The sequence below is a fragment of the Chenopodium quinoa genome, unplaced genomic scaffold (genome assembly GCF_001683475.1).
Source record: "Chenopodium quinoa cultivar QQ74 unplaced genomic scaffold, ASM168347v1, whole genome shotgun sequence".
Taxonomy (NCBI): Eukaryota; Viridiplantae; Streptophyta; class Magnoliopsida; order Caryophyllales; family Amaranthaceae; genus Chenopodium; species Chenopodium quinoa.
The window spans coordinates 1,716,617-1,788,705 of NW_018744593.1; the positions used below are offsets into that span (position 1 = coordinate 1,716,617).

General features: G+C 38.2%; 3 protein-coding genes, 1 non-coding gene and 2 pseudogenes across 6 annotated transcripts; 4 read left to right on the forward strand and 2 right to left on the reverse strand.

Moving 5' to 3' along the window:
- The first annotated feature begins 20,476 nt into the window (after window positions 1-20,476).
- On the forward strand, window positions 20,477-23,432 carry LOC110699615 (histone deacetylase HDT1-like). The gene is made up of 9 exons (XM_021877120.1): window positions 20,477-20,624; window positions 21,514-21,584; window positions 21,670-21,875; window positions 22,169-22,239; window positions 22,315-22,430; window positions 22,543-22,659; window positions 22,737-22,821; window positions 22,925-23,045; window positions 23,134-23,432. Exons 1-9 carry the CDS (start codon window positions 20,606-20,608, stop codon window positions 23,192-23,194), a joined length of 867 nt encoding a protein of 288 aa, XP_021732812.1. The 5' UTR covers window positions 20,477-20,605; the 3' UTR covers window positions 23,195-23,432.
- A 1,679-nt stretch (window positions 23,433-25,111) lies between these two features.
- On the reverse strand, window positions 25,112-29,477 carry LOC110699616 (splicing factor U2af small subunit B-like). Of its 3 annotated transcripts, none has more exons than XM_021877123.1 (6): window positions 29,120-29,477; window positions 27,416-27,502; window positions 27,238-27,319; window positions 26,990-27,116; window positions 26,450-26,905; window positions 25,112-25,494 (listed from the first exon to the last, which is right to left on the reverse strand). In XM_021877123.1, exons 1-5 carry the CDS (start codon window positions 29,354-29,356, stop codon window positions 26,464-26,466), a joined length of 975 nt encoding a protein of 324 aa, XP_021732815.1. In that variant the 5' UTR covers window positions 29,357-29,477; the 3' UTR covers window positions 25,112-25,494; window positions 26,450-26,463. The 3 variants fall into 3 exon arrangements, with proteins under 3 accessions (XP_021732815.1, XP_021732814.1, XP_021732813.1); XM_021877122.1 differs by having other exon boundaries at window positions 25,112-26,337; XM_021877121.1 differs by having other exon boundaries at window positions 25,112-26,905.
- A 93-nt stretch (window positions 29,478-29,570) lies between these two features.
- On the forward strand, window positions 29,571-29,653 carry TRNAL-UAA. The gene has a single exon. It is a non-coding gene; the product is annotated as a tRNA-Leu (tRNA).
- An 8,445-nt stretch (window positions 29,654-38,098) lies between these two features.
- On the forward strand, window positions 38,099-41,648 carry LOC110699618 (V-type proton ATPase subunit e2-like). The gene is made up of 3 exons (XM_021877124.1): window positions 38,099-38,443; window positions 40,018-40,065; window positions 41,324-41,648. Exons 1-3 carry the CDS (start codon window positions 38,346-38,348, stop codon window positions 41,388-41,390), a joined length of 213 nt encoding a protein of 70 aa, XP_021732816.1. The 5' UTR covers window positions 38,099-38,345; the 3' UTR covers window positions 41,391-41,648.
- A 4,814-nt stretch (window positions 41,649-46,462) lies between these two features.
- On the forward strand, window positions 46,463-47,331 carry LOC110699617 (annotated as a pseudogene).
- Window positions 47,332-47,890: 559 nt separating this feature from the next.
- On the reverse strand, window positions 47,891-60,286 carry LOC110699792 (annotated as a pseudogene).
- Window positions 60,287-72,089: the final 11,803 nt, after the last annotated feature.

Genomic DNA, 72,089 nt, shown 5'->3' on the forward strand with positions numbered 1-72,089 from the left:
CCACCCCGTGCAGTTCGCACCCGGCCACATAGCCGAGTACGTTGACCCAGGAGTTTGGGGCTAACTGCCATAACCCCAACTCATACCCATCCAAGATCCGCTGAACAGCCGGATGTAGTGGGAAGCGCAGCCCAGCCCTGATGGCCGCCTCGTAGCAGCCAAAGCAGGCGCTATCATAACTAGTACCAGCCGGCCAGACGACTGTGTCTTTTGGATCCGGGACGAAAACTAAAAAGTCGGGGCCCATTGTGTGGTTCGCAATAAAGCTCCCCACTCTCTCTTGCATGGCCGTGATCCGGCCCCGTGGGACAGTGCAGTAGTAAGGGGTATTTTGCTCTCGGTAAGAGGCGGATGGCTCCGCCCAATTGTCCCCCTTCTCAACTACGTGAGAAAGCCTCGCCTCTTGTAGGCGGTTGTTTTTCTCTTCCGTGTCCAGAGAAGCATGACCAGAAGAAATAGACTCGGATTTGTCCTCTGACGAGTCCGAAGAGGACGACTCCTCCCCTCTCCCAGAGGGGCCCGCCTTCTCTCCTTCAAAAGGAGTAGGAGAGAATGTAGACATGTCAACTGTAAAATGGGAAGGGGTCACCTTGACCCCTCCCTCAGAACTGTCGGCTGTCAAGCCGCCTTGGTTCACTTCCACATCTGGCGCCTGGTCAGATGTTTCACTAATCGGCACCCTGTGGGAGGAGCCGTCTGAGTTCGAGATCCTACCAGTTCTTTTTGTTCTGGCCATCATGTTCTGCATAGACACAGAGACAGTCGGACTTTGTATAAAGGGAAAAGATAGGTCCGGAAAAGGGCAGGCGGCACTCCTAGTCCTAGATTCAGCCGTCCCCGGTGACCGGCTGATCACTAACCTAGGTCGTGTCGTGTGCTTCCGTGGTGCCATTTCAAAAAAGAATAAAATAAAGGGAAAATTAAGAGTAAGAGAATCGACGGTTACCTGAACGAGTGAAGTTGACGGCGTTCTGAAAATCCTGAGTAGCCGGCTTGTCAGAGCAGGCGGTAGGCAGAAAGAGTCCGGAATGTCAGAGCAAGTTCAGGGGTCTGAATGTTCTCTCTAAAAAGTTCTCAAGTGTGAAAATGACTGAAGTCAACACACCCTTATACAGGCAAAGGGAGAAGGCGAAGGGTCACTTCCAAAATTCAAAATTTGGGCGGGAGAATCTCTCGGCCTTTCACCGAGTGACACCTGTAGCAGGTCGTCGCCTGTCACGGTGCGACATCTGTCACAGGTAACACGTGACCAGTCACGTGCCACCTGTGAGGGGCAAATGGTTAGGGGATTTTTATCCACCAATCAGCATCCGACACGTGGGCCAGCCAGGTTTCGCCACGTGTCCTTCATGTAGGCCAATAGGAGCCTGCCACGTGTCATCAAGAGATTCGTCCTCCTTGGACCAATTGCAATGTGACACGTGTCCACCCATGCCAAATGGGAAAACCGGCCAACAAGGCCCAATCATTGTGGGAGGCCCAGTCAGCCTTAGGTTTAACCTAAACCTAGTACTGGCACGCATCCCAAGGCATATAAATATGTCCATTAATCCTCATTAAGGGGGATTACGCACATTTAACACTCTCACCTAGAGAGACCCAATTACTTTTATTTCCGCATTAATTACTCCTTAATCAAGTACTAACTTGACCGTCGGAGGCAGATCTCCAATCGTCCGGAGCATCCGTTTGTTTTGCAGGTACAGGCGTCCGGTTCCAGTCTCAGAATTGTAACTCTCCCGCAGGACATCAGAAAACCCCGAAACACATGTCTAAAGCGAGATGAATTATATTTGATGATTGAGTCAAATTTAATCGAATTATGTTCTTGATTTAGGGTTTTGGGATATTTGATTAATTTGTTCATTTTCTCAATTCTATTTATTTGTTCATGTAAATTGTGTATCTTTTTACAGAAATTGTTGGTTATAATGTAAAGTTTGTTAAATGTACTTATATATATTGTTTTGTGATTTGAATTGAAAGGTATCTCTTTGTCTGTTGAAGATTGAATCGTCGAATTCAAATGAAAAGAAACAAGTACAAGATCGACTGGGTTTGATTGATATTTTGGGGTTAAGGTATCATATCGGGGAGATTCCAAATGATGATAAATTACGCAGAAGATTTGCAAAAGGTGTTCGTGAGCATATTAGAAAAAGAACCATTAGTAATATGGATCAAGCTCCTAAACAGGAGTGATTGTAACTTCCTAGTCTTTGAATAATTTAGTTTTTAGTATTTTTTTTAGTACTTTATTGCACATAATATTTGCATTTTGTTCTTTTGTATTTTGTTCATCATCCGGATTTAATCTCTGTTCTATGCTTATAAATTCATGGGAATAATACGACCTTTGGGCCATTCTTTTTTAATAATCCCACTTTTCGATTATTATTTAATAATCCGATCTTTGCGTACCTATAATTTTTATTAGTCCCATTTGTAAATTTTTTTTTTTGGTTTAAAATACACGTGTCATTACATAATTGGTAAAAAAAAAACAAAAAAAAAATTTAAAAACCCAAACCCAATTTAGCCACCAGCCCACCACCATCCCCACCACCACCCAAACCCAAACCCTAGAACCACCATCCCCACCAGACCCGAACCCCAAAACCACCCCACCAGCCTCCCCTCCTTCCCCCGCCCCGATTCTGACCACCCAACGCCGGCGCCATCCCAGACCCCAGACCCTCCCCCGAAAACCTCACCATAACTACCACCACACCAACCACCTGAGCACCACCCCTAATTCACATCCCAAAACTCCAACATCACCTAAACTCACACCTAACCCCAACTAACTCCAGGGGTTTCGGTTGGGTTTTGACAGGGTCTCGACGGGGAAGGTGGGGTTTTGATGGGTTGGCTGGGGTGTCGACGGGGTGGGTTTTCCGGATTTGGTTGTTGCCGGAATTTATGGTGGAGAAAGGAAGGAGGAAAGAGATTAAAGGAAGGAGGAAAGAGAAGGAGAGGGGTGGTCGGAGGAGGTTGGGCTGCCAGAAGTTTGGGTGGTGGTTATGGAGGTGTGGTGGTTTTCGGGGTGCAACAAAGGGGTTTCCAGGGTGGCTGAGTGGGGAATTCGGGGTTGCTGTCTTGCTGGTGTGGTCAAGGTGGTTGGGTGGGGTTTTCGTTGTGGGTGGGGTTTTCGAGTTGGTTAGGTGGGGACTGGAATTACGGTGGGGCTGGTTGGGGTTCGAACGGTCAGCTAGGGAGGGGGGGTTGCAGGTAGTTTTGGGGAAAAGGTTGTGGTTTTCAGTGGGCTAGGGAGGGAGTGGAGAGGGGCTGTGGTGGTGGGTGGGTTTATTTATTTTCGTTTTTTTGTTAAAATTTTTTGTTGTTTATTTTTTTTATTTATTTTTTTGACCAATTAGCATTCAACATGTGGCAATTTTTTTATTTTTTTATTTTTATTTTTGTTTCTTTTTTTTTGTTTTTGTTTTTTGTTTTTTTGATTTTTTTTTTAATTTTTTTTACCAATCACAGGCCGTCACGTGTCATGTAACATGTTATAACAGGTTTCATGACCGGTTGGGACCAATAAAAATTAAAGGCACCCAAAGGTCGGATTATTAAATAATAATCGAAAGGTGGGATTATTAAAAAAGAATGGCCCAAAGGGTCGGATTATTCCCATGAATTTTTCCTTTTATTTATTATTTTCATAAGATTATTGCATTTTTGGTTCTTTTCTCTCTGAATCTATATGCTTCAAAATTTAGGCAATTTGATCTAAATAAATCGTAGTCCCTCTTTTATTGAATTTTAATTTGTCAATTGATGAGATTGGTATAATGAGAATAAGTAGGAGATTTGAAATATAAACAATAGTAATCTGATGTTGGAAGAGTAGGAGAGTTAAAATATAAACAAGGAAGTTTTGCTTAAACCACCTTTTATAACATTTTTTTTGCAAGAAATCACCGTACAAAAAATTTTGTGCAATGCCACACCTTAATCAAATTTTTTTTTGCAAGGCCACATCTTTGGCCGGAAAAGAGGGTTTGACCCTGTATTCAGGTGTTGACCCGACCACGTGTCTCGCACGTGACGTCTTAAAACCACTCACCCTCTCTTTCTCTCTCTCTCCTCTAATTTTACCCAAATTTTCCCTCCACTAACTCTCTCTCTCTCCTTTGTCAATAGTTGTTTCCCCCCTCCCATTAAACACACATTCATCATTTCCTCATTAACTCCTTCTCTGCTACTCTGCCATGGCAGGAACGAATTGAATGCTTCAATTCGTGGTTAATTGCTGGCCAAAGGTGAAAGTAAGTTCTGAATTTCTCTCTCCTTTCATTTGTTATTGCATTCATACTTTTTTGCTAATTGAAGCGGTCCTTGTGTTTCTGCCATGGGTAAAAAAAAGGAAAGCTGCTGCATCAAGAAAGCGTGGTGGGGGACCAATTTCATAATCATTCAAAAACCTAGGTACAATTGTCGATTTTATAATGCTAGGGTTGGTTTAAAATAGTTTATTTTGAAATTGATTACAATAAAGTGGGATTGAATGTTGGGAATTGGCATGACATGCATGTAATTGAAAAATTGCAGTACATTTGATTAGTGTGGGGTGTAGGTTGGATAATTATTTATGTGAATTAGTGATTTTTATGTGTTCTATGTAAGCTGTGGAAAAGTTGGTTTTTTTATTTGCATGGGACATTGAAATTGGTATTTGTGTGTATTGTGTCAGGTTTAATGGTAGGATTGTAGACACCTACTTTTGGCCTCCTGTCTCGACGGGAAGTGTGATGATGTTACAAAAACTCATTCTTCATGCTAGATCAAAGTTGAAGTGTTTATGGACTTTGAAATGCATTATGAAGTAAGTTAGAACCTATATTTGAGACCAAATTATCTTAGAGTCTAGGTCTATTACTAATTAAGACTAAAATATGCTCATACATGTTTAATCTTGATTATTAACGGACTTAAATGCGTCATATGCAATGATTAGATCAAATGTATCTTACATTGTTAAAAATCGAGCCAAATAGATAAACCAACTATCCAATTTCCGTGCAAGTCCTATACAAATGGATAGCCCTTTCAAAGATCTTTCTAACGGTATATTATAAGCTCAATTCCGAGTTAAAACAAAGAAATTGTCATCAAAATACTAAATCGGACCCTAAAACCAACACTATTGCACTCAAACGGTCATATCTTTTGATCTATAACAGATTTTAACCTAATTATAACGGCATTGGAAAGTAGACATTAACATCTTTCCAATGATATATTATTTGCCTTAATCCGACTTTGTAATCAAAAGTTATGAAAGTTTTAAAAATGCGTTTTCATATAAGGCAAACCGCACCGCGCGCAAGTCTTAGAGTTGCGCGTGGCATTCCTGCGCAACTCTGAGAGTTGCGCGTGCCATCTGACACTGCGGCTCTAAAACCCTAAACCTAGATTCCTACGCCTATAAATAGGGGTCTTCGTTAGCCCTAATCATAACAGAAAAATCAGAAATTAAAACCCTAAATTTTGAAATCCTTAATCTCTCAAACCCTCTTACTATCATACTACTTTTTCCCTCTCTTCCCATATAATCTTCAACTCTAATCCATTCCATTGAATTCCTTGGAGGTACGAAGGAGGAATATCCATAAACGCATAAAACAGAGATTTAGCATATAAAGAAGAGCTGTTAATTTCTTGAGCACTTAAATAAATCACTTTTCTTTTATTATTTAAATAACTTTAATTGATTAATTGGTGTTGTTTGATCACTTTAAAAAAAACTTTTAATTAATTAATTTTTAAAATTTAAAATTAAAATCAGATTTTATTTTGAAAGATAATATCAAATTTAAAAGTTGTTATTTTTTTATAAGTTTTCAAAATTAAAGTTGTTAATTTTGATAAGTTTGTTAGAATATTTTGAGCAAAAGATTCCACATATATCTTGCGTTAATTAAAGACTAGAATTGGAATAATTAATTGTTGTTTTATCACTTAAGTCAAGGCGAATATGGTTTTGTTTACACTCATGGCATTATCGCCTCAAGTGAGCATTTTTGGGACACCTACAAGACTCTCGTAGACCGTCTGATACGGTCAACAAGGTTCTTTTGTGGCAACACCCTTAAGAAGCTCGGCATAAAAAATGAGTCCCTCTGGCTCGCCCAAAACTTCGGTTGGGAAGAGTTCATCACTCTCAATGCTCACACCAATGAGTGCATCACCTTGGAGTTCCTTGCTTCATTCAACAAGGAGGTCATTGAGGAAGACGAGGATGGGAATGATAGACAAGTTTTTCTCCACTTCCACTTATTTAATGAGGATCATTCCCTCATCGAGAGCGAGCTTAATGACATCTTTCATTGGAAAGCGACATGACCGCAATGTGCTGAATTCCTTACAATGAGCAAGAGTGGTGGCGAAGCATCTCCACCAAGTCCTCCTTCCGAACAAACACTGCCAAGGTCAACAACATAATTCACATAGCCATGAGGTACTTCGCCCGGCTTCTTCAATATGCCATGTTTTTCAAAGCCAACCTTGGTCTATGGTGAAGGATGAGGTGGCTTGCCTCTGTTTGGCCGACAACTTTCAACGTTTGAGTTCAATTGCTCTACTACTTTTATCTCAAGGTTGTTGGATACTCGGGATGGGCGTCTTGGTGGTGAGATCCACATGGGAGGCATGATCACTCTCATTGCCCTCAAATTGAAAGATGGCTCCTATAAGGATGAAATAACCATGCTTCCCTATGTGCTCCAAAACAAAGAGGACACATCCTCCGGTTATCCTCCCTATGCTCTTTCCATCGCCGCGCTCTGTAATCAACGATTCATCAACTACACCACCCAAGAGCGAAAATTCATCCTTTTGGTCGACAATGCAGAAGAATGGTGTGTCCTTTCGGATTCGCCCCACACATCGGTTGATCCTTCCAACCCATTGCGGTGGAAGATTCCGTGGAAGTTCATCCCTGATGGCTTGCGGAAGGGTCAAGGTCGTGGCTCCGTTCTACAACCCCAACCGATTTACCACATGGAGCAACCCGTTCCCCCCTCCCCTAGTGGGGAAGGTGAGGCATCCTCTTCTTCTTCTTCTCCTTTTTACATGAGTTCTCTCCGTAGTACTCTCGATGACATTCGTCATGATAACCAATCTTCCATTGAATAATGGGGATACTATGAAAGGATGAATTATGATTCACTTGTGCAAGCGGGCGTTCAAACGCCCTATGTTAACTATCCTTACCACCCACATCAAGAGGTTCAAGTCCCCCATCGGACCTTCTATGACCCTAACAACCCCACCCCGAACACTTATCCATATTGAACCTTCCCAACGTGTTGGTACCTCACCATATGACCCATACTGCCCGTGTGGTTGTGATTACCACTATGACCTGGCGTGCCCATCATACCTTACCCCTAGCCCTTTTGATGGTGATTGGGGTACCCAAGGGTGGCCCTATGAACACTTCAACCAACCCTTTCATCCATTCATGGATCGGCCCAGGTTTGACTTCAATAACCCGCCTAAGGAAAGGGAGGATAGAAACCCGCAATGAGGTTTCTCTCCCTCCCTCCTCCCCAAGGTCTTTTTGGGTTGAAGTGTACATGAGGAGGATTGTGTGGTAGGATAGTAGCTTGTGCATAAGGAGATCCATTGAGAATGATGATTTTGTTATAGTTGATGATTGTTGTTGGTTGGTTTTAGTTGGTGATGGTATTGATGATGATAATGATGATGATGATGATGATGATGATGATGATGATGATGTTATGATTTTGAATGATTTCGAATGATATGTTGTCCCCCTCTTCTCTCTTGACTCCAAAAAAAAATTCACTCCCCATAATCCAATTCCTATAATCCAAACTCCCTTAATCCAATTTTGTAGATAGCTTTTTGTTAGTTCTTTTCCTTTTGTTTATAACTCTAGTCTTTATTTTATTTTTTGTTTACTAACTTTTCTTTATATAGTTGTAGTGTTCTTTCTTCTTGGCTCACTTTCCCTTGTAGCTTGAAGACCAAAAACACAAAGAGATGGGCTAAGGAGCGATTCAAGCTCCGAAAACCTTGGTGTGACCACATAATTTACTTTGTGTTCCAATTCAAGAGACATTTGGTGAGACCTTTCCCTTCTTTTCTTTTATTTTCCCTTGTGTGCATAGTTTAGATTAGACTAGGATGGAGTTGATTGTTCGAGGTTGTATGCATTTGATTCCACATACTCTGGTGATCGTTGGTGCTGATGCAGAACGATTTTTGTTTGTCGATTGGGAATTATATGTTTACTTGCCTCTTTACTTTCTTTTACTCCTTCCTTTGAAAAAAAAAATCGAAAAATTAAAAAATGAAAAAGAGATTTTCCCTTTTTGTTCAAGACAAATCATGAAAACCTTAGTTGTTTCATTTTCATTTTGAGTTAAATAAAAGTTAACTTGTGTGTTTGAATGCCTTTCTTCTTGAGTATTATAAGTTTGCATACTTTGGAATTGCCATTGGTTGACTCTAGGATATGTTCATGCTAAGGTAGTTGTTCTAGAACTCGTAAGGCCCATCGAACCCAAATTCACTTGTTTGTGGTAAGAAGGTGTTGCTCTCATCAGGGGATTTGAAGCCCTATAGGTAGTTTTTATAACCCAATGTGAGCTTTATTGTTCAAGCCTCCAACATTACTTATATGAGCGGCATAGGATCCTTACTAAGGCATGCTTAGATTGAGAACTTGACTTCTAGCTATCCGAGATCGCGACCGAACTAAATCTAGGGATGACAAAGGCATCCTTCATTCGATGACTATTTTTTTCTAGGACTAGCTTTTATTTTTATTGTATTTTGTATTTTTATTTGCATTTGCATTTGCCCCTTTTTCTAACCATGTTGAGCCTATTCCTCCTTATTTATAGCACATCATAAGCTCATGGCCTTTTGTTTCATTTTTCACCCATAGGATTGTGAAGTTTGAGCCATGAAAGTTTATTGTAGTTTTGATTTGAAAAAAAAAAAGGTTATGGTTTAAGATGAAAAGTGAAGTTGTGATTTGTGAATGTTTGTTCAATAAAAGCAAGTGCAAATTCAAGAAAGAGTCGTCCATAGTTACTAAAGGCAAGGATAATGGAATAAAAGTTGAAAAAAAAATTCCAAAAGCTCAAAAAAAAAATAAATTAAATGATGAATGAAGATGAAAGAGGAAAATTAAAGCTCAAAGTGTTTTGCAATTTGGTTTAAACTTGTGGAAATCTTGTTTGAGTATTGGGAAATGCTTGATTTTGGAATAGAGGCTTGATCACCCTTTGTTTCACAATGAGGTTTAGCGTCAATTTTCAAATTTTTCCACACCTTTTCCCCCAACCAACGTTACAACCCTCTTTATGCTCTTTCGACCTAGGTTAGTTGAATCACTAATCGGTGGAGGGAGATAGATTTCAAACATATGGAGAGAGCATAACTTGGTAAGATGTCGGGTTCCCCTTGTTTTATAGTGTTTTATCTTTGTTCAAGCTCCTTCGAGGAGTCATGAGATGCTACCTCCAAGGGTGGATTTGAATCTTGATGAGGGAACACGGTAAGATTGTATGGAATGCGGGAGGAGTGGTGCATTTTAGAGTTCTCTACGCTTAGCATGATTTATCCTTCAAATTAACCTTTGGCATCCCCTTGCGTGCTCACTTCTACTACTTAGAAAGTTTAGCATTTATTCATGTTTGTTATCTTTAAAAGCTTGATTTAACTATGATTTGTGTTGAGTTTGTTGCTTCTCTTTCCTTTATTTCCCTTGTCTTTGATTTGTCTTGAACACAATTTTGTAAAAGTTGTGAGGTAAGCTCTTGGGAAACCCTCACGAGATCACAACTCGTCCTATTAGCGACCTTGAGGTTTAAATGGCTTGTTGCTTGCGCTAAAAGCAACTTTGGCTTTTCTTTTCTTTGCTTGTTTGAATAACTTGGTCATTCTCCCTTGTTTTCTTCTTTTGCTTTGCTCGAGGACGAGCAAAGGCCTAGTGTGGGGGAGTTTGATGAGTGACATTGTCACTCTTAGGGGTAGCATTTAGGCCTTTTTCCTCTTATTTTCTTAAGTTTTTCTATCTCATTTCTCCTCCTGTAGCTTTCTTATGCTCTTGATGAAAAGTGTACTTATTTGCGCTTGTTTTAATGATATTTATATATACTTTTGTCATCCCCTTGCTCTCGTGATCTTTGTTGTCTTTTTGTAGGTTCCATGGCGATCCCGAGCACAGTGGGAGGCCCCTTGGCCAAGCTTGGAAGTATGGATGAAGGCAAGAGAAGCAAAGGGTAGGAGAGAAAGCTAGAATAAAAGTTTCACGAGGAGGTTTGATTAAACTTTTCAAAAGTTTGCTAGAACTAAGAAGGTTTAATCAAACTTTTCAAAAGTTTGGTCAAACTACCAAATGAGGCAGATTTAAAGAAGATTTTCTCATTTGTAGGAGGGAACGAACTTCTATGAGTTCGACCAAACCAGGAACAGGGGAGTTCGGTCGAACCTACCCAGAGTCGACCGAACCTACCCAGGGTTAGGGCAAACCTTTTCCTGATCAGCTGCTCTTGTACGGACTATTTAAGCCTCTTTTTAGGACGTTTTTTCATTATCTCGTATTAGCTTAGTATAATCTAGTTTTTTCTTAGCTTAATCTAGAGAGAGAAACACTCTTAGCTTAGTTTTGAGAGAAAGAAAGTGAGGTTTTCACCATTGTTGATGCTTGGATCTTGAAGAGGAAGATCATCTTGCTTGTAGACATTCATCTTCAATTAATGAGCATTCTCTTACTCTTTTCTCTTTACTTTTGTTAATTGATTTTGTTTTTGATTTGTTAATTACTTGATAATCATGCTTTTGCTTGTTGATGTGATGATTAACTTGTTGATTGCAATAATTAGTGAGTAGTTTTCTTTGCTAATGGTGTGGAGATGATGTAGTTGAAGCTTGATCATGTTTTAGATCTTGAATTTGATTTAACTGTGATTAAAGTCTTTGTATGCTTGATGTTCTTCAATTTGCTTGCAAAGTGCTCGTTGTTTGTGAATTGAGGGTGGATTAATGCTTGATGATGCAATAACACACCTTGCTAGATTCATTGTTATCGATTTATGCTTGATTGTACCTTCTAATATATGGTTCTAATAAGATGTTATAGAGGCTATGTTAGGAGAAACCTCGGGTGGTTAGATTGGACCTTATTTCGATATTCAAGCATTCTTAGTTTGCTATTAATTCAATTCTATGTCTATGTTTGTTCAAGTGGATCCTACATCTACCCATTCCCCTTAGTGCTTGTCATATAGATTTTTCCTCGTACTTTTGTTGCTTTTAGTGTATGGTTAATCAATTCTCATCTCTTCGAACTAGCTTAAATTGTGATAGTAATTGCAGTGTTTGACCATTCCCTGCGGATCGACCCTTTGCTTGCCATATACTTGTGTTTGGTTAACCTAGGTTTATGAATGTCAACAGTGGCGGAGCCAGAATTTTCAATCGAGGGGAACGGACTATGGAGGACAAACGTCCCCCAGTTTGAGAAATTAAATACTTGAACACATAAAATGTTTATTGCTTAAAATTTAACAGCCTAAAAATCCAAAATGCTTAGTCATACGATCAAAGAAAGATGAAAAATAACTACATAATTTTTACGGTTTCATTTTTTTAAACATGAATTGTTAGAGATCGGTCAATTTCCCATTGCTTAGACCTGTTCGAATTAGATGAACTATTTTACATTTCATAATTAAATTGTATTGAAAAATATGAATTAATTACCAAATTCTTTTTTTTAAACTACGGAGTTTGGAATAATGTGTAAATATGGATTTCAATTATAATAACTTAACAAAACATTAAAAATTATTAACAACCATAACAAAATAACAATTTTTAATTCAATATTTCAACAAAATAACTCTATTGATCCGGTGATGAGAAACTTGTTATTGAGTTACAAAATTGATATATTACAAAGTATAATCTCATTTAATTATCATTAAGCAAACAAATTAAAAGTGAAATTACCATGGCTATCCTCATATTGTGAGGAATTAGTCCATACATGACATTGTAGAACCAAATACATACACATTAGACATTAGTTAGTAATCACTTATTTACTCACATTACACATAATACCAAATTACCAAGTAATAATCTAATAGATTTTAATCCAATAAAAATAAAACAAATAAAACTAAAATCTAAAAGATTAAGGTGAAATACAACAATACACTTTCTATTTTATTTTCTTTCCTCTTTCTCTCTCTAAAGAATTTCACTGTTTGCGGTTCCATTTTCTCGGTGGCCTCCATAACTCCTCTTCTCCCTCCATTATCCACCAACTCTCATGTTATTTTCATTAATTTTCACATCCATAAGTCCTCCTCCTCCTCCCTTATTTTTTTTATTTTTTACAATTGTTTTACAAAAAAAAAAAAAAAAAAAAAAAAAAAAAAAAAAAAAAACCCTGAATTTTTTTAAAAAGAGATGCGGGGCTGTCCCCCTCCCTCTGCCCTGAGTGTCAATGGTTGATTGAAATATTTTAAGCTATATCCTAATGTAATCTGGAGTGATTATCATGGCAAGAGAATACACCATAATGGTGTATAGTGGTAGTAATAATTATCTGTTATGTTACCGTACATTAGAACCACAATTTGCAAACGGCAAAATTATAAATAAAGCGGAGTTGTGCGAAAAAGATAGACGAACATAGTTAATCAAAAAGATTAACTGGGCACTGCTCATAATAACGCAAGCTACCGATTACTTTTCACATGCCAAGAAGCTTGGAGAGGGAGGCTTTGGATGTGTCTATAAGGTAGTAGTTTTAAATTTTTAATAACTTGCTAACATAACTTATTGTTGAATAAGTTATCAATTGTCAGAAATATTGGCACTGCACAAGTTGTGCCAATTGTTAGAAACATTAGCATTGCACAATTTATCATTCTGAAGCATATCATACCCATTCATGTCAACACTCCTCTCTCTCCCTTCAAGTAGAGATTATGAGGGGGTCAGGGTGGGAGGTAAAATAAAATTGTACGTTATTTGGCTCTTTGAGTATATTTCACAGGGATTGACTTTGATATTTGATCTTCAATGTAGAAGTTATATACTCCCTCCGTCCCATAATACTTAAAATAGTTCTTATTTTTTTCCGTCCCACAATACTTGACACGTTAACAAAAATGGAATGAGAGTTCTTAACAATTTGTCTCATTGTTTGCTTAACCTCCAGAGGAAGTGGGGGTTCATTCATTAGGCCAATTAGTTTAACAAAAACCCCTTCCAGGCTCCAGCTCCCATTAACATTGGACTCATAGCCAGTGTCCTAAAGTATATTTGTCCCATCATTATTATAGCAAATACTTAACACATAGGAAGTAAAGTAAATATATACAAAGAAAAATGACCAGAGCCTTTGATTTTCATTGTACAAAAAATGATCCAAAATCCACCTACTTTTATTTCTTCATTGAGTTATGGTCAATAACTACACTGATTAATATTGAATACACAATTTTTATAACAAAAAAAATTATTTTCAAACTCGCCATTTGAAGATAAATCTGCTGCATCTTGGTCTGTGCAAAAACTTTATGAAATTCTTCATCGATTATCAAAATACGCATAGATTAGGGAATATGGGTTGTTAAATTTTAAGATGAATACCTTGATTCAAGCCGAATAAGATAGAACCCAAAAAAAAAAAGTAAAATAAATAACTAGGAAATGGTTTCCTAAAAAAAAAAAATAGAAAACACTTAAATACACATTCTTTTTTAATAATCCGACCTTTCGATTATTATTTAATTATCCGACCTTTCGATTATTATTTAATAATCCGATCTTTAAGGGTCTTTAATTTTATAGGTCCCATTTGACCAGAAACCGGTTGAAGAGGTAATTTTTTTTTTTTGGTTTAAAATACACGTGTCATTACATAATTGGTCAAAAAAAAAATTATAAAACCCAAATAATTCAGCCACAAGTCCACCACCATCCCCACCACCACCCAACATAAATTTTTTTTTGATTTTTTATTTTATCTCTCTTTACCCCAAATCCCACCACTGCTCCACCCATCCCCACCACCGCTGCACTACTCCGGTCCCCATCCCCACCACCAAAACCTTCCCTTCCCCTTCCCGACCACCACACCCTCCCTTCCCTCAACCCCTCCCCCCCCCAAATTGACAAATCGATCTCCCCTCCTATCGGGATTTTGATGCAGTGTGTGGAAGGGAAGGGGGGTGCGAATTTGGGGTTTCTGATTGAGAAAGCTAGCCGGAAAAGGTACAAGGGGGTGATTTTGCGACCGAGCAAGCAGGTGGGAGGGTGGTGGTTTCGCGGATGGCAAACGGGTCGGATCTTTCTTGCTTGATTAACCCAGATCCATTAATGCTACACTTGGATTTTCCTTTAAATATTTTATTTTGGTGGTCTGAACAAGGTTGCACTTTGACCCACACTACCAAACCTTCGAAATCCATTTCCTTAATCCCAGTAAAAAGCTTTTGTTCATGAGAAATTAAAATGAAAAAAAAAATGGATCTTTGTAAATGGGTTGGTTTGGAGGGAAGGGGAGGGGAGGGGCAGTTTCGGAGGTGGGGCTGGAAAAGGTGGTTGTTTTCGGTGGATTGGAAGGGGAAAGGGGAGGTTTCCGGCGAGGTTGCGGCAGATTCCAACTGGACTAGGGGGAGGGGGGTGACTGGTAGGGAGGAGAAGTTTTTTTTTTTCAATTTTTAAAGTTTTTTTTAATTTTTTTTAATCAATCACAGGCCTCCACGTGTCATGTAACCTGTTATAACAGGTTACATGACCGGTTGGGACCAATAAAAATTAAAGACCCCCAAAGGTCGGATTATTAAATAATAATCGAAAGGTCGGATTATTAAAAAAGAATGGGCTAAAGGTCGGATTATTGCCATAAATTTTTCCTAAATACAATTGATTGTAGAAGAACAGACCTGATTTGGACTTGTTATCTTAAGGGTAACACCAAATTGTACTCAATCAAGTTTATATAACTTACTCAACAAAAGTTATGTAATTTCAAAAAAAAAAAAATGATCCTGAAAATAGATTAATAATTGGGCCAAGGCATTCCAGTTACATAGTTCCATCATACAACCAGTGGCGAATCCAATATTTCCGATCAAGAGTAGCGCAGTAGCGCATAGTTGTCTAAAAACATTTTGAACAAAAATAAAAACCGAAATTTATTTAGGATTCAATTCATATATTATAAAATTCCTCCAAAAACGATTAGCAAAATAACAAACCAGTGATTTTTTTTTTTAAGCACTCACATTGTTGTGCTCCTTATTAATTGACAATTTGGTTTTGGACATCTACATTTGTTAGAGAACTTATTCAAAAAAACAATAATATTAACCCATAAGATATATTATACATATTAAAAATAATTACAAAAAAAAAAAAAAAATAATAGTATGAAGTATCAAATTATTTTATTTTATTTAATTATGAGTATGGTTAATAAATAATCCATATTCCGTAAATAAGTTGTAAATTGCTTTCAAAAAAAAAAAAAGTTGTAAATTCGAAAAAAAATAAATTATTATTAAGAGTAGGTACATACTTAAAAGAAAAAGTCAAAAAACTCAATGAAAAAGAGATTCAAACCCCGGATGCTTGCCGCACAACCCAAATTTTAACATGTTCTCCTTTTACCACTGCAGACATTTTGTAAAAATATGCAATTATAAAATTTTTATACCATATTTCTGGGGTAATGCTACCCCTTGTTACTATATAGATCCGCCACTGCTTACAACATATTAGTAACCATATGCCCCCGAGTTTTCATTTTTTGAGGGTAGGAGAAGGAATCTAGGGTGGTTTCAGAAGAGGTCTAACATTAAAGGGTTGTGCATACATTAGCAACCAAATTTGATTCAATTATCAAACAAGGCCCAAAAATTTACATAAATATAGGGATATGTAATTCAATTATCAAATTAGGCTCATAATTTTCTTTTCTAGCACCATAATTGCTGGTTATGATCTTTACCAATAGTTGAGAGTTTCGAACCCTATACTAACAATTAAAATAAATTAGATCAAAGATGAACCATAGATTATGAAATTGATATGATGATTATTAAGGGAAACAACAACTTACCTAATGGAGAACGTGAAGTGAGATGTTGAGTGCGCTTCAATGGAGAACTCAGAGAGAGGGGGGGGGGGGCGAGAGGAGGCAGGCAGGCAGGGCTATCCGGCTATGTTCATCTGGTTTTTTTATTTTTTTTATTCTTTATTGATGAGCAATTCATAAGGTGATAAGGGTCATTTATAAGCGGGTCAGATCCGTCCAATAGATAATGCGTTGAGTCTGATACGCACAAATTTTAAGGTGCATTATGGAGTACCTAGAATATACTTAAATATTTAGTAAAAAAATCTCAACATTACAAATTTTGAAAATTTAGTTAAAAAAAATATAAAAATCTCAAAATTTTGAACATTTAGTAAAAATTCCTAAACAATCGCAATTGCATGTTTATATTCAGTTTTTGTGACGTGTTCATAGTTTTTACTAAATGTTCATTTTTTATAAAGTGTTCAATTTTTTTTTACTAAATATTCAAAACTATAGATGTGGTGCACCTATTTCTAGGTGCACCATAGTGCACATAATAACTATTGTGTTATACAATCAGCTAATCGCCCAATTATAACTTTATGAATCCTTAATGGGATATGCCAGCTTTTATAATGATTTAAAAATAAAAATAAACCTCTTTATATATAGTGCTTTTCCTTTTACCTTTCTGTATTTTAAGTATCATTTCTACGGCTCCAGCTTCCGTCTTCTTGCCATTTATTTTTGCTAATAATCTTGAGCACACCCCCATTTATCTCACATATTAACATAACTTGTAAATCCCATGGCATATTTGTAAAAAACTACACAATGAAAAGAGAAAGATCTATTTGTAGATAATATGCACATGCAAAAAATAAAGGAATCTGTCAGAACTCTTAGAGCATCATGTATAACCAGGGTCGGCCATTGGACTATGCAAACAGCCCAACAACACAGGGTCTCATACTACTTGGGGCTCCAAAATCTGAAACGACAGTTAAGTATAAAAACAATATACAACAAATAATTGTAGCATATAACAAAGTGGCTGAGTTGGTTTTTAGCACAATTCATTGAAGCAAAGCCTTTGATTGGTGGTGCTGCTATCAACTCTCCACACACACCCTTAACTATGTCTTTAAAAAGTTCAAGACGGCCCTGTGTATAACGTTCGTTATACATTAGTTACCCGAACTTTTTAACCCCGGGTTGGACTTTTATTATTTTTTTTTTTATTGGTTTTAGACTTTTAGTTCACAATTTTTATTTACGAAGTATTTTTTACCACATCATCAGCCCCGTTTTAATTAACATTGAGTTAATTTGAAGATATTAATTTTGGTTTACTAATAAATAAATGATGATTTGGTTGAATTAACATTCAATTATTTTGAAGACATTGATTTATTTCCCCATATTTTCTCTCTCCTCACTTACCCCACTTCCACCCCACTTTGTTGTTTTTTTACAATATAAAAATACAAAACAGAATCTTTTATACAATAAACAAATATATTAAATAGTTCCACTTATAGTTTTCTTAAACTACGTGTCCACCCCAACATCCCAATTATTATGGGACGGAGGGAGTAAGTACCAATTATTACTGTAATTTCCGAGAATCAAGGTTGACCTAGTGGTTTGAGGCCCTCCTTCCCCCTGTGAGGGAGGTTTGACTCTCACCCCAAGCAAGTGGGATCCCTAATTTCCCCCTACTTGCAAGGGAGTTCTCCTTACCTTAAAAAAAGAAAAAAAAAATTTGATTACTATAACTTCTAGTTTCTCAGGAAAGATTTCTGCTGAAACTTAAGAGGTTTACCTATAAATATAAATTACAGAAAACAAGATTAACATTCTTTAAGCTCTATTCTTGTTTGTGTTGGAAATTATCATATGATATTATGTCATTAGGTATAATATTAGATCATATGAGAGACTTCTACTACTCTCAACAACTTGTAAAGGATCTGATGTATGTAAGCCAATGAAGCTCTGGTGAGTCACTTATTCAAGGTTGTTATATCATCCAAGCTCTAAAGTACATTTGTTATTTTGTCACATGGATAAAACTTTCTCCTTGTATTCTTATCTATATTTTCTTTTAGAAGATGGTTTGGATTGAATTGGATAGGAAATAAATTTTACTTTGTGTATATTTGACAAATATTTTTCGATTTTCTGTTGTTATAATTCCCAGGGAGTGCTGAATGACGGGCAAGAGATAGCTGTGAAAAGACTTTCGAAGGATTCAAACCAAGGACTGGAAGAATGAGGCTCTATTTATTGCAAAGCTTCAGCATCGCAACCTTGTGAGACTTTTAGGATGTTGTGTTAAAGCAGAAGAACATATATTGATTTATGAATGCATGGCCAATAATAGCTTGGACCGGTTCTTATTTGGTAAACCTCTTCTTAGCCTTGACCTCTATGATCCTTTTAATTCAATTTTGTTATGATTGGAAACCTATTATCCGTAAGCGGGGCGGCCATAATCATCAAATAAGTACTGCCTTTTCCCTATGCAACGAAATAGAAATTAAAAAATCTTTGGTAGGAGATATGCTTCATTGAATTTCACTTGATTGTCTAATTCAATGAATTAGATAATAGAATACAAAATATTTCCATAAATGTGGCAACTATTTATATCACCAGATGAAACAAGCAGTGGCTTATTGGAGTGGCCAAAGCGTTTTGAAATAGTCAAGGGGATTGCTCATGGCCTACTATATCTTCATCAAGATTCAAGATTAAGAATAGTTCACAGAGATCTTAAGGCAAGCAATGTCTTACTTGATAATGAGATGAACCCCAAAATTTCTGACTTTCACATGGCAAGAAGTTTCATTGGAAACGAAGATGAGGCACGAACATAGTAATATCCTCTCCTCATTTTGTACTTACCCTCTCATTCCAGGTCCATATGCTAACGTTTATTGTTTTGTTGCAGCGGCTACATGCCTCCTGAATATGCTATTGATGGCCTATTTTCAGTAAAATCTGATGTCTTCAGCTTTGGATTAATAGTACTTGAGATGGTATGTGGCAAGAAGAACAGAGGATTCAACCATTCAGATCACCATCACAGCTTGCTTGGACATGTAAGATTAATCTTCCTGTCTTAAAATTGCCGACCAAGGTCATTCTGAAAAGCATAATGTTCTTGCTCGGATGATTGGCTGGGGATATTGTTAGTCTTGATGGAAAAGTCAGACATGAAGGAAGTCAGATTTGAGCTACTCTTCTCTTGAATCTACCTGTAATACTCAAAAGTTTTGAGTTACAGTCATCCAAAGATTTTGGGTTTTGCATGCCCAAAATCGAACCCACAACACTACAACAAGCTTAACTATACTGACAATCAAAAAAACAAATGATCAATAGAACATAACGGGCAACCCATCTATGAGATAATACCAAACTGAGCAAATTTAGAACTTACTCTTATTCTTCTCCACATAATCATCCACCCAACAAAACAATACTTGGGAAAGTTAAACCTGTTCCAAATCCATTCACACATCAGGCAAGTCAGCTTTTAGCCATCTATAACCACTATCAACAGTATACCCTTTCCCACTTTAAACCTTTCCTTTAGCCGCCAAATTTGCTTCCAGTTCCAACTTGCAGTTTTAGCACAAGGAACTCTTTTCCAGTTTCTATTTTTCATATGTAAGTGATCAATCCATCTAAGCCACAAACCTATCTTGCTTAGTTGCAATATTCCAAATCTGCTTTTCCAGAGCTGATGACAGTCATGAACCCCTAACCCACCTTACCTCTTGCTTCTACAGACAATGTCCCAAGCAATAGGAAGGGTCCTATTAGAAACATGCTTCCCATCCAAAAGAAAGTTTATAATACCAGCCAGGACACTCTTAGGTAAAATAAAGATGCTAGCCCAGTAGAAATACAAAGTCAACGGGACATAATTCACCAATTGAGCTCTTCCTGCATAAGATAAGGTTCTTGAACCCCAGACCCTAATTGATTAAATCTGAATGTGTACAGAACTGTATATTAATTGCCTTTACTAGATTCCATAAGGCTTAATATCTGAGAGGTTTTCTTTTTAATTGAATTGTGATCCTCATAAAATGTACTGGCTGTGAAATGGTTCAGATTAGGGGCACATAAGAAGTTGTTTACTACCAAACTAACATAAAGGTTTGTTTTTTGACAAACCAAAAATGGTTAATGGCCACCAAATAGCCTCATTCCTCTAGTTAGCCCACCAAATTTTGCCCAGGCCCCAATTTTAAAACTAATACAGCCCAATTCCAAAACTATAAAAAAATTTCAAAAAAAAAAAAAATTTTAAAAAGAAAACCCTAGTGAGGGTAAAATGGGAAACAAAAATAAATAAACAAGAAGCAGAAAAGCTGGACTACAACTCACCTATATATTCCCTTAAACCCTTCCGCCTCTTTCAAATTCCTCCCAAACGCTCCTTTCTCTCTCCTCCTTAAACCCTAAACCCTTATTTTTCATCTTCGATCTTCCGCCATGTCTATGCAATTTTGGGGTATGTTTAATCAAACTCTTTATTTTTTTCTTTGATTTCTTAAATTTCTAGATTTTTGTTGTTTTCGTGTCAGTTTTATTTTTGATATTGTGTTCGATTTTTTTTTTCCCCGGAGTTTTCATTTTGATTTTTATTTGTTATTGCTGGAGTTTTATCTGATTATATGATGATAGCTGTTCGATTGATGAACTTTTGTTGTTTGTGATTATTTGTGTGTTAATTTAGGTTTTGGTGTTTTTGTATCAGTTTTCTGTAGTTTTGAAATTCATGAATATATTCGCTGTTTGTTTGATGATGACATATGAATTTTCATTTGATTTTATGTTGGTGTTGACATAACATGTGAAATTTCATGATAATTAGTAATGAAATGTAGCGTAAACTATGAAATTTTTTTTTTTGCAGAAGTTGTAAAAATTTGAAATGAACCCTAACAACTGTATAGTCTAAGTTATATCTTTCGCAAGCGTGTTTGGAATCGAACATAACTTAATAAATAATGTAAGATTATCATACTTAAAAATAATCTAGTCAGAAAAAATTTGAATGTTGGAATGTTGTTTTCGTCATCATCCATTTCCTTTGCACTGTTCATGCATAATTGTTTTAGGTTCATACTTGAATAGCTCTGACTGTCGAACATGGTTGTAATTAGGTCTGTTTTACGCCATTACTGCTACCACAAGGGTATGTGGAACTTCAGTTTTCACTTGTTCTGTCATTTGTTTGTTTTGGAGTGCTCTTATTGTGAAAATGAGAATGTATGCGATTTTATGCTCAGTGTTATGATGAATGTGTATGTGGCATTTCCTTGGCATGTGCGCCAGTCTAGAGCGGCGACTGTAGCTCTTTAAGTTCTAAGTCATTTTGTGCATTTGTTGTTGTATAGGTGTTGAGGTTAAGTCCAAGGTGCCTAGCAAGGTGGAACTCGAATTTGGCAATGTCATCCATCTATCTCAGGTACTTGAATTGGTACTTTGAATTCTTGACTTGATTAAATGCTGGAGTTTATAGTAGGCTTACTTTGGTTTTTCTGTTTTGTCAGGCTACACTAAGTGACGTGAAGAAGGATAACGAGCCTGTAGTACTTCGTGTCAAGGTAGATGGAAAGGATCATGTTCTTGGAATTCTAAGCCAGTCCACACCTCAATTGTGCTTCGACTTGGTGTTTGACTCTGAGTTTGAGATCTCGCACAACTTCAAGAATGGAAGCGTTCACTTTTTGGGATACCAGACCGAGATGCCAATGAGATATCCTTGTTCTTTGTTTTGTTATATAACTTATTTTTAGCTTTAATTTGTTTTAATGGTCTTAAATTAATCATTGCAATTGAAAGTGATTGATGCTCTAAATTTTTTAATTATGATTAGATGTACAGAAATAGTTTCTTTGGGTTGTGCGAATAATGTTAGTAGCTCATATCTGACCTGTTGAATGTGTAGTTCAGGTTTGTTTGTTTATGTTATTAAATTGTTTTTAAGAATTTATTTATATTTTGACTTGTATTACCTGGCTTCCTTGACTTTGTTTCTGTGTGTGCCACTGATGATGAAATGATGTCTGATGACGATGATGAATCAGATGAAGAGGTTCCAATTTTGCAGCAAGAAAATGGTAGATATTTTTTAGAACAAAGTATTCGAGTTTTTTGTTCATTTTGATGCATGGCCTGATGTTTGACTTTCTCAGGAGTAGCCGCTGCTGCAGCTCCTAAGCCAAAGGCTGCTGCAAAGCCTGTCAAAAACGCTCCTGTTGAAGAAGACAGCGATGAAGATGATAGTGATGATGATGACTCTAGTGATGAGGTACCAACTCTTACAGTCATACATAGTATCAAGACGTGCTAACTGTTGCACACAAGTTAGTGTTTTTGTTATGATTGTGGTTATATATTGACCTGGAGTATTGCTATTGCAGGACATGCCAACACCTTTCAGTAGTGAATTTGGTAGTGACAGCGACGATGATGAAGAGGATGATGACGAAGATGATGAGTCAGATGAGGATGACACACCAGCAAAGGCACCTGCAAAAGTGGGCATTTGTTTTAATACCTATATGATATAGTTCTATCTAGTTAGCATTGCTGATCTTATGTATTTGTGTTTTAGGCTGCATCTGGCAAGAAAAGGCCCAACGCTGATGCTAAGACACCCGAGTCTAAGAAGGCTAAGCTAGTCACTCCCCAGAAAACAGGTTGGCTTTCAATGTCCAGTTTGCAGCATATCTTCCTCTTTTATATAGTTGTGCATGTTGGATCTTGTTTGACTGACAATTCCTATGTGATCGTGTGTGCCAGATGGAAAGAAGGGTGCTGCTCACACAGCAACCCCCCACCCGTCGAAGAAAGGTGGCAAGACTCCAGGTGACAAGTCAGCTTCCAAGTCTGCTGGTTCAGCATCTTGTGATTCTTGCAAGAAGTAAGTCTATTCTTAGGTTTGTATACATCTAATTTGTAAACTTGAAGTGTCTGGTTTGAAGCTAACATGTTGTATCAATGTTTTGCAGGACCTTTAACTCAGACGTCGCTCTGCAATCTCACAACAAGGCCAAGCATTCTGCCAAGTAGAGTGTTGAAATTCATCATTTAAATGGGTTTTTTTATATGAATGATTAGTGAAAAGAAGGGCAAGGAGCTTAGTCTCAAATTTTGGTGTCTTTTTTTTTGTTTTTTTGGTCTTCAAATTGTTTGTGGGAGGGATGTGACTATCGTCGGAGGATGTTATCTAGATCAGAGTAGAAGTTTCAATATTATGTTAATCCTGCAAAATATTTGCTATATCAATGATTAAGTCGAGATTTTATAAGCACTTGTGTTTGCTATATCAATGTTTGTTACCACCGTATTATGCCTGTCTGCTTATGGTGTTGCTCATTACCTCCCCCCTCTGAATTGGGAGGTTTTGTTCTCGTCTCTAGAAATATGGGAGAGATGCACCGGAATCACTATAAATCATACGGAGTAATTACTTAGGGGTACAATTACCTTGAACGCTGTTTACCTGGCTAACTTCCACAAGTAAACTTGGTATCCCCTACAAGGCTACAAGTAACATATACTGCCTATGTTCATTGTTTTTAACCTGCATAAAGAATTGCCTTCATAAAACATGTATATGTTAATATTTTAAAATTCGACTGTTCAGTATTGCAATCTTGGCTTAACTGTATAATTGAAATATTGCTTAGATATATGGCATGATTTCATTTTAAATTTTTTTAAAAAAAAAAAAAATTGTTTAGCATATTAAACTTGTCTCCATAATATAAAGTCAGACAAATATTTTTTTTTAACGCAAAAGACAGACAAATTAGAAACCAGAAAATATTACTTGTATAAATTATGACTTATTTTGGGAATCCTGGTAACCCCATATAGAACAATCACTAAGCCAAAGAAAGGAATGATGTCAGTTTCGGCAAACAAAAACCACTTTCAGACATTATGCAAACACCAAAATTTAAAACAATAGTACTCTGTAATAAACTTCCAGGTAAACAGTTGAAAAAAAAAAGAAAAGGTTCATTAATTCCTTTTGAAGGCTTTAAACTAGCGATGGAAACTCCTCCTTCGAAGTTTAACATACAATTCGCAAACGCAATCCTCCAACATTGCCAAAAAAATGTTAACCCGTACACATGAGTTGTGGTTGAAACAAAAATCAAAAAAAATTTCTTGTTCCTGAGGAGGGGTAGCTGCATCAGCAAAACTCAAGAGAATGTAAGATCTTGACAGGAAATTTAATCGAAAAAATGCACAAAGACGATATTTCTAATCTAATAAAAAAAAGTAAGAAAACAATGTGAGAATTTGCTGACAGTACTCTAGAAGTGCTGTGGCATAAGCCTGATTGTATAACCTCAAACAAGAAATTTGGTTTTTGAATCCAGACCAAATAGATCATTAAGAAGTGTCCATAAGACCACTTATGTAAGATCATTAAATTATGCAAGAAAAGAACATTTTCCCGATATAGATAGTATTCCTAACATTTCTAACATCCGCGCAGCGGGCTCTTGTCTATTGGCAACAAGGACTCTAGCAGGGTGCTGAAGGAGTTCATAAGCACATACCAGGACAAGTGAGATACAGGCTTGTTAGAAACTATTGCCCATTGGGCAGAGTCGAGAATCGATCAGGACTCAAGACAGCCGCGCAAATCAAGGCTGGTACAAGTCCAACAACCAGAATTATCTATTTCAATGTAATTGTTAAACTATCTGTTTTGGGGCGTATTTAACAATTGTTGATATATATATCTACAAGGGCCTAACTTGGAATTCGTCAATCACTCGCTCCCTAAAAGATACTTCGTAAAATTAGCTTATCCCCTGTTGAACATTGATTTTAGTAACATAATACATTGAATCTAAAGTCTAGAAAACTTAAAAAGTCCTAGATTTAATTTCCATGAATATCGCAATCACTACTATTACTAACCAAACAAACTTGAATGGCATTGCAAAAGTTCAACAACAATAACAATTCCAGTAAGAAGGCATTCCCATTGGCAAGAAGCAATAAGAAAATTGTTCACTAAATAACATGATTGGCTCAATTGACATTATGTCCAGTACAAGCAAGCATCCCAATACTAGTATCCTACAGAATTAATTAGCAAGATTGACACTCCTAAACTTCCTGCTAAACCATTGGTCTCGAATACAAAACGCTACAAAGCTTTATATCCAACTAGAGCTTAAGATCAAATGGAAAAAAAAAAAAAAAAAAAAAAAAAAACAGAATTACATAATTCTTTCAGAGACCTTTAAACCCGAAACACCTCTTTCCAAGAACCTGCAATAACCTGCAACCTACAACCTGCAACCTGCAAACGCAACCCTCCAATATTTCCAAAAATAGATCACCTGTACACAAAATTCCACCATAAGCTATGGTTAAAAAGATGCTTGTTCCTGAAGCAGGAAAAACTGCACCTGCAAAATTCATTTAAACGTAAGATCTTGACCGAGGATATATTATCGAGGAGGATAAAACCTAATAAACAACCATGTGAGACTTTGCTGTCACTACTCTGGAAGTGCTGTGGCTTATTCCTGACTGTATACACTCAAGTAAGGGATTTTCTTTTTAAAAGCCAGACTAAAAGGCATGATAGAACAACAAGAAACAATGACAAGAGTTTTTCCATCTACAATATTTTGTAACTGAATGACACAGCAGGATGATAAAATGTCAAACAAAGACTTGACTAATGTATGAGTCACAGGAAAGATGACAATTAGGAGATATAGGACAGCAAGGTTAAGCCTGCACTTTCTACCACAGAAAGTCAGAAAGAACATGCACAATGAAAGATGCAAATATAAAATCTCAAGATAAGTTTGATTACAGGGCAAGATAAAAAGTTTAAAATGGACACCATGAAATTTTTACAAAATATCTTTGATAAAGAAGAGAAGTTTTTTTGTTTTTCTTTTTTTTTTTAGAGACTAATACTAACAATGAAATTAGGAAGATGAATAATTTTGCCTTTAAAAGAAGTTACAGAACAAACAATTGATATGCATGCAACACTAGACATAATTAACAGCTCTGTCGGAAAATGGTGATTTACAAATTCAAAAAAGGAAAATTAGAGAAGAAAACATTTTGAACACAACATGCATCATGCAATATGGAAGAAGTTTGTTAATAAAAAGGAGAAACACATCACATTCCATATGTGACATAAGTGTGAACCTGCACACCTGCACATTGGAAAATGGGCTGTAAGAAAAATTTAATTAACTTTTGAACAAAGCCATTGTGAGTAATCTTTAACAAGCCACACCACGAATAAATAAATAGTAAGAAACGAACCATGTCCAAGTTAATCAATATCCCTCCTGATGAGTTTGTTGTACTGGCTGCTGGAACCCATAATTTTCTTCACCATTGCATGCACCTTCATTGTAATAGACATCATTATTGTTGCCAGCGTCAGTCTGCATCTTAGCAGCCTCTTCTTTTTCCCTATTCCATTGCTCAATTTTTGCACGCCTCTCTTCACTACCTTCCCTGCTAGGGCTTCTTCTGTCCCTCCTACTAGCAGGACTTCTGCTTCTTCCCCGCCTGTGATCAGGGCTAGTGCTTCTATGCCTCCTGCTTCTACTTTCATAATAGCTATCCCTATCATCATGTCTTTTGCTGCTATGACTACGCCCATGGTGTCGGTCATCATAGTCATAGCTTCTACGTCTGTATGGACTTCTACTACGGCTTCTGCTTCTGCTATGTCTTCTTCTATACCTCCCAAACAATTGACGCCTCAACTCCCTGACCGTACAAATTCAAAAGTTAACACAGGCTCCAGCAATACATATAGCTGAAAGAATATGAACAAGACTCCATTGAATTTACCTGCTGATCCTCTTCAGATGCATAAAGTTACAATATCCACCTCGATTGCAATTATTCTCTTCATATTGCCTGCAAGTTGCTTCGCGAAAATCTGTGACTGGAGAGAAGTCTACGATAATAGGACGACCTACAAAGCACATTGCAGATCAATTGCATTAATATCATATGATTCATTATCTATATAAAACCCAGAAAAGGCTTCCAAAGCAAGATTCTAACAAGGCTTAAAAATAATAATAGTATATTACCAGCATAGAATCTCCCAGTTAAATTACGGTGTGCATTAGCAGCTTCTTCTTCTTCCCTGTACTGAACATAAACATTGCCTACCTAAAAAGGTTGGATGAAACACCACAACTTAGTTTTATGGCTGCACATTTCAAAATTACGACTAGATGAAATGTAAATGTGGTAAGACATACTTACCATGTGGTCAGCCAGATTGTCACAGATATTCAGAGACTCAATTTCTCCATATTTGTTTAATTCCTCAAATAGATCTTCATAAAAATCCTAAGAGTTCATACCAAAATAAAAATAATCAGGGCCAAGTGACGAAATGCGATCCAACTTAATTATTTGCTTGTAGAAGAATTATAAGTCCTAAATTCCAGTGCAAGGTATTTATCACATGAAATGTAAACACTAAAAACAATATGATTCTTGAATAATTCAATTTACAATACCCAAAAAAATAGTACTTTAAAACACATATTGGATAAGCATTCTTGAAAAAATCTGGAACATATTGGCAATAATGATAACATATCAAATCATGTATACATGCATACATATACATTAATGGTTCTATACTATCAAGATAGCGAGTTATTGATTCCTAAACATAGTTGCAAGTAAACAATAAGGTCCATAACACACAAGCATTCAACCAACATTCTGTCCTCAAATCAATCAATCAATCAAAGCCTTAATCCCATAAGTGGGGTCGGCTACATGAACCAAATTTGATTATTCCATGTAGTCATCGACAAAAATCTTCCTCTTCCATTCCTTACGATCCAATGCCTCATCCTCATTCAAATCTATATACTTCATATCCTTCCTAACTCCTTCTAACTAAGTCATTTTCGGTCTCCCTCTCCCTCATTTAACCCCTCCATGGTCCCACTCTTCTACTCTTCGTACCGGTGCACCCCAGGTCTTCGTTTTACATGACCAAACCAACGCAGACGATTTTCCCTTAGCTTGTCCGCAATGCTTGCCACACCTAAATTTCCTCAAATATATGTTAAATTTCCTTTAACCCTTTAGTCATCCCCTAAGTACAAAATTCCAGTAGTCTTAGCTGTAACTACATCAACTGAACAAGCAACGAATCACAATTTCCCTCAATCCTCGAGAAACAACGATCTTGCTCGTTACCAAGGTCAAGTAAGTTTCTTTAATTACAATATTAAAACCTCCAAAATCCTCTTATACAAGCAATCAAGCAGAACAGAACAGGTTATTGCAAAGAAAAATGCTCACCATAACTCCAATTTATCATAATTTCCCAAAAGAAAACCCAACATTACAAATTAATACAATCAATTAACTAATCCGCAAGTGAAATAAGACTGCTCAAGCCAAAGCTTTCACGAGGTTATTAATTTTCTAACACGAAACAGAAACGCACACTACAACCAGAAACAAACAATCAAACAACCGCAAAAATTTGAGGAGATTTTATAACTTAAGATTAAAACAAACAACAAACAATCAATTAATCGACTGTTAAAATTAAGGAAACTTATAATTTTCAATAAACAGAGCCGAAACAATCAAATAATCAACTGCAAAACTTTAATGGACGTATGATTTTAGATTAACACGAAAGGAAATAGCAAAATCAATCAATAGATCAAATGCAAAACTTCCACAATTCATAAATTTAGATTGATACGAACTGAAAACAATCAAATAATCAACTGCGAAAATTTTGAAATCATTCTGAAGCAGAATCAATTAATCAGCTGCAAAACTTTGATCCAAAATTAACACGAAGCACAACCATCAATTAATCAACAGAAAAAAAAAAAAAAAAAAAAAAAAAAAAAAAAAAAAACAACCCAAAATACAATCAATCAAACAAAAATATTAAAATCAAACTAAAAAATTAGTAAAAATTACCTCAAAATGCTCCTGAATTTTGCGAGGATCAATAGGATTACCCTGAGCATCAACACCAGGAGTAATCATATCAGCACGTTGATACATATTAGACAACAAAAGAGTAGGACTAATACTAGGCTTAGTATGAAGCCTAGAACATCGATCGCCATGTCTGCATGCTCCGATCTTAAAGTAGAAAGGACAATTAACTCTATCTTTTTCAGTACCAAAAATGGAGGCCAAGTTTTTCGCCATTGTTGATTGATTCAAGCTTTTTTCTGAGTTTTCTCTCTCCGAATTGAGATTGATCTAGGGTTTTTTTGTTGTTTTTCTCACTGTTTGTGTAGAAGATTGAAGAACATGAGATTGGGGGATATAATTAGTTCTACGGGTTCTGGATAGTTCTACTATAATTTTGTTTTACGACAAATTATTTATATATTTTGATTGTGAAAAAGTAAACAGATTAGCTGGTTTGCCCGAGTGGTTAAGGGGGCAGACTTAAGATCTGCTGCACATAAGTGCGCGTGGGTTCGAACCCCACAGCCAGCATCTAGCATATTTTTTGTTTTCCATAGATAGCAAATAGTTGGAGTTGTATTATTCCGCACATACCGTTAAAAATTAGTATTATTTTAAGTAAATTTTCCAAAAATAATGGTTTCTACATTTATTTTTTTAATTCTCTTCGTTACGATATTTACTACTTCTGCTTTCCATCTCCTTCTAATCCTCCTCCTCCCCCTTCTTATAATCCTCCTCCACCCCATCATTAGACTTCAATATTTTAGCGCTACAATGACCTAATGGGCTATGCAGAACCACAACATGCAATAACGTCCCGGGCCGGACAAGGATTCTCTTTGCATAGTGGATGATACGTGAAGGTCACTTTAAGTTAAGATGCACTCGGGACCTAAAATATATTGCCTCCGTTTCTTAATACGTGCAACCAAAAAATATTTTATGTCTCCAAGAAAAGAATAAACCCTAAACCCTAAAGAAAACTATATTTGAATTTGCAATAATCACAAACATGTAAAGACAAATATATATATATATATACTACGTAACAATTTGAATGGGGGATTTTGTATGATAGTTGGCGTAGGTGCATCTATCACACTTAACAATTAAAGCAAGAATCTTCCTAAAATACTTATGATTTTGTGAAGCATAAATGTTAAGTGATTAAGAAAAACTAGGAAAGAGTGTGATTGAGAGAGGACTAAAATATTTTTTTTGGTGTAGAGAGAGGACTAGAATATAATTTTGTGAAACATAAATGTTCGAAGTTAGAGAGGGAAAGAATGTGATTGAGGTTAGGAGAACTAAAATATGACTTGGTGAAACATAAATGTTAAAAGTTAGGGTCTTAGGGAGGGAAAGAGTGTGTAGTGGTATTGTTGTTAAGTGTTAACAAGAGTATGTATTCTCTTCTTCAACTATAAAATCAGCAACAACTAATGAATTGTTTGTTAAATCACGCAAAGATTGTGCTTGCTCTAAAAAATTGACTATCAACAATATGAATAGATAATCAACAAGAACTGTCATTTGATATAATGCTAAGCGGTCGATATACTCGAGATCCTTTAGATTTATATTACAAATTACAACTAAATATAAAGAAATACTTGTTTTGTAGCGCAATAGCACCATAATTTTTTTACTTGCTAAAAACACAAAAAGAAAAAAAATATTCTAAATTATTTTTATTCTCTTCATTACGATATTTCCTACCTCTTCTTCTCCACCTCCATCTCTTTCTAATCTTCCTCCTCCCCCTTCAATAATCCTCCTCCCCCATCATTAGACTTCGCTATCTTGGCGCTACAATGGCTCGGCCCAAGGGGCTATGCAGAGCGACAACATGCAATAAAGTCCCAACAGCCTGATGATATGTTCATTTTATATAGTGTTTTACCCCCGTCCCTTGGTCATATTTAGGAGTATTTTTGGCTCTTTAGAGCCACTTTTATTACTAATATGTGTTTTCTAGTGTTTTCGTAGATTTGGTATTGTTTTATAGGATATTGCAAATATGGAGCATTTTCCCGAACTTACGATAAGCCACTACGAGCATTGGAGAAATATGACCATATTTCGTAGCCCAAGACCGGTTAGAGTCATCAAACCGGTGATTAAGGGCTCAGCGAAGAAAAAGAGTTCGAGGCATTGGACCGAGTAGTAAAGACCCAAAGAGGAAATCCGGATTGGGCCAAGAAAGTGGCCCAATCGAAGTCCATGTTTGCCCGAGTGCTCGCCCAACCGAGTGGGTGCCTCGCCCTAAGGCGCGAGTGAAGGTCTTCTCACCAAAAAGGCGGGCCCGGCCGGGCGAAGCTCCGCCCGACCGGGAGCGTGTTTTTAAGAGGATTTCGACATTTTTAATTTTTTTTTTATTTAGGATTTTTGTGCTTAAGTATAAATACATTTAGTTAAGCTAGATACGATTACTTCTTCTCATTAGTTAATTTACAGATTTTAGTTTTAAGCTTATGGTTAATACTCTTGTTTTCTCTCTCTACACTTTTAGTTTATGCAATTCATTATTTCCGTTCATTTTGGTAAACATTTCTTCCCCTTTATTTTCAGTAATTAATTGCTTTGATTGATTATATCTCGTTTATTTGATTTGCTTAGTTTAGATTTAAATATGTGTAAGTAGTTTTATTTCTAGGGTTGTGGGGATCCATAAATAATATGAAGGGGTAATTTACTTTTGTTGATTGTTCATGCTTTGGTTGATTTCCTATTGATTGATTTAAGGCTATGCAATTAGATTAGGCCTGGTTTAATTGTATGAGTTGTGCAATATTGATTCGAGATTTGAGAGATAAGAATTGATGTTTAGGCTTAGTTTCAATAGGCAGGTTAATTTATAAATGGTTAAGTCAAGATTCGAGAGATACGATTTTATACTGGTAGATTAATTCTGTGATTGTAATATGTAGCGAAAGCCTTTTATGATATGATTAATTGATGCATTAATAATAGATTGTTGTGTTTTACCCTGTAATATTATTTATTGGTGAACCTATACCCTAGGCTTTGATTTATTGATTTCCTCCCTTATTCAATTTGCTTAAATTTATTTATTTTCCTTAGTTTAATTCTCACAAAAATAATTTTGCTACTTAATAGTTTAGATTATATTAATTATTTATGAATAGAAAGACTTGTTTCCCTGTGGATTCGACCCTACTTTCTTATCTACTTTAGTTAGAGGACTTAGGTAATTCTTTTGATTAGATGATACGACTTTAGCCTGTCAAAATTTGGCGCCGTTACCAGGGAGACGGTTTTATTTTTATTCCTGATTGTTTCTGTAGTCTAGATTATATTCTTTCATCTTAGAGAACGCAAGTTCTTTGGGACAATTTCTCATATTTGTTTGTTTAATTCTGTGTTTATGCCCAGGAGTTCTCTATCAGGTTACATTCCATTCGATCCTGAAATCGAACGTTCTATTCATAGACAGAAGAACCTTTTCATATAGGTACGAGCTACTTCCGAGGGTAATACACCTTTGGAACCCCCATCTGATTCTAGTGACTCAGAACTTTATTCAGAACCAGAATCAGAGATGACGGCTCAATCACCTCGCAAGCTCAGTGATTATTCGCAGTCGTCCCTGACGGATTTTCCACATCTTGCTCTTACACCTAATCTCGAGGGAGTACAATTTGAGATCAAACCCCAGTTTATCACTATGATCGAAAGGAAGCAATTTAGCGGAGCTAAGGGTGAAGATCTAAATCTTCATATTTTGAATTTTTGCCAATATTGCAACACTATTAGGCAAGCTGGGGTCACGCAGGACCAAATCAGGGAGATTCTTTTTCCCTTTTCTTTATGTGGTAAAGCTAAATTATGGTACAATGGATTGAATAGAACTGCACTTGGTATTACTGACTGGGATACTCTTGCTTTAAATTTCTATAATAAATACTACCCTACAGGTATTTCCCGACCGAGAGCGCCTTTTTACCCCCGTTGCTTTCCTCTTCTTTCTCCTTTCTTCTTCTTTCTTTCTTCTTTCTTTCTCTTTCCTCCATAGTTTATCTCTCTAAAACTCAAATTTCTCTACCTTCTCTCTAAGATCTCTCCTCCAATTCTCACCCAAACTCAGAAACTTTTACATATTCCTTCTCCTCTCTTCATCCTCTACATTCCTATACTAATTTGGTTCGATTTTGAGCAAATTTTTATTTTTGAAGACCCATATACAAGATGACTACGAAGAGGGCAATAACTCAAGTTGGCCGTGGTTCGGGATCGAGTACTCCATACGACCCAGATTTGCAACTACTACTAATATGTGTTTTCTAGTGTTTTCGTGGATTTGGTATTGTTTTATAGGATATTGCAAATATGGAGCATTTTCCCGAACTTACGATAAGCCACTACGAGCATTGGGGAAATATGACCATATTTCGTAGCCCAAGACCGGTTAGAGTCATCAAAACCGGTGATTAAGGGCTCGGCGAAGAAGAAGAGTTCGAGGCATTGGACCGAGTAGTAAAGACCCAAAGACGAAATCCTGATTGGGTCAAGAAAGTGCCTCAATCGAAGTCCATGTTTTCTCGAGTGCTCGCCCGACCGGGTGGGTGCCTCGCCCTAAGGCGCGCCCAGCCGGGCGAGGAAGGAAGAAAAAGACAGCCCTTCGCCCTGTCTAGCGCCCGCCCGGGCGCGAGTGAAGGTCTTCTCATCAAAAAGGCGGGCCTCACCGGGCGAAGCTCTGCCCGACTGGGCGCGTGTTTTTAAGAGGATTTCGACGATTTTAATTTGTTTTTATTTAGGATTTTTGTGCTTAAGTATAAATACGTTTAGTTAAGCTAGATACGATTACTTCTTCTCATTAGTTAATTTCCAGATTTTAGTTTTAAGCTTTTGGTTAATACTCTTGTTTTCTCTCTCTACACTTTTAGTTTATGCAATTCATTATTTCCGTTCATTTTGGTAACAATTTCTTCCCCTTTATTTTCAGTAATTAATTGCTTTGATTAATTATGTCTTGTTTATTTGCTTTGCTTAGTTTAGATTAAAATATGTGTAAGTAGTTTTATTTCTAGGGTTGTGGGGATCCATAAATAATACGAAGGGGTAATTTACTTTTGTTGATTGTTAATGTTTTGGTTGATTTCCTATTGATTGATTTAATGCTATGCAATTAGATTAGGCCTGGTTTAATTGTATGAGTTATGCAATATCGATTCGAGATTCAAGAGATGAGAATTGATGTTTAGGCTTAGTTTCAATAGGCAGGTTAATTTATTAATGGTTAAGTCAAGATTCGAGAGATGCGATTTAATACCGGTAGATTAATTCTGTGATTGTAATACGTAGCGAAAGCCCTTTATGATCTGATTAATTGATTCATTGATAATTGATTGTTGTGTTTTACCCTGTAATATTATTTATTGGTGAACCTATGCCCTAGGCTTTGATTTATTGATTTCCTCCCTTACTCAATTTGCTTAAGTTTATTTATTTTCCTTAGTTTAATTCTCACAAAAATAGTTTTGCTACTTAATAGTTTAGAATATATTAATTATTTAGGAATAGAAAGACTTGTTTCCCTGTGGATTCGACCCTACTTCCCTATCTAGTTTAGTTAGAGGACTTAGGTAATTCTTTTGATTAGGTGATACGACTTTAGCCTGTCACCGGACACGGATTATCTTTGCTCGATGGGTGTATGACTTGTGAATAGCACCAATCACTCTAAGTTAAGATGCACCTCAGGACCTTACAATGCAACTGCATTACAGGTAGTATGATACTCGTATTATTTATACAAATTGTTACAATTTTAATTAATTTATACTCGTATTATTTCATCTAAATAATACAAATTGTTACAATTTTAATTACTTATACCTCATGTAATATAGTTTTTGCAAATGATATGGCCATATATTGGTCAAGTTTTCAACAAAGTAACATCATTTTTTGGAGACATGAGTGAAGAAAACATGGCCATATAGTGACACGCTGTGAAATTTTGTTCAAGCTTTAATTTAATGGAGATTCAATGGAGAATAAAGGAATGCTTCTAGATGTCATGAAGAAGGAAAAAACTTATGTTGACTTAGTTCACAATAAAATTATTGTGGATTCGAGGTACATACACGTGCAACTGACATTGTATTGAATATAGTGACCCCAATTTTAATATAGTGATTTACCTGATCTTTATTAAAAGGTGTGTGACCTTTGATATTATTGTGAACCTGAAATACACACGTCTCAGACGTTATGTTAAACATAGTATCCCTAATTTTAACATAACAACCTTTATTATTCATATTACCTAGTATATTGAACTTTCATTCAAAAAAAAAATTAGTCTCTTATGACCTTTAATTTATAATAACACAATGACTTTTATTTGAGGGAACCTAGGTTAATCTCTGAGATTAACATTTCAATCTATCTCCTCTCACAACTTTATGTATTGATTTCTGTGCCACTTTATTATTTCACTTTTATTATTTAAAAAATAAAAGAAAAACTATATATTGTGAGAGGAGATATATTTACAAATTTATCTCTGAGATCAACTTGAATTATCCCCTTTTATTTTAACGCAATATCCTTTATTTTAACATAGTAATCTTTTTATATTTAATTAGTTATTGGCCCGGGCGATGCCCCGGATCATTATAAATATATTACTTTAATCGAACTATATAAAATTTGGCTTGTTTGTTACTGAGAGCTTAAGTGGTGGGTTCTTTTTTTTTTTTTTTTTTTTTAAAAATAAAATAAAAAAGATGATAGCTTAAATAGTTTGTTATTTATATGAGCTGGTTTGACTATAAGAATAATTTTTTGCATTAATATATATAGGGTAAATGATAAATCAATCGTGGTAAAAAAATAAATAAATAAATAAAGTTGATAAATCAAATCTTTATAAATTTGATGTCAATATATATGCTACTCCATAATGCACAAAAAAAAAAAATTACTCTATAATTACAATTGTATGAATTAATATATATAAATCAAATCTTTTACTCTATAATTACAATTTTATGAATTAATGCACAAAAATAAAATAAAATGGAGTAATGTTTAATTTCTTACAAATTTTATTATTGTGCAATTATTAACGAGTTATATTCCAAGGTAAATTTAAATAGGGTGTTATGCATATGAAGAGTTTTTCAATTAAACTAAACATTAATACATAGAGGTTAATGCATGGAGTTTTTCAATCATTAATGGAGCTGGTATGATATGACGTCAAATTATATGCCAAATGGCAAAATTAGTGACACATGACAAAATAACATGTCTTGCCATGAGTCTTAATAATATATATTGATAACTAGGGTGGCTAACACGCGCGATGCACGCACCATAGTTAGTCATGTCCGAAAAGCTTTTTTAGTTGTTGGTTACATTAATAAGAAAACTATGTAAACAAATATTTTAGGGTATAAATATCCGCACACTATTCTAACTAGTATAAAAAAAAACATTAATGAATACAAAAAAGAAAAAAAAAGCTAATTATTATTGATGAAGGTAAAATAAAAGCTTGTACATATTAATAAGGTTATACATGTAAATACTCATGTTGAAGGGTATAATTGACAACACATTATTCATAGGAGTAATCTTATACTTACCTTCATTTTTTTTAGTTGTCACATATTACTTTTTAAGAAATTTTTTTTAGTTGACACGTTTTCTTATTGGGTAAGTTTTTTACCTTGTTTTTTTAGTGTGCCCCACTTGTTTTATCATTATATCTCCTTCTCTCTCCCCTCCTTAATATGTGTGCCTAAATTGAACGAGTCAACTAGATAGAAACGAAGAAAATACTTTATAAGGTAGTAAATTAACATTAATGAATGCCCAAAAAAAAAAGCCAATTAACATTAATGAAGGTAAACTAAAAGCTTGTACATATTAATATGGTTAAACATGTAAATGCACATTTTGAAGGGTATAATTGGCAAACACTATTCATAAGAGTAATCTTATACTTTTTATAAGGTAGGGATACAACGACCATAGTGTCTCCAATATTAATGGTCAACGATAAATTAATGTAAATCAAATCTATTTAGAGTTTGTATATGAAGAATGGAGGAAGAAAAGGGGAGAAATTGCAGTGCCATCCCCAACTAAATAAGTTAAATTACTATTTCCTCCCCTGATAGTCATATTAGCTTGATTTTTCTCTTTTAGGTATTATTTATTCGAAAACAAAAGGAATTTAAAGATGGGGATTCGGTAGAGGTAATAAAAAATTTGGGCCAAGTCGAGCCTTAACATCAAATATTATGCCCAAATCCGCCAAAAAGAGGCGAGCTTAATAGGCCAAGTTGGGGTTTTTTCAAATCGAGTTCGGAATTAAAACTAAAATAATCTTTTTGGCTTCTCCAAACCCGCCCTATTTTCGGGTCGGATTAAACCAGACCATACTCGATCACCTTTAGGATTTGGGCTTGTTTGGTTGATCACCAAAAGTAAAAGTTGTAAAGTTATGTAAACTTCCGATATATACATAACAAACATAACATTTGTTTTTTTTTTTTTCTTTTTTGGGCGGTAATTTAAAATACAAAGTAAATTTTCTTTGAGTGGTAATTTTAAAAAGGTTGTTATTTGTGAGTGGTAAAATACGAATCTATATCTATATCTATACTTATATATTAAAAAACGTTTCTAAAACAAAATATGTGCCACGTGACACCTTTTATATTTTACAACTAAGAAATGAATTAATATTCTTAGCATCTTTGCTATCTTTTAATTGTGTTTCATATTTAATTATAATATACTAAATACTGTGTATTAAACATCAATTTGAAAGCACTTATTTAGTTTTATATTTATTATTGTTCACTTTTTATTTTAATTATATAGTTATATTTTATAGCTCAAATAATATTTTTTGATATTTAAAATAAAATCCGTACATCGCCCGCAGCACACACTAATTTTTTTGATTAAATTACCAATTTAAAATTTCCATGATTTGCAAATTCGTTCTTGAGTGGCAAACTTTGAAATAGTCGTTATTCGTTAAGCAGCAGCTTCATAAATTAACTGGAAGGCCTTTTCCACACAAATTATCAACTCTGACTTCGAATTTGCTAATTTTACAGAAATCAAAATCAAATTATAAATCAATTTGAGATTTCTGAAAATTTTCTGGGGTTTAATTTGATCTTGTCGATTGAAATCAGAGCGAAAGAGAGGAAGTTTGTTCAGATTAATAATGGGGTTCCTTGTTACATCCCTAATATTCTTGGTGATCGGAGTTATTGCTTCTCTTTGTACCAGAATTTGCTTCAATCGTGGCCCTTCTACCAATCTGTAATATCTCTTTCTCTCTCCTCTTACTGGATCTTTGAATCTGAATTTGCTCATTTTTAGCTCTGCATTGCTGTTTGATGGTTAATGATTGTTGATGTTCCTCTGTTTTGTTGATTGACTTGTTTAAATTGGGATATGGGGTTTAATTTTAAGTAATTTGGATTATAACTGATTTTCTTTTTTAGTGGAGTATTGAATTGATTCGATACATTGAAGAATGAAGAGTTTTTGTGTTGAAATTATTGTTTAAAAACTTTGATGTATATGATAAGAAATGTGGTTTGTTATGTTTTTGAGATGGATGTTTTTAATTTGATTTGATGGCAGTGTATGTTTACCGGAGAGGGTTTGAGTTCATAGAGTAAGTAAACAAAATGGAGTCTTCTTCTGTCGATAAAGATGAGTGGGTGATTGGGGAAAAGAGAATGGAGAAGTCATGACTTGGTGATTGATTTAAAGAAAATTACATTTGAGTGTGCAAGTTTTTTGGATTGTAGATATATTATGAGGGTCTTTATTATGGGAGGAATATCTTGGCTCGATTTCACAATTGCTCTATGTTTGAATAACAATAGGGAAGGAGAGGGAGGGGAAGGAATAAGAGGGAAGGGAAAGGGAGGTGAGGGGCGGGAGAAGGTGACCTTTCATTTTCCTCCCAAATCTTTCCAACAATGAAGGGATTTGGTTTATTAACAGTGTGTTTGGATAGATGATTGAGAAGGAAAAGAAGGGGAGGGAGGGGAAGGGGAGGGGAGGGAAGAACGATGAGTTTTTCTTCCAAATCTCTCCATTGTTGGAGAGATCAATTTCTTACAATTTAATCCCTCCATTTCTCTCCCCTCCAATCCCCTCCCTCCCTCATTTGTTATCCAAATGAAAGATTATCTACCCCTCCAATTCCCTTCCTTTCTTTTCCCTCCATTTCCTTCAATCCAAACAAAGTGTAAAAGGGGAAAGAAAATGGATACTTCCATTTCCTTCCCTCCTTGCATTACGTATCCACTATCAAAACAAAGGATGATGCATCCTTTCTCTTCTCTTCCTTTCCCTCCATTACTCTCTATCCAAACATAGTGTTGATGTTTAAAATATTTCTCCGAGAAGATTTCATGCTCAACAAATCAAGCATATTACGCGCGCGGGGGGTGGGGGGGGGGGGTTGATGTATCACTCTTGTTTTGCACATAACATATGAATCTAAACGAAGACAAATTGACCTTAGGAGATGAATAAGTTGGGTGTTGCTATCTACTAGATGAGGACGAAGATATTTTTTTGTTTTCTTGATATATCTACTTTTCAGCTCGCTTGTTTATAGTATTTGGCTCTTTTATGTGGCAGGTCACTTACTTAATTCTAGCAAAGTAGATTGATATCTTCAAAATTGATTTAGGGTGTAATAGGACCTTTTCTCATTCTATGAACCTATGTGATCTACAAATTGTCCAAGTTATACCTTAGCATTTTTATCTCACTGAACATAATCTGCACTCTGGAGTAGTCTTCTTGTACAAATGGTTGTTTTACTTGTTAATGTTGTTAATCTAGTAACTGAAGTATTTTAATTTCTGCAGGTTCCACCGAACATTGGTTATTACAGCAACAGTTTGCTGCTGGATGATGTAAGTCTATTACTTTCCTTAAATCTTTACTGGTTAAGTGAATCAAAATATTGCACTGGCTGAGTAACTATTTAAAACCACAAAATGTAGTACCAGCAATTGTATTAGCTTTTTTCTCTATCATATGTGAATGACTTTTGTGCAATCCTATAATTAGGTTGGAAACTTGTGACAAAATGCACTGGAAACTATAAATCACTTCTAGACCTCCATTTGTTCATGTCATTCAGATATGAAATTTTCTTTCTCTGAGAAAGTTGCTAGTTGTTCTGTAGGCTGAGGTCTGCAGATGGAGTATTAGCAACTGTCATCTCATGTCACCGCTTCAAATCTCTCTTCTTATAAACAAAATCATGACTATGCCCGGAAAGGCTTCAATTCAATGAGGAATATTGCAAAAGTGGGTTTTGTATGGCAAGTTTTTGTTTTCTTGGGAGAGAAGGAAAGAAACAATGGGAGGTGAAATAGTGATTCAAAATTATCGTGACAAATATGTTTCCTTCCGTCCCGGTGTAAGCTATATGGACTATAGAGTGATGCCAAGTTTCAAGTTTAGTGCATAGCTTTGTTGATAAAAGATGAGTACTTTCAAATTTTGGTCAATTGGTGACAGCTCGCAAAAATCCTTACTTCCCTAGGGAGAAAAAGATTTTTCTGATGAACTGCAGGCTGCAAAAAGCATGTATAATTATCCCCACTTACATCAAGAAATATTATTAGTCTAGTTTTCTATGTAATCTTATCCAAGAGTCTGTTGGAGAAGTTGTCTCCGCTTCTGAGTATTTGCCTTTGTAGACCCCTCAGATCAGATTCTCATTAATTGTGTTGCTAGTTGTTACAATTGTTTTTTTTTTTTTTTTTTTTTTTTTTTTTTTTTTTTTTTTTATAAATTTATTAGGCATTGCATGCTCCACTGAAAAGGCCAGCTGTACTAGTTGAGGGAATGGATGATTACTGCCTTCTTGGCTAGAAATGCCTAGAATGCAGTTTGAACAATTTACAGTCATGAGAATTTGGCAGGGATAATGGTTGATCTTGTTTGATAATCAGTTCTGTTGACCTCTGTAGTAGTCTGCATACCATGCGTAGTTCCGTACAGTTATAGACCATTTTTGCCTAGGTTTATTTGACAATGTGTTAGCTCTATTGTGTATTCCATTCAAATCGGAGATGCTGGAAAGCTTGGAATAACTGTTGACGCTGCTTATGGTTTTATATCCTTTCTCACTGTTGTTTATATATATCTCTATTTATGTAGGTGGGCTATTGTATATCTTGCGCAGATGAAGCCCCTCATCAACCCTATACTGAATGAAGCAGAGTGAGTTGGGTTTGTGGGCGAAATTTAGAAAGAGTGCTACTCTAGATACCATATGTTACCAGTTTGCAGATTTTCAGAGGAACTCATTAAGAGCGGTGCTAGCAACAATTTCTCATGTGGATTTGTATGTAATTCTATTATTGCAGAGAATAAAAATATTCCTTCATTTGTGGCTTTGATTATCCCCTTGTATTTTTAAGCACCAATCTACTTGCTTGAGTTGGTTTTGTGGATGAAATAAAATCAATTGGTGGATCACAAATATAGGCATGAAAAGAATTTGATGTGCCACGTTAGATATTGTTTGGGCGTATTGATTTAGCCAATTCTAGTTATTTTTGTTGAGCTCATTTAATTTTAAACCCAATAGGGTTTATTTATACGTATCATTTGATCAATTCCAATAAAAAAAATTAAAACTGAATTTGTCTTCCTTTCTAATTTTATACGACTATATTACTTTCTTATCAACTGATAACGTAAGTTTTCCAATTTCGGAAGTTTGATTCTCTTTGCAATGGGTTTGTTTGGTTGGGCTGGTACTCAGAGCTACTAAATCAGACAAAAGTTCTGGAGCTGCAGAAGGGGAGTGGAATAAAGTGGACATTGGTAGAGACTTTGATCAACTGAAGGAATTCAGATAAGACCCTTATGATCAGTATGAAGTCAAATGCATTGTAGGGAAGAGCCCGTTTCTCTGGCATGATCATTTGCCTGTCAAGGACTATGCTAAGGTTTCTGAGGCTTAGCTTTAGTTGATGAATTTGCAAAAGAAGCAGATCGAGTTGTTTTTAACATTAGATTAGATCTGTAGGGGGAGAAGCCATAGGTGAGCAATTGGCACCTGAGCTGGGTCAGGGTGCTAGTGGGGTCAGATCCAAGTTGCAGCCTATGCCTTATATGGCTGTTCATATGAAGATAGAGAAAGAATGGATGATTCATTGTAAGAAGCTAGAGCAAAGATCCAACATCAATGAAATTTGTAGCAGCAAGGAAGAAATTATAGAACGAGTAGGGTACATTAAGAAGCTGAGCACACCAACAGTTTTTTACTTAGTTGTTGCAGATAGTCTGTTGGAAGACAAGACAATATTGAATGGCTGGCAAGAAGGCTTGCTTCCTTTCCAGAAAAAGAAGCTAGGTGTTAAGTCATATTTATGACAAATAACCTTATCTTATCAAGTCAGCCATTGACTATGAAGTTTGCTTAGAGCAGATGTTTTTGTGCGAAACTGGGAATAGCTTTTCCACTTTCTCTAGTCTCATAGCGCTTGAGAGGACACAAAAGATGATCCGCATGGGAGTTTCAATTTCTTGTAACAACAGCATAAGGTGGCCTTCATATGCCTACAATATAACGGGAATTTGGTGGTCCGCGAAAGTGGCTGATGACCCAAGCATCCAATTCGCTCCAACAGACAGGCATGGATGAAGATCGGTCCTCTCTCAGACTTCTGTTGTCATGATAAGCGTAGAAGAGGACTTTTCAGAAGGATGCTTGCTGACCAATGTGTCAGACACAAGCCTTCAATCTATTAGCTATGGTTCCATCATGTCACATGTTGTCTGTCTTTCCTTGCTGTTCTTGAACATATTCTGTGCATAACATTCTTGATATACTGATTGCTGGTATGATTTGAAATCTTAATATTCATAATTTGATTGAAAATGAGAGCAGATAGCTTGGGGCATAACATACTATTTTGTACTTGAGCTTTCTTTTGGGATATGCTCTGCCAGCATCTTGGTATATTGATGAAGTCACCAAAGGAATGCTGTTCCCAGCTTCAGGGAATTTACAGGTTTTATTGTTGGGATTAGATGTTATTTTATTGCATTTTTATTCTTGATGCTGTTTTTTATCGGAAGGTGTACATAAAACAGTAGAATTTGAAATATTACCTTTTTATATCCAGGATTAAATATTATTGTCTTGCTTTTCCACTTTTCGACCCTGTTTTTATTGAAAGATGTACCTAGAACCTGAAAAATCACCTTTGTATATCCTGTATATTGGCATTCTGCAATGGCATTATAATGGAAAAGCTTTGCTAACCTGCATTGAAACATTGATGCACTTTTATTCTTTTAGAGCTTGAAAACTCAACTTAATTGTCTCCTTGTTAAAAGCTGTTGACTGTAGACTTGAAACTCTTCAGGTTGGTACACATTGATTCTGCTGTCATCTCATTTGATTGCTGATTGTGCTTATTAATTGTTTTTCAGTCCTTCTTTCCCCTCTCTGAGCATGATTTTCTATGCTGGTTGGAGTGAGCCCTTTGCTTACTGCTTTAAAGTAGAGATTTCTCTGTGAAGTTTCTATGCTGTTTTGCTAATGTTCAGGCATGTCATCCATTGGTTTGGAGCATAATTTTTTAAGCATGGGCTATTTGGATATGATCTGAAGATAGATTCATGGTTTCTATACCACACAGATAATGCTGGCTTCATCTGTTTTCTTTTTATTTCCCATTTTATTTATACAAAGAGTCATATCCTTACAAAATTATGAGATTGGGGTACATTGAATTTGAATTGCAGACTCCATGTTGTATGTATCCTAATTTTTCTGCTTGAGCTCCCCATCTTCTGTCCACAATTAGTGTATACATGGTTATATTCGTTGGTAAACTTGTTATGGCGCAAAAGAGCAAGGATTATACTCTTAAAAACTTTTGAACTCCGTGTATGTTGTGAAAATATATGGAAGTGGCCTCTGTTGCATTAGAAGCAGATGAATTCATTCTTCAGAAAGATAGAGTTCACTACCATAGTCTGAGAATTCGCTGTGGAGGACCCACTAAAGATGATAAGAAATCAATGGGAAGACCGTTTTTGATTTCTGCAGCGCTTTGGTGAACTGAACTTAGTCTGTACATTCTAGTGCACCTTTTCAAGTAGGTACAGAAGTTGTTTGAACTTTTCATGATCATGCTTTATTTGGTGCTGAAATGCTGTACTGAAATTCGTTATTCATGATGAGTGGTAAATTATTGCTTATGCTCCTCACTTCTATATGAATTTGGTAGTTTTGGTTTTTGACATACCCTGCAATGTGCAATTAAATTTTAACTATTAATTCATGGCAGTCTGAAAGAGCAATCGCTAAGTTGTATTTGAATGTTTATAGCCATAGGGGCAAGTCTGCGTACAGCTTAAATTTTGTAAGCCCTGCTGGTGGTAGGGGCTGTGTTAAGATAATAGGATTCTAGTTGTTCTGCTGCTGCAGCATTTCCCTTTTAATATATATTGTATATGTGTTCAACACAAGAAGAATTGCAGGTGTATCCCTCTCTGGATGCACTTATTTCTCAAAGGGGGAGGCAGGTACAGTTATGGTGTTTCAACCTAATATATAGAAATTCTAGTTTGGCATTGTTTGGTAGCTGGTTGGATATGCTGTAAAAAAGTAAATTCTTTTGTGTATTAATTATAAAGTGTTAATCGGCTAACATATAATAGATGACTTCGTCAAACATCAAAATTAATAGCTAAAGCTACCAGCTGACTAAAAGAATATATATAGCTATACTAACAGCTGGTCAAGCAAGCCAACTTCCAAAAACTAACAAACTGCAAAACAAGCCTTTGTCCAATTACTGTGAAGTACATTAGTTACTGATCTTCAGTTTCAGTTTGTGTTGCTTATATGTTTTAATTTAAACTGTACTCATGTTTATATTTCTGTGCAACTTGATGTATTGTGCTGCATATGCTGAAATTTTGTGACTGCATTCCCATATTCATTTGTTTCTGCGGTACTGGTCAAGATCTTGACTATAGGTTCTTGAAGCCATCCCTAATATATTGTGATTTTATTGTCTACAGGTTTTCAGAACTGCGCATTGTTTCAATCACTCCACTCCAACTGATTTTGAATAGACTTGACTTGGTCAAAGCTGTGTTAATCCTGGAAAGAACCGACTGGTGTAATAATTTGCGTTCGACTTAAAGTGTTCCCTTGGTATGGTGTCTGGGTTATGTGGAGCTGTCTTCCATTCAGATAAGTTATGTTTCACTTCTTTCTGTATTATGCACCTAGATTGAACATAGTATATTCCGCAGTGCATATAATTTATATGAACTTGTACTGTAGTTGCATTATTGATAGAAATAGTTATAGGAAAATCAGTCTACCGTGGAAAATATTGGTCTCTTAAGAATATAATTTCTTTCCTTCCAAATGTCATGAACATATAGCTAGAAATGCTGATCTCTTCAAACAATTTGCTGGATTCTTTGAGTCACTAAATGTCAAGCTGAAATTACTAAAACAAGTAAACAACCCTTTCTTTTCATCTATTTTCACACATTACCCTCATTGTTTATTCTTTCTCAACACCTATCACTGGGATCTCACTGCCTGGGGATCCTGGGGCACTGACTCTGCTGTGAACATCAAAAAATGGTGGCGGAAACTACTAATGTCAACAAGATGTACGCTTTAACCCATGGTCAAGTGTGCTGAAAGCCTACTGGTGTCGACACAAGTAAATGTCCTTGTGTCCATGTCTCAAACTGGATCATATCTTATAAAATTTCAAGGTGTCCAAGCCCATGTCAGACTCCTGAGTTCCAACAAGTGTACACGACTGAAACTAATATTTTGAGTAACGTGTGAAACCATATTTGGACATGAGTTTAGGCTTGTTTTTGCACTCCTATCCAGTTGTAATGTGTAAATTCCACACACCTTGTCATTTAGAAGGCTATTTCATGACCAAATACCTAGGCTTTTGAGTAACAAGCCACCTTGAAACACTTGCCTAAATATTTCATGAGAAAATGGGAAAAATAAGTTGAATAGCATCTGTTGAATTCAATTTGTAAAATGTAACACCAATTAATGCTGTTAACCTGATGAATAAAGCTCATGCATGCTTGTGATTTACGCACAACCAATTTAATAATTAAGACCTGCTTTATGTAGGAAATCTTTTATCCCTTGGTGACTTTTTTTTTTTTTTTTTTTAATAAGGTATTAGGGATTAGGGAAGAAGATTATTTGGTTGCAAAACGTAAATATGTTTTCCATTGTTCTTATATATACTTCCTTCTTACAGGGGTTTGACACAGATGATCACATTCAACATATGAATTGACAATTTCATGGTATTCATCCAACAAGTATGAGACTGGGCAAAGGATCCGAATTGGTTTTCTCAGGGCCGCCCTGTCCTTCCACAGCCACCTTGAACTATGAAAGAAACACAATATATGGACATTGAATTATGAGCAAAAGATGCAATAAAAATAGAACGAGTTCTGACTCTGAAAATAAGACGGCATGACTTCTAGGTCCTCTTCATTATTGGCTACAGGATGGATGGAGCTTTTAACTGCTTGAGTTCAAGTGGGACAATGCCAAACTAAAGTTAACTCTGAATTCTGCATCTCTTTGCTTCAGTGAGAACTATGATAACCTTGGTAAGCTAGAGAATCTTGAGAGGTTGGGCTACAGCACACTCAAACAAATCATCCCTGACCTTGCTTCCACCACAGATAGCAACACCAGGAAGTCCTCATTGCGTGGTATAGCTGTTATGATATCGGAGAAAGATTTCAGAAGCTGTCTGATACTTTCGCCCCAGTGATGCAGGGACTAAAAGATAATAAATTCGATGAGACTTGGATGGAGCTCTGATTAAGAATTGGGATGATTTTTCAGATATGTTACTACTTGAGTACCAATTTGCCATTTACTTCTGCCTACCTCGAGATAAAGAGACTATCAGCCTAATAGGAGCTGGAAATAGTCACTTCAGTAGATGCAGCCAAGTGTATCACTGTCTTGATCGAACAGGAAACCATTCAACTCTTAAACTGCAACTCACTGGACTTCATGGCACAGCAAATTCAGATACCTCTATTCAGGGAGGTGTTCTCTGCTCATGTCAACCGACAGAGGACCGATTGTGAGTCCATTAAAATGAAAGAGGCTCTGACTCTTGCTGGGCCCTATTGCAGTACATCAGTAAGTCTACTTTAAAGTGAGTCTTGATCTCAAGAATTGGGGAAATAACTTACTTCAGATGCTGAAGTAAGCAATGACAGGTTCTCATGGGATATGATATTTGTCAACTTAGCAATGAAGATTACTATGACAAGCGCCTATCTAATGTTGTAAATGGCAGAAGTTGGTCTGTAACAGGTAATCCTCTAATGTCTTCTTTGTGTTGTAATGGCCTTTAGGCTATATTGTACTCTGTATAATTGTAATGGCCTTTAGAATTTAACAATCATAAAAAAAAATGGATTCATTAATGAATTTTTCTTTTCTTTGTTTTTTTTTTTTAAAAAAACAACTTAAATCTTTCAATTGATGTTGTCTTAAGAATTTGACTACAAGATTTCCAAGAATTTAATTATACATAAACCTTACACTTATCTACTATGTAAGCACAATAATGAAAATCTTCAAATGATCATATGAGTGGCAAATTCTACAAACTTAATAATAGAACGTTTATATATTTTCACTATCTAGTAGTCAAATTCTTCACTAAGTGGCAAACTTTGAAGCAGTCATTAAGTAGCAGCTTCGTAAATCAACTGGAAGGCCTTTTCCACACAAGCTATCAGTCTTTGGTGATCGATGAAGCCATTCTCAATTACGAATCCAAGCCTTAAATTTTCCATATAGCTCAACACGGACACGACTAAACTCTGCAATAAGATCACAATCAATCGAGAATGTTAAATTATTCTTTAAGACTAATGAATAACGCCAACCTCGCCCTGACAAGATTGATCTCAAGAATGTTTATGTGTGTGATTTTTGTGATGGAATAGAGGGAATGCATTATGCATAGATCAGCTTACCAAATCTATTCCAGTTGGGACGAAGTAAAAGCCATTGACAGGGTGGTTTGCGAAACTGACTTGCTCGGTTGGTCCAATCATATTCGTGATTGCAAAGCTACAATTCTTCCACTTTCGCTCAAATGTTCGAGCAGCAGCCTACCAAAGTGAACATGATGTGTTAAGGTAATGTGCGAGTGTTCAAAATTATGAGAAACTTTAATATTTTTTTTAAAAAAAAAAAATAAATTTGTTTATCATATTGAAGTAAAAAAAACAAAGAAAAAAAAAAAACTAATATATAAAATTCTTAATTCTTATCATCCTTCTCATTTTAAGGCATATACTATTTCATTCGTTTTCATTTGTTTGTCTCATTTGAAATCTTGAGAGATTAATGAAAATGGAATAGAGTAATTTAATGATTTATCTAAATCTCAAAATACAATCATGTGAGATTTTATTAATTAGATTTATCTTGAATTTTAGTTTCCAAAATTGCATTGAAAATCCGTGTAAATATCATATAAGACAAACATTTAAAAATAGAGGAAGTAGTGCTCTTGTGCATTGCATTGCATAGATTGGAGTACATGCATAATAAACAAACCTGAAGGCCTCCAAATGTCCTTACAACCTTAAGCAGGCCATCCATGAGATAGAGTCCAAATAGACCATTTCTCTTCCTTTTGATTATTTTGTGAGCTTTCTTGATAAATTGGAGAGGTTTTGTAAGATCATCATCCTCCAAATTTGGGAGTGGTACTTCAATATTTGCAATTCTATTTCCCCAGGTCTTTCCTTTGCGCATTTCTTTTAAGCTCAAATTTCCCTTCATACTCCTAACATTAACTTGTAGTTTTTAAAGGATATGTGACAGGAAGAGAAGGATCATCGACTCTTTTAAAGCAAGAGAGAATACCTACCATGAAGGAAGTACCATCACCAATCGCATGGTGAACTTTGAATAAGAAAAGTCCTGCTGCATTAATGTGTTTTGGGTTGTTGATAATGTGAAGTTCCCACAAGGGTTTGTGTTGTGGAAGTTGAGAAGTAGCTATACTTGATACATAATCATCAAAATATTTACTATAGCTTTCTGCTGATAATTCTTCTGGGAAATTTGGAACTTTAATATGATCTTGCACATTTACTTCCACTTTCTTCCATACTTTCCTCCCTTTCCTCCCTTCAATCTGTTAATTTCATGCTTAACAAGTTTAGCAACATTTATTTACGTATGTAAATGCAATTATTGGTTTATGCACCCACACTCGATGACATAAAGGTTAAATTCAAATAGCATCATGTCTAAAACAAATAAACATGCATGAACCCTTTAAAAACAAGAGGCAAATCAAATGAACATATACGCTTGAACCCATAAAATAGCTAATTAATTAAATAACATGTAATTTAAATGCAGCAAACATGTCTAATCTCCACGTCCAAACCCAGTGAACTTGTAGTTCATAACCCAAAATACATGTTCATTTTTTTTATTCAAAAGCTAGTTAAAAGAACATGAGTTGTATTGAGAAGAATATATGAAGTATATTTTTAAAAATATAGTTCCAAGGCTGTAACAACTAAAATGAAGAAATTCTACATGGTTGCTTCATATTCAATACACGCTAAATTAGTGTGTGCGTATATATATGTGTGTGCGCGCGTGTGCGTGCGTGTGCGTGTGTGTTTACTTTTTTTGACAGCAAATAAAGATATTGTGTATCTTAAGAAACTCTAAAATGATAAAAATGAGAAAATTCTACATGATTGCCTCATATTTTTGATAATCCTACTTGGTTCGTTGGTTGATATCCCTCCGTTTCCATATGACAGTCCTACTTGGAATCAATCACATAAAATAAGAAAAGAAGAATATTTGGAATTTAACATTAAAGTACAAAAATAGTTCATAATTAGTTTTACCTTATTTAAATTTTTGATTTTTTTAAGGAAAGCATTAGCCATAATTGCATAATTCAAGGGAGGTATTTCCTTACTTAGAACCATGTCATCAATCAACAATCAGTTAATTTAACCAATCAAAATTTAATATGTATAAAATAGGAAATAAAAACTAAGTTAAAAATGGAATACATTCAATATGGGTAGATCTTTTTGAAACGCCCAAAATATTATATGGGACTAAGGGCCTGTTGTGTTCAGCTTAATTCTAGTTCAGTTCAGTTCCTATTTCCTTCTCTCATAAACAATGCATTTCAGCTCTATTAAGTCCAATTCAGTTCAATTCAGCCCCAATCAATTCAGTTCAGTTAAATTATTTTCAGTAATCGGAACAGGCCCTAACAAATAGAAACGAAGGGAGTATTATTTTATGTCATTTTCTTAACTAATGACCCTCTATTAATGCATATGTAATTAGGTTGTGCTTATTAAATGCCATAAGTAGCTAACCCGAAATTAAATGGCTAATTAACTAACCTCTATTATTCATCACTTAATGACTAACCATGTGGAATTTTCCTAAATCAATGAACCAATATTTTGTTCTTACAAAATTAAAAAAGTAGAAAATACAAGTTTATCTCCTTGATAAAGAAAATATGTTTAGCAAATGACAAAAATGTAAGTCAATCAACAACTTTTTGTTATAGATGGACCCCACAATTATTGATTTACTTACCAAAATGTCATATGATTAAACAAAATTGTTATTTTATTTACAATTTTGCCAATTGATAAACAAAATTTGTTTATCAAGGAGATAAATAGAGACTTCCTTTTAAAAAAGATCTCTATTAGTTCCCCAAAATTTCCAAAAATAGAGATATTCTTTACCCCCCCCAAAAAAAAAAAACCAATAACCATCTTGCTAAGTATCTTAATAAAATTATTAAGATAGAAAACAAGAATATGTTTAGTTCATCTTAATTTGAAATTTTATTACTTATTTCAGAATTCACGAAAAATAAGTTCAATAAAAAAAGATATCTCACTTCAAATCAGATCAGAAACAAATTAAATAAGTTCAAATCAAATCATGTCAAAAATTAAGATTAAATCGAAATAGATCATATAGAAAATTGTTATGAAATTATTATTATTATTATTATTATTATTATTATTATTATTATTATTATTATTATTATTATTATTATTATTTTTATCTTTTTGCTAAGTTGTTTGAGCTTATTTTATTGGGGAAAAAAGTTAAAATATGATGAATAAAACTCATATCATTAACAACAATGTCATTGATTACTCATTTATTGGGGAGTAAGTAAAGAGGGAGATAGTGTTGTGTATGGTGTCCACCTAAAAAGACTTAATCACCCCTCAAGTCTATATTAAAATTGGTTAAAACATTAATAAGCAAAAATCATGTACATAAATATGCCAACCAATCCAAAATCAACTTTATATGTAATTATCACTTACTTATTACTATTAAGTAATTTAGTGTTCAAAATATTAATTTTCTTACTTTGTCCTTCTAAATTTAAATAAAATTTGACAGCAAATTTTATATTTTTAAATCTTATTTTGAGAGAAAACAATAACACAATGTTAGATTAACCCTAGAAAATACGAAGAACAAAGTACAATATGTTAATAGCTTGATATAATTTTTTCAGTTTATTTGACATAAAATTTGAACGGAAAATGACATAAATCAAGGACAAAAAAAATTTAATGCTAACTTAGACTAAAATTACCAAAGATTTGGATCCGTATAAGACAATTTTTGAAAAATAAAGCATATATGAAAATATAGATGCGATCTTATAATAAAAAATTATACTCCCTCCGTCTCCGAAACTTCGACCCTTTTGGGTTGATTTCGCGGGTATTAAGAAGTTAAATTGGAAGTGTAAGAGTGTATGGGAAAACTAAGAAAAGTACATTGAAAAGGGAAATTTACATTGGAATTGCAAAAAAGTAGAGAAAGAAAGTAATAAAAGTATATAGAAAAAGCAAAATTTGCATGGGGAAGCTAATTTTGCACAAATATTATTGCAAATTAAAGGGTATTAAAAATGCAAATGGGATGAATATTTTGGGACTAAAATTAGGCCATAAGGATCGAAGTTTTGGGGACGGAGGGAGTACTAATATTTAATTAAATTAGTAGAAAATGCCCCATATAGTTCAAGCATAATTAAGTTAATATTCCCAATTTAGAAGCACAATGGTTGATTTATTGTTACAATAATTATGATTTATTAATATTTAGATATAACATTTATAAACCTAGGATGCCTCATCAATCAAATCACAAAAGACAAAAATAAGTAACATTCTTTTTTTTACTAAAAAAAAGTAGCATTATGTGCCATATAAACTCAACTACCTCCCCTATCTTAATCACTCAAAACAATTTCTCTCGTTCTATCTCTCTGATTCTAGAATGTGCGTTCATGTTACACATTTACTTTGCAGAATATTGTCAATTATTATTGGTTGTAAACTTGTAATGGATGGATTTTTTACGAAACTGAGCTCTATTAGCAAACTATTTACGAATATAGACGCGTGGCCAAACTATTTACGAAATTGAGCTTTTGAGGTAAAACGCTGCCTCGGTCAGCGTTTTACCTTTGTTATTATTTTTTTTTAAAATTTCTTATTTAGTGAAATACAAATTTTTTAAAAAAATAAATATGGAAATACATATAAACGCTGCCTCAGGCAACGTTTTTGTCTCAGGGTATAACAGGCCTTAAAACGCTGACTGAGGTAGCGTTTCATTAATACTAGAAACACGCTGCCTTAGTCAGCGGTTTTGCCTGGTATATTTTTCGCGCAATCACTCTTCCTCAAAACTAAAAACTCAAACTCACTCTTCCTCACGCAAGCCTATCTTCCTCAAAGCTCTGCCGTCGCCGCCGCCGCCTGCTGCCTGCCGCCGTCGCCGCCACCTATTGCCTGCTGCCGCCGCGCCTCTCCTCTTCTTTATAATCACATTGTTAGTACTTCTCACTTATTTGTTTTTAAAATTTAAAAACCTAGGTTAGTTTGATAATTATATACTACATTGTTTTAATTTGATAATGTTGTTGATTATTCTAAGTTAGTTTGATGTAAATTGACAATTATGTTGATAATTCTAAGTTGGTTTGTTGTAATTTGATAATTATCTAGTATAAAAGCCCTAAATTGATGTTAGTTTAGTAAGAAAGTTTATGATGAAATTGTGGAAATGTTTGATAAAATTGTTGAAAATGTTGATGAAATTGTTGATAATGTTGATGAAATTGTTGTTTTAGTTTGATAAAGTAGCCTACATTGTTGTTTAATTACGAAAATTTTGTTATGTAGAATATGTTGGTTGTTATAGTGTGAATATGTTCGTTGTGTACTTTGTTGTGGTTGTAATGTGAATTGGAACAATGATGGTTAATTATGTTTATAGTATGAATATCTTGGTTGTTATTGTGCGAATTGGTGGAGATTGCATGCAATTAAGATGTGTTTTTGGTTGTTGTATAGAATATGGCTGCACAAAACGCAGCTTTGTTATGCCGATGGGGGGGTGAATTTGTGTCTGATGGACCGAATGTCCAGTATAGTGGTGGAAATATGGAACCATTGCCACTTGGACTGGACATGACTTTCAACAATCTGATGAACGAGGTTCATAGCATTATTGGCTTAAACCCAATGAATGTACAACTTAACATTCAAATGAGGTTTGAGACTAATAATGCGGTTCAAGTGTTACCTTGTTCTAACGATAGACATTTGAAAGCTTTGATGAGCGCTGTTTTAATGAGGGGTTATCCACATGAGATATATGTAGAAATAGTGTCTATGTGTACGCAACAAAGTACTCGACCAGTTCAACAAGCTACCTATTTTTCCGGTTACACAGAGTCCTTCCGAATGCCCTCACAAGACATTCCATCAACTGAATATGGGATGGGGTCCTTCAGCAGACTGCTTCATGACGATCGGTTCCAGATGCCGTTGAGTTCACATATAGCTTCACCTGTATATGGTGGAACATCTACGACAATGTTTGGCCAATCTGGGCCTTCAACATCGAACACAGTTATATCTTCTCCCATGCAACTCCAAAGTTATTCACCTACGCAACATGATGATCATACATCACCGTCTCAACCATTGGTGAATCATCTTGAAAATCTACAACATATGGTGAATAACGAGTTGTCTCTGTATGATGGGCTCCGGGAAACAAATGATGAGGCTGAGAGCGAAGAGGAGGAACATGAACTGGATAACATGGATGTTGATTCTACAGACATGGAAGGTGGGGAGGCCATGGTTAGAACTCCTATTCCTTGGTTAAGTCAAGTAAATGAGAATTATGAGGTTGATCAATATTGGGCCGAATCAGGTAGTCATACAACATTTGTGATCGGGGGGGGGGGGAGTTTGAGAAGGGTATGTTCTTTGAATCTAAGGAACTGCTTCAGGAAATGGTGAAGAAGTATTCTATACAAAGGAACCAATTCTACACCACAGTGACCTCGAATGAGAAGGTCCTTTATCTGCGGTGCAAGAAGAATTTTGGTTGGTCGCTACGAGGCACAAAAAAAAGTGAGCACTCAGACGGCTTTACCATAGTCACATACAAAGGCCCGCACCGGGACACCTGTGTCACTGAAGTGTTATCTACAGATCATGCACACTTGGATTCATCCATAATTTCCGATTTTGTGAAGTCTTTTGTGCAGAAAGATCCATGCTTGAAAGTTGAATTTATACAGGAACTCATATCCAAGCATTTTCAGTTCGACGTTACTTATCGAAGAGCATGGTATGCTAGGGAGAAAGCCATAGCTGAAGTATTTGGAGATTGGGAGAGTTCTTATGGCCGACTTCCGCACTTCATGGAAGCACTCAAACAGTCAGACCCGGGAACCGTTGTTGTATGGAAACACAAAGCTCTGGTAGACGGTGCTTATTACAGCAACATGGAAGTGTTTGAACGAGTATTTTGGGCCTTCGGCCCTTGTGTTAAAGGTTTTAAACATTGTATGTCTATCATCTGTATCGATGGGACGCATTTGTACGGGAAATTTAAAGGAACATTGTTGGTTGCTACAAGTGTGGATGCAAACTTCCAAGTATTTCCGCTTGCATTTGCGTTAGTCGAAGGGGAAAACATTTCCAGCTGGTCTTGGTTTCTGGGCTGCATTCGGGTTCATGTCACTCAACGAGATGGCCTCTGTGTTATATCTGATCAACATGCTGGGATCATTGCAGCAATGAATGACCCTAATGTTGGATTCACCGAGCCACGAGCCTATCACAGGTTTTGTGTTCGGCACTTGGCTTCTAACTTGAAGACTCACGTGCGAAGAAACGACATGAGAGATATGTTCAAGGCTGCCCTTGATCGACTCACCGAGGATCAGGTGAAAACTTTAATTTATTTAGTAAACAGTTATTTATTATGTATACTCTTAACATATTTAATATGCACTAACCTGTTTATTATAATACTTTGTATGTGTTATCGCAAATGACATGGGACCCGTATGAAGCTGATTTAGTTGCTGCCATGCCTCCACATCTGCTAGATCATCAGGCGCAGTGGCGTTCTAGGGTCCCCCTGATCTGTTTTGAGGTCGTCGAGGGTCACCTACTGGATCGAGTCATGCGACAGTTTGGACTACGCCAGACTGTCCCCCAGCAGTATGACACTAGTGCCCAACTGCACCGCATTGACCGTCGGGGAAAGAGCGACAGGAACTCGCGGACGGAGCATGCCCAGTACATTGACTTGTGGCATCGACAGTTAGAGTTCGTCGTCACTGGTGACCCCATCCACGGCGTTATGGATCCATACGATCCATACATGGAGTGGTACATGCGGATTACACGACGTTTCATCAACCCCAGCTACACACCGGCATCCGCACATTACCATCCATCCTTTGACGTGATCAGGGGATATGTAAGTGTATTTGATTAACTTATTTTTATCAATTTTATATTTGTATATCATTTAACTAACTCATCCATAATTAATGCATGCGTTGGATATGACGGCGATGGTTGACGCACTGTCGGACGTCCTTCCAGGCATACCTGAGCCGCCCAGAGCACAGGTCGAGCGGGTTCGAGATATGGGCATGGCTACCTTGCAGAGATATGGTCACGTCTATCTCGTCCACCCCCGGGACGATCATGGCGGCCACTCTAGTCACTCACAGTTCGAGGCTGGCCAGAGTAGCTGTGGGGGTGATCCTGCGTCAAACATGGGCGTAGAGGAGTACGACATTCGCAGTTCCACGCCCCTACGTCATCTTGATGACCCATCGTCCAGCCAGCTGACTCCGCCAGTACGCCCGAACCCATTTACCACACTCCGTCACTACAGCCGTCGTCAAAGGCCGAGAGTGGACATACAGGATAGAGAGCCGTTACACCAAATTGATGAGTCAGAATAGGATAGAATTATCTGATTTATTTGCTGTAATGACCTTCTCTAGTTTGTTGTACATAACACTTACATTACATTATTATTTTAATAATTATTTGAATGAATTTATGTCTTGTTTGAATTTCAAATTCCTTATTGTCCATATTTGACTCATTTCGTTCAAAATAAATTGTGGATGTGGTGGTGGTGGATGTGGAGGAGGAGGGTGGTGGTGGAGGATGTGGAGGAGGAGGGTGGTGGTGGTGGTGGATGTGGAGGAGGAGGGTGGTGGAGGTGGTGGATGTGGAGGAGGAGGGTGGTGGAGGTGGTGGAGGATGTGGAGGAGGAAGGTGGTGGTGGTGGAGGATGTGGAGGAGGAGGGTGGTGGTGGTGGTAGATGTGGAGGAGGAGGGTGGTGGATGTGGAGGAGGAGGGTGGTGGTGGTGGAGGAGGGTGGTGGTGGTGGTGGAGGATGTGGAGGAGGAGGGTGGTGGAGGTGGTGGATGTGGAGGAGGAGGGTGGTGGTGGTGGTGGTGGTGCATGTGGAGGAGGGGGGTGGTGGTGGTGCATGTGGAGGAGGAGGGTGGTGGTGGTGGTGCATGTGGAGGAGGAGGGTGGTGGTGTTGGTGGATGTGGAGAGGGTGGTGGATGTGGAAGGGGGCTGCACTGGCTGCTGTCGGGGGCCTGCTGTTGCTGGCTTCAGCCAGCAGATAAAACGCTGACTGAGGCAGCGTTTTATGCTTAGGTATAAAATGCTGCCTCAGTCAGCGTTTTTCTCCTGTAACGCATACATAAAAACGCTGACTGGGTCAGCGTTTTACAGTATTTCCAATTTTTTTTTTTAAATTTGTATTTCACAAAATACGAAATTTTTTTAAAAAAAAATAATAACCAAGGTAAAACGCTGACCGAGTCGGCGTTTTACCTCAGAAGCTCAGTTTCGTAAATAGTTTGGCCACGCGTCTAGATTGTTAAATTGTTTGCCAATTAAGCTTACTTTCGTAATAAATCCGTAATTGATTGGCTGCTAACTACGTAATTATAAATCTCGCTTTCTTTTATAATTGCATCTACAATTACCATGCATACATTTGGTGACTCTTTTATCTATTTCTAATTTAAGTTCCAATCAATTTTTTACTCAGGCAAAAGCTAACGAGCGCTCCCAGCCGTAAGATAAGAGAACTGAATGTGGAAATATTATAATAAAATTAACATTAATAACACCGATCGACGCGTGATTATCTCATGCATTCCGAACTTAATACTATTTAAAGTAATATATTAATCATTTATCTAATGCCCCGGGGCGCTTGTTAGCAAGATCCATTTAAAAAACGGTATATATATATATGTATATATATATATATAAATATATATATATATATAAATATATATATATATATATTTATATATATTTCAAAGCAAAATTTGAGATTATGTTTTAGCAATTCATTAAAAAAATACAAATTGCATGACCAAAGAAATTAAAATTTTCATTGATTATTTCCTTTTTGTATTAATTCTTCAAACCTTTATCATGATTAATTAATACTATTAAACTTTAGTTAAAAGTTTTGTTGACAACGAACAAAAGGCATACCATTAAATTGCTAAAGATATTTTAAAAATTTGTAATTTTTTTTAAAAAAGGTTATATTAAGGTTCTACTTCACCCATTAATTAGGGTACTTTTAAAAGAGAGGTAGGGTAGTCATTCCATAATACAACATAGGTTTTTTTTTTTTTTTTTTTCAATTATTGATTCCACGTATTATAAAAATCATACACGCATCACATGCATGCAGGGCTAGTTTATTCGTATAGTGTGAATGTTGTGTGTGATGTGTCAGATAAAAGTATGAATAAATTATATGCTGCATAACAGGCACACCACAACATAAAACAATTATATATTATACTATATATTCTATAGAAACAAAAATAATTAGCAACTTCATTGATTTTTCATTCATATTGTTTATCAATAACCTAATTTACAAATGACAAGGAAACTTAGATTTATAACCCTCCTATATATACATTTTTTTTTATACAAAGTAAGGTCAACTAGACAATTTTTTTATACGGTAAGGTAAATTGAACCCCAGACAAGACTCCTATTATAGGAAATCTAGTTGACAGTGTCAGAATCAAACCTTGCACCTCGAGAATGTGAGGCGGCCTTTTATACCATTGCACTATAATTCCTATATACTTACACTAATAAATGCTAAATAAACTATCTCATAACATATTTGATTAACCTATCACGTAGAGAGAGAGAGAAAAGACTACCACGATAGAGGAAAAACGGGGATGGATATTAACAAAGACTTCGTTGAGGAAAGCAAGGGTGGATGAAAAGTCAACCGGAATTGCCAACTCCATATAAGCAAGAACGTAAAGTGTTACAACCTCACTTAAGAAATATTGTGAAGTGGAGTCTTGAAAATTCAAGATTCGACTTAACACTCAATTAATTTTTTCTTTTTTTTTTAATTTTTTTATTTTTTAAAAAACATTAATAATTTGATTTATATTAAAAAAAAATGAGTTTGAGGGATGAAGAGATAAATCTGGTTGAGTTTTAAGGAGTTTTAATATAATTATAAATTAAAAAAATAATTAAATTTAAGCTAATAACTGATGTGGCTGTGGATTAAAGTCTTAAGACAAAACTGCGTTAGATCTTATTAGATTTTCTCCAATGTGTACTTTTCAAATATATAATTGTTATATATTTTTGATACACAATTAAAGATATATTTAGCAAATACTTCCTCCATTTCTTTTTAGTTGACACGTTTCTTTAGTCACGTTTCCCAATGCACAAATTCAACTATTAATATCTTCAATTACCTATAAAAAAATTAAAATTTGATAATTTGAAAATATATATCATGACATGATTAGACATGCAAAATGAGGCATTTACGTTGTTTTTATTTTATTTTATTTTTTTTGGTCGATTTCGAGTTCAATTTGAACCCTTAACAATTTGCGCGGCCAAAAATATAATTGCATGAAAATAGATACATTTTTTGACAAGCAAAACGAGGCACTTTCGTTGTTTTTTTGTCCGAGCTCAATTCAGATCCTTAAGGGCTAAAATGATCTCTTAAATCCATAACGAAACATTTTTCGACACGCAAATCAAGGAAAAAAATTTAATGACTGACCATTAACGGAACCCTAATGAAAATAGTTAAGGGGTAGCCAAATCTATTTTTTTTGTGTTTTTGGTGGTAGTAAAATAAAATAAAATTTTAGATAGATAGCAAAAATCAAAATGGTATTTTTTAGTAAGTAGTAAAAGTTAAAATTTCCTAAATTTTATGAAAACTTTTTATGAGACATTTGTAGGAAAGATGTTCGGGTTGTAAAGTGATGCTTTTGTAGACGTTATCGTCATTTTAATTTGTACAATGCATTAAATACATCCCAAAGAATATCACAAACGTACAATACATCTACCAACATTATTATATTATTTTGCATTTGTGTACTCCGTATTATATTTTTTTTTTGGTGTTCCACCTGATTTATCTTTTGGGCTAATCCAGATTCAAAGATCAGTTCTGGGTGGTTAGATTCCAATCTCCTTCCAATTGTTGTTGTGGAGGATCGAACATACGGTCCTCCCTACCAAGTGTAGCTCCAATCACCACTACACCAACAAACAATTGGTTGTACTCCGAACCATATAACCGTTGAAAAAGCAAGGTTTTTGGCATGGTTAAGGAGAAGTTAGGTTGACTCAACTATGTAGCTAATAGATGCCTAGAGTCTGTACTATGTAGATGCCTCGAAAATATACCATAAATGCTGTCTTATTTAGGTGGTTTAATATCTTTGTACTATCTAACATCAGGGATGGCATTTAGTCATCGGTTAGCCCTCAATTTTCAAACTAAAACAGCTAAACTGCCCGCTATATGTGAACTACGAAAACCAAATCGATTACAAATTCATTATTTGAGTCTCTTCGGAGATATCTGAAAAACTTATTATTTAAAATTGAAAAAATGACCTTGATAACACATTTATGTACTCATTTTTAGATCTGCTCTTCATCAGTATCAGAGCTTATAGCAAGGTCGTCAGGCTTCTTGGACGACTGTCCTTTGTTTGTTTTGGGGTTAACCTTGGACTTATGCATATAGGACTTCAACGCCCCCTCATCAGCCAGACGGTCCAATAACCGCATGAGGCTATAACAGCCATTAGTGTCATGGCCTATGTCATCATGAAAATGACAATACTTGCTCTTGTCCCGGCTTTTGATGGGACTTTTCATAGCAGCCGATTTTTCAATGTTCAACTAGTCTTTTATCTCCATGAGGATGGAGGAGCAGTCCTTGTTGAACTCGTACTTGGGGACTCACGGCTTCAACTCTCTCTTTTTCTTCTGGGACGGCTGACTAGAATATGGTCCGCCACCCTGCATACTTCTTTTATTTTCTTGCTCTCTTCTTTTTTAACCGGCTGAGTAGACCGGCTCTCTTTTTTGTCGGACTTTTTAGGGTCCGATGGCTGCTTGATGGCACAGAGCTCTGTCGCCTATATGTAGGCTTCAGCTTCCATCAATGCCTCTTAGAGGGTAGCAACCCTCTTTCTGACCAGGTCGAACTTAAAGGTCGATCCGTCCTTCAGACCCTTGAAGAAGTCTGTGTAGGCAACCTCGTCAGACAGCCCTTGAATCTGAATTCTCATCAGATTGAACCGCCTAACATAGGACCTTAGTCCTTCTCTATCTCCCTGCGGAATAGCCCCCAAGTCGTGACTTGTCTTTTTGGCAGGGATGTTCATAGAGAAGTTGGACGCAAACAGGTATACAAGCGTCTTGTAGTTGTTGATGCACCTGGCTAGCAGATTGCCAAACCATCGTTGGGCTATGCCCTTCAATGTCGCCGGGAAGTAACGGCACCAGGCGGCGTCATCCAACCCCTGTAAGTACATGAGGTTGGTGTAAGCCATTAGGTGGTCTTCTGGGTTGGTGGTACCGTCATAGGTACCGACCAACACATTCTTAACCTTGGCCGGCTGAGCCGCCTCGGTTATCTCCTTGGAAAACGCCGACGGCTGTTCCCTAAGGTTTAGCAGCCGGAGCTGCCAGTCCATTGGCTGGACATTTTGTGTCGCCTGACCCCCAAAGAGGGCCGGCTGCATGTGTTTGGGGTAAAAATACCCTAAACACGTGGCCCAATGGCCTAGTGACGCGTGGCACCCAGCCGTTGGTCAGCAGGGTTCCAATCCTCTGCTGACACGTGTCCTCTAAACCCTAAAAGGGGAACCATCCCTTCCCCACTATAAATAGTGGAAGGACCCTCATTAATGGGCATCGGAACATTCATTGCTTACATTGAATACTCCTCATAAAGACAAACACCTACCCCGAGCAATATTAATTGCGGAATTCTCCCATTACGCGAGAAGTAACTTCAATACGTGCATTCTACCTCCCGTATCTTTACTAACTTGATCGTCGGAGGCGGAGCTCCTACCCCCAGGAGTCTTCGTGATTTTGCAGGCACAGGCGTCGAAGGGCATTCTTGGAATTGTAACTCTCCCGCAGGACACATCAAAAAACCCCGAAACATTTGGCGCCGTCTGTGGGGAGAGTACTTCTAAGATGACTTCTGATACTGTGTCACCGAATCAGGGCAAACGGCCTGTGGTCGAGCCTGAGGTCCAGACGGACCATGAAAGTGGAGATGAAATTGAAACATATGTGGCCCCAGATGGGTCCTTCAGAACGAAGCACACTCGTGCTAAAGATAAAAGAGAACGGGAAATCAGCCAAGCTGCTCCCAGCAACCCAGCCGGGCAACCGGCTGGAATTACCCAGACGGTGGAGGGCTCAGCTCCCGTTACAAGAAACGAACTCATGTCATTCATGAATAGTTTCAAGGGTGAGATCAAGAGCCTCATCCGGTCAGCTACTCCAAAGAAGGGTCAGCCGGCCAAGAAGCCTTCTGGAAAGAAGGCGGTCAAAGAACGAGTTCCTACCCCTCACCCAAAGCCAAAGGAGGGGGAGGGCCTAAGGTTTGACCCGAGCAGACTCCGTTTTCCTCAAGGGGAGCTGCGAAAGGCCATCCGGCACGTACAGCCGGATGGCTCCAAGAAAACATTCTCAGACGCCCGCACATTTCTCCAAGAGAAGCGAGGTCAGGCGTCTGCGTCGGCCTCAACGTCGACCTTCCCGGACAGTTTCCATGACGTCTCACACAGGCGTACGGGAACGAACCCTGGGAGCCAGACGGGCGAAGCTTCTGCCCGGTCTGGACCCAAAGTGATCCAGCCTGGCCTATTCGGCACACCGAATGGGTTGGGTGGATCCCCTTTTATGTCACCAGGTCTTTTCGGTGGGCAAGCACAGCAGCCGTACCAACCCACGGACTGGCAGCTGCGCCTGCTAAATTTGGGGGAACAGCCAACGGCGTTCTCACCCGAGATAACCCAGGCGGCACAGCCGCCTAAGATCAAGAATGTTTTGGTGGGGGCCTATGACGGCACCACCAACCCAGAAGACCATCTAATGGCCTACTCTAACCTCATGTACCTTCAGGGGTTAGATGATGTCGTCTGGTGTCGATGCTTCCCGGCTACCCTCAAGGGCATAGCCCAGCGGTGGTTTGGTAACCTACCAGCCGGTTGCATCAACATCTTTCGAACTTTGGCGTACTTGTTTACGTCAAATTTCTCAATGAATATTCCTGCCAAAAAGACTAGCCTCGACCTAGGGGCAATACAGCAGGGCGACCGGGAGGGCCTCCGGTCATACGTCAGACGGTTCAATCTGATGAGAATTCAGATTCCAGGACTATCAGACGAAGTGGCCTATACAGACTTCTTTCGAGGTCTGAAGGATGGGTCGACCTTTAAGTTTGACCTCGTCCGGAAGAGGGTTGCTACCCTCCAAGAGGCGTTAATTGAAGCTGAAGCCTATATACAGGCGACGGAGCTTTGTGCTGTCAAGCAGCCGTCAGATTCTAAAAAGTCTGACAAAAAAGAGAGCCGACAACAGCATCAGCCGGCAAGAAAGGAAGAAAAGAGAAAAGGGGTCTGGGCAGCTGACCGATCAGGACAGCCGACCCAGAAGATCAGGCGGAAGTCAGAACCGTATGTCCCCAAATACGAGTTCGCAAAAGATTGCTCCACCATCCTCCTGGAAATCAAAGACCGGATGTCTCTCGACAAACCGGCTGAAATGAAAAGCCCCGTGAATAAACGGGACAAGAGCAAGTATTGCCAATACCACGAGGATGTCGGCCACGACACCAATGGCTGCTATAGCCTCAGGCGGCTATTGGACCGTCTGGCAGATGAGGGGGCCCTAAAATCCTACCTACCCAAGGCTAAGGGTAATACCCAGGCCAAGAAAGGGCAGGCGGCAAAAACCGGCCCAGTAAACTCCGAGACGGATGAAGAGACCATCTTCACAATAGCAGGCGGTTTTGCCGGAGGGGGTCCTACCATCCGGGGCACCAAAGACAACATCAGGAAGCTGGTCAACTCAGTGGATGAGGGCCAGGCGTCGAAAGACATCTTTCCTGAGGTCCTTATTTCTGAAAAGGACCGGGGCAAGGTCAGGCGGCCTCATGATGACCCCATCGTCATCGAATGCAAGGTTGCCAACCAGAAGGTTGGCCGGATCCTAATAGACACCGGGAGCTCGTCTGACTTGATCAGTTATCAGTGCTTGACCAAACTCAAGTACACATCCGGTACCATGCACCAGGCTCCTCACCCACTAGTTGGTTTTGGGGGTGGAGTAGTGCATCCGGTCGGAAGCATAGATCTTCCGATCCGGCTGGGTGAAAAGGGGCAAGGACGCCACATGGTAGTCAGGTTTTTGGTTGTGGAGGAGCTGTCCGCCTACAACATGATATTTGGCCGTCCTACCCTCAACGCATCTAAGGCTGTCATCATCCCGTCCCTCATGCTGGTCAAGTTTCAAAAGGATGATGGTACAGTCGGTGCCCTAAGCGGGGACCAGAAGACGGCAAGAGAGTGCTATCTCTCTGACGTCAAGACAACTATGGGTGCAGCCGGCAAGGGTGAGCCCATAGATATTGATAACTGCGACCCAGCAGTCCCGGCTCCAAGGGCAGCCGGTAAGAAAAGAAAGGCGGACCAACTGGCACCCGTCAAAAAGGAGAAATAGCAATCACTAGCCGGGGAAAGGTCAGATGACCAACGACCTCAGCCGGCTGGTGACTGCCTTGATGTCATCCTAGATGACAGCCGTCCCGAAAGAACAGTCAAGGTCGGGACGGTAGCCTTCGAACGGTTGGGAGAAGGCTTGCTCCAGCTGCTGAAGGAATTCAAAGACATCTTTGCCTTTGAAGTGGAAGAGATGCCAGGCGTCAGCCCGGATCTTGCTGTCCACAAGCTAGCCGTAGATCCCAAAAAGCAGCCGGTTAGGCAGAAAAAGAGGGATCATGGTGGAGAAAGATCTCAAGCGGCAGCGGCTGAGGTCAAAAAGCTGTTGGATGCTGGGTTCATTAGGCAATGCTACTACCCGGATTGGGTGACAAATGTCGTTCTAGTAAAGAAGCCGAACGGTACTTGGCGGATGTGTGTGGATTACACAGATCTGAACAAAGCATGCCCAAAAGATAGCTACCCGCTTCCAAAGATTGACAGCCTAGTCGACTCAACAGCCGGCCATGCGTTAATGAGCTTTATGGATGCTTATTCCGGCTTCCATCAAATACCCCTCTGGAAGAAAGATCAGGAGAAGAAGGCTTTCGTCACTGATCAGGGGTTATTCTGCTATACGGTGATGCCGTTTGGGTTGAAGAATGCACCGGCTACATTCCAGCGCATGATAAACACCGTTTTTATCAACCAGATTGGCAGGAATGTAGAGGCGTATATCGATGACATGATAGTCAAATCCAAGCTACAGACGGATCACCTAGCAGACCTGCGAGAAACCTTCACCACACTCAGGCGGCACCGGGTCATGCTTAACCCAAAGAAATGCGTATTTGGTGTTGAGTCTGGGAAGTTTCTCGGATTCTTGATTGACCAAAGAGGCATCGAAGCTAATCCGGAAAAAATACAGGCGGTAATTGACATGAAGTCTCCCCGCACTGTAAAAGAGGTCCAGAAGTTGACCGGTTGTCTGGCGGCATTGGGGAGGTTCCTCAGCCGGTCAGGTGACAAGTGCCTCTATTTCTTCCAGGCAATCAGGAAGAGGTCAAGGTTTGAATGGGGTGAAGAAGCAGAGGCGGCATTCCAGAGGCTTAAGCAGCACTTGCATTCTTTGCCAAGGCTAGTGAGCCCCCTACCCCGGGAGGTTCTGTACATGTACCTAGCCGTCTCTGATCACGCCCTTAGTGCCGTTCTCCTCGCTGAGAGAGACGGCATTCAGCTGCCGGTGTACTTCATCAGCCATGTCCTTAAAAATGCTGAGCTCCGGTACCCCATGATCGAAAAATTTGGGTTGGCCTTATTCGTAGCAGTCAAGCGGTTGAAGCCTTATTTTTGGCACATCCGGTTGTGGAATACACAGATCAGCCGCTCAAGCGCACGATGACTGCTATAGAGTCATCCGGTAGAATGATCAAGTGGGCTGTTGAAATACAAGGCCTTGAGATAACTTTTGAACCCAGGCGGGCAGTGAAAGGTCAGGCGTTTGCCGACTTCATTGTCGAGATGACTAGGCCGGTGCAACCGGAAAACCCTGATCAGGTCTGGAAGTTATTTGTAGACGGCAGCTCTACGGTGAACGGTTGTGGTGCAGGTGTTATCTGTCATTACCCGGAAGGGGATAAGTTTGAATATGCACTACGGTTTAAGTTCCAAGCCTCCAACAATGAGGCAGAGTATGAAGCCCTGCTAGCCGGAATGCGCATGTGTAAGGCAGCCGGTGCAAGAAAGGTCGACGCCTGCTCAGATTCACAGCTGATCGTTAGCCAATACCTTGGTGACTACGAAGCCACCCATCCGGCTATGATCAAATATTTGCAGGCGGTCAAAGAGGAGGCTGGGTCCTTCGATGAATTTCATCTGCGACAGGTGCCCTGGTCTGAAAACAATCAGGCGGATGCCCTCTCAAAGTTGGCATCATCAGCCTCCTGTGATGCTCCTAGGACGGTCTTTTGGGAAGTCATTGAAAAACGAAGTATTCAGAATGATCCCATTGGAGTCCTGGACAGAAGTGCTACCTGGATGGATCCCATCCGGTCTTTTTTGACGGATGGTACCTTGCCGGATGACCCTTCAGAAGCATCAGCGCTCAAGAAGCGTGCTTCAAGTTTTGTTATGCATCAAGGGGAACTCCTCCGGAAGGGATACCTGCAGCCGTTTTTGAAATGTGTAACCCCGGATAGGGGGAGAGAAGTTTTGGAAGATCTGCATGCGGGGTTTTGTGCCTCGCATATTGGCGGCAGGTCCCTGGCCAGAAGAACCAGGCGGCAAGGGTACTTCTGGCCCACTCTTGAAGCGGATGCCATGGATCTAGTAAAGAGATGCGACAAGTGCCAAAAATTCGCTAAGTTGATACATCAACCGGCAACAGATCTCACGGCAATCCATAGTCCGGTTCCGTTTGCTAAATGGGGCATGGACATTTTGGGACCTTATACGCCTGCGACAGGCGGCCGCCGCTACATTCTTGTAGCAGTAGACTACTTCACCAAATGGGTTGAGGCAGAGGCGGTAAAAGGGATTAAAACGAAAGACGTGATTTCTTTCATCTGGAGAAACGTCATCACCCGGTTCGGGTTCCAATGTCCATGGTTTTCGACAACGGATCGCAGTTCGAAACGCCTGTCCTGAAGACCTGGTTGGGAGACCAAGGAATTTCCCATTGTTTTGCATCCGTTGGCCGTCCTCAGGCAAACGGTCAAGTTGAGGCTTTTAACAAGTTGATCTCAGACGGGATAAAGAAGAAAGTAGAAAGAGCTGGTGGACTATGGGCAGAGGAATTACCTCATGTCCTTTGGGCTATCCGGACAACCGAAAAGGGGGCAACCGGTGAGACCCCATTTCTCATGACATACGGCACTGAAGCAGTTCTTCCCATTGAACATTATGAGCCTACTCTACGCATTATGTTATATGATGAGGAGGCTAACTGGGAAGCCATGCGGTTGGCATTAGACGCTCTTCCAGAGCGAAGGGGGAATGCTGCCTTGCGTCATGAGATCTACCGTCTGCGTATGACTAGAGCCTACAACAAGCGGGTTCGTAAAAGACCTTTGAAAGAAGGAGATTTTGTGCTTCGCAAAATGGAGGCAACCGGTAGGGCCAATGAACAAGGCAAATTAACCCCAAATTGGGAGGGACCCTACCGGATCTTTGAAGAAGTACGAGACGGCACTTACCGCCTGGAAACTCCAGACGGAAGAAAGTTGCCTAGAACTTGGAATGTAGATAACCTCAAAAAATACTACTTCTAAGTATTGTACATCTTTTGTAAATTTTCAAATGATGAGAATTATATTCAATTTTGTATACAGCCGCCATGTCTTGTGCCTACCACAAGCGGCACCAGTAACTAATTTTTGCATCCGGTGACACCCATACGGGTGAATTCATCGAAGAGAACATCTCCCATTTGGGTGGTAAATTGTTCTAAGCGATCACACAGGCGGACAAATTCGCCTGACGATCCCTCGCACCAAAAAAGGGCAGGCTAGCACCCCCAAACTTGCAGCCGGCCCACTTTTTGGAAGTACCACTAAAGGCTGTTTCCAAAATTCAGCCGGTACTCAGTACCGCCGCCTGACTCTCTAAGAGAAGGCCTAAAAACATTTGGTCTAGGCCATAATTCATTCAGGGGTATGCTTGTAAAAGCCCAACCGGTGAATGGACATCCTAATCTGGCGTGATTCTTTTGCGAAGTCCCGACCGGTAATTCAGTATAAACCGACTGGCTCCCGAATCTAATGTTGGCACTTAGTGTATATATTCGTGCTATATCATATGGATAGCAGCCTGGCTTGCAAAGACCCAGACCGCTATCCAGGGGCAATTACCCAGACGCCATCCGGTTTGGTTTTGGGTCGGAATTTCTTCGCCTAGTTTGCGAAGACCCAGACGACAGTGTTACCGGTGGGGTCCTCTTGGCAACCCTTGCAAATTTCTTCGCCTAGTTTGCGAAGACCCAGACGGCAGTGTTACCGGTGGGGTCCTCTTGGCAACCCTTGCAAATTTCTTCGCCTAGTTTGCGAAGACCCAGACGGCAGTGTTACCGGTGGGGTCCTCTTGGCAACCCTTGCAAATTTCTTCGCCTAGTTTGCGAAGACCCAGACGGCAGTGTTACCGGTGGGGTCCTCTTGGCAACCCTTGCAAATTTCTTCGCCTAGTTTGCGAAGACCCAGACGGCAGTGTTACCGGTGGGGTCCTCTTGGCAACCCTTGCAAATTCCTTCGTCTAGTTTGCGATGAATTCAGACGGCAGTGTTACCGGTGGGGTCCTCTTGGCAACCCTTGCAAATTTCTTCGCCTAGTTTGCGAAGACCCAGACGGCAGTGTTACCGGTGGGGTCCTCTTGGCAACCCTTGCAAATTTCTTTGCTGTTTGCGAAGACCCAAGCGGTAGTGTTACCGGCGGGGTTCTTTTGGTTATCCTCGCAGAAACATAAAAAGCATTCAAAAGCCAAGTGTGAAAAAACAGAGTGCATTCAAAAGCCGGCTCAACCGGTGAAAATGTTAATATCCAAAATGAAAATGTACAAACCGGCGCAGCCAGTGAAAATGTTAATATTCAGAATAAAAAATTATTACAGCCGAGTAGCTCGTCTCATCCGGCGCTATTACAAGATAATGCAAGGCGCGCAGGCCGGGAGGTGGTTGCTACTCGAGGCGAACAGTGAACCGGTCCTCTTCCGGTTGGTTCAGGGTAGGATCAGGGTGAGCAGCTGCGTCGGCTTCAGGAACAACTTCTTCCTCTTCAGCAGCCTCCGCCTGCCTTCGCGCAATCTCCTCCCTAACCCAAGTATCACAGGGTCCGGGCCCCGGCTCATTCGCCTCTTCGGCCAGAATGGCAAGATCAGAATATTTGAAGGCGAGTTCCCAGGCGGTGAAGTCCGCCTCCGGGTGGATGAGGGAAAACGCCCGTCGCATCCGGTTTGCACAATCATGCTCATTCTCCTCAATGAGCCTGTCCTGCTCCGCCTCCAAGGTGGCCTTGAAGTTCTTATTGGCAGCAGCCGCCTCTTTAATCAGGCGCTCATTCTCTTTGGCAAGGCGGCCATTTTCAGTCTCCGCCTTGCTCAGCCGTTGGAGGGGCTCTTTCTGTTTCTCCAACTTATCATTGGCGTCATCCAGGGACGCCTGCAGTTGGTCAACTTGGTTTTTCAGTTGATCAATCTGCTGTTGGAGGGCCTTGGTCTTCTCCGCCTGTTCTATGCGTATAGATTTAGTTTCTAAGCCATGCATGTACAAAGAGTATTCAGCAACACTATGGGCGTCATCAACAGCCCGTTTGCTTCTCCTTACCTCTTCAGACTTGCGGGTATAAGCTCGTTTGAGCCCCTCTACGCGCAGCATAGCCTGCAAAAATACAGCCGGTTAATACTGCATATTCAACAAATGCATGTCAAGATAATTACCGAATGGTTGTTGGAGCATACGTCGGCCAGGTCGACCAGCACCCGGTCGGCATTAAAGGAGTTGATCCCAGGGATCGCCTCCTTCTCGTCCCTGGGGACTGCCCTCAGCATGGCCCGGGCGTATTGTGCCCCGTCCGGCCAGCGGGGAGAATTATCTGCACCAGAAACAGACGGTGAGATAGTCGCATATGCTCTGCCTATAGATTGCCGGCTGTTGGAGAATCCCCCGGCTGAGATCGAGGCTGTGAATAAGACTTGACCCGCATGGGCAAGTCAAGCAATGTAAGGTTGAAGTTACCTTGGTGGCCCGAACGGCCTTCAGATGGACCGGTTGCGGTCCTCAATGGGATGGCAGAAAGCACATCCGCAGCTCCAGGCCCGCCTGGGACCTTTATTGATTCGCCGCCGGTAGTTGGCCGGTCGGCTGTCTTCTGCACCTTGGATGCAGATTCTTGTTGGGTCGGCGGTGGCCTGACTTGTTTTTGAAGGGACCAGGGCATTTGCTTCCCGTCCTGAAAACGAGAAAATATAAGTTATGGAATAATGAGAAATTGAAGTCAATAAGAAGGACCAGGCGATTATACCTTCCTCGCCGCCTGGGCAGCAAGTTTTTTCTCGAGATTGGCTTTCCGGATGTCGGAAGCCTTCCTAGCCGGTGTCATCTCACTGGACAACATTTTCTTGGCTTCTTCTGCAAAGGCAGGCACTCGGTTAGAATAATAAACAAGGAAATAAAAGCATCCGGTTCGAAAGAAACCGGCTGAGTTCCGAATACATACGTTTTTTAAACATGCTGCTTAGACCACAAGCGGACAAGAAGCATTCGTCCCTAAAAAATTCATGTTTGGGCACCCAGTTTCTAGGTACCCTTATTATCTCTCCGGATGAGAGGGTGTCAGGAACTAATTCAAAAAACCCGGAGTCAAGGATGGTCTCTCTGTCATCCTCCGGGACAGGGGGCAGGCGGCACTTGGTTCCCAAGAGTTCTGGTTTCCGGTTGTAGATCCGGAATTCTCTGTTCTCTACCGTAGTTGGGGCCTTAACCAAGTAGAACCGGTGCTTCCAGTCCGACCATTTGGATGGCTTGTCCAAGGTCATAAGGTATTTGGGCTGGGTGGTCAAGGTATACCAGGCTCTCCAGCCGCCTGGGCTCCTACTCAAGTAATGCATGTGGGCAAACGCCTCCCAGCCGGGGTTGAGGCCCTGCATCTCGCAGGCGGCGATATACCCTAAAATATTTACCCATGAGTTGGGGGTTAATTGCCAGAGACCTAGGCCATACCCCCTAAGTATGGCTTTTATTGTGTCGTGGAGAGGGAAGCGGACTCCGGCCAAGAAGGCCGCCTCGTAGCACCCGAACCAAGCGTTCGCGTTCGGTTGTTCATCCTCCCACCATATTGTTCCCAGAGCAGATGGGATTTTTATTGTGTAGTCACCCCCCAGCGGCCGCCGTTTGATAAAATCTGGCAGCGCAGCTCGCATGAGGTCGCGGTCCTTAGAGGAGACGGCGATCATGAGAGGATCGTTCCTATTATCCCAAGAAGGCCTCTCCGCCTCCTCGCTATCCTCAGATTCGGTTAAGTAGCTGCTACTGCTACTTTGAACGCGACCGGCATCAGAGCCGGCTGGGGAGTTGGAGACCTCCTTATCAGAGCCTGCCTGCTCTCTGGTCTCATTGAGGGGAGCAGTCTCCTCATTTAAAATGCTATCACCCGGGGTGCTAGGAGTGCCCCCGGGTGAGCCTCTCTGCTCTACCTCTCCTTGCTCTACTTCTCCGCCTGAAGCTTGGACCTCAGGCGGCTGCTCATCTGAGCTCCCACTTCTGTAGTTGGGATCTCTGGCAGTAGACCGGATTCTGGCCATTGTGTCCTGCACAGACACAGAGTCGGTCGATATGGGTGTTGAAAAAGGGTTGTCCCAAAGAACAGAGGCGGCGGACCCAGTTCTAGACTCAGCCGTACTAATAAA

Bases quoted from the DNA above. Each gene is read 5' to 3' on its own strand.
- LOC110699615 (XM_021877120.1), top strand. The intron at 21,585-21,669 runs GTACTTGAATTG...CTGTTTTGTCAG, and splicing joins ATGTCATCCATCTATCTCAG to GCTACACTAAGTGACGTGAA. The intron at 21,876-22,168 runs ATATCCTTGTTC...TGTGTGTGCCAC, and splicing joins CAGACCGAGATGCCAATGAG to TGATGATGAAATGATGTCTG.
- LOC110699616 (XM_021877123.1), bottom strand. From the start codon at position 29,356: ATGGCGAAAAACTTGGCCTCCATTTTTGGTACTGAAAAAGATAGAGTT. The intron at 27,503-29,119 runs GTAATTTTTACT...ATGAACTCTTAG, and splicing joins AAATTCAGGAGCATTTTGAG to GATTTTTATGAAGATCTATT. The intron at 26,906-26,989 runs GTAAATTCAATG...TTGTACGGTCAG, and splicing joins CATCTGAAGAGGATCAGCAG to GGAGTTGAGGCGTCAATTGT.
- LOC110699618 (XM_021877124.1), top strand. From the start codon at position 38,346: ATGGGGTTCCTTGTTACATCCCTAATATTCTTGGTGATCGGAGTTATT. The intron at 38,444-40,017 runs GTAATATCTCTT...TAATTTCTGCAG, and splicing joins CGTGGCCCTTCTACCAATCT to GTTCCACCGAACATTGGTTA. The intron at 40,066-41,323 runs GTAAGTCTATTA...CTATTTATGTAG, and splicing joins ACAGTTTGCTGCTGGATGAT to GTGGGCTATTGTATATCTTG.